This window comes from Lepisosteus oculatus, unplaced genomic scaffold (genome assembly GCF_040954835.1).
Source record: "Lepisosteus oculatus isolate fLepOcu1 unplaced genomic scaffold, fLepOcu1.hap2 HAP2_SCAFFOLD_70, whole genome shotgun sequence".
NCBI lineage: Eukaryota > Metazoa > Chordata > Actinopteri > Semionotiformes > Lepisosteidae > Lepisosteus > Lepisosteus oculatus.
In genome coordinates this window covers 690207-751743 of record NW_027168257.1, presented here as the reverse complement: position 1 = coordinate 751743, position 61537 = coordinate 690207, and the positions used below count along the sequence as shown (strand labels likewise).

The 61537-nt window shown below is 46.0% G+C and overlaps 21 non-coding genes across 21 annotated transcripts; 3 read left to right on the top strand and 18 right to left on the bottom strand.

Moving 5' to 3' along the window:
• The first annotated feature begins 4204 nt into the window (after window positions 1-4204).
• Window positions 4205-4346, top strand: LOC138233690 (U4 spliceosomal RNA). Its single transcript, XR_011187619.1, has one exon. It is a non-coding gene; the product is annotated as a U4 spliceosomal RNA (small nuclear RNA).
• A 1908-nt stretch (window positions 4347-6254) lies between these two features.
• On the bottom strand, window positions 6255-6418 carry LOC138233758 (U1 spliceosomal RNA). The gene has a single exon (XR_011187683.1). It is a non-coding gene; the product is annotated as a U1 spliceosomal RNA (small nuclear RNA).
• A 3323-nt stretch (window positions 6419-9741) lies between these two features.
• trnar-ucg (transfer RNA arginine (anticodon UCG)) lies at window positions 9742-9814 on the bottom strand. Its single transcript has one exon. It is a non-coding gene; the product is annotated as a tRNA-Arg (tRNA).
• Window positions 9815-14138: 4324 nt separating this feature from the next.
• Window positions 14139-14220, bottom strand: trnas-aga (transfer RNA serine (anticodon AGA)). The gene has a single exon. It is a non-coding gene; the product is annotated as a tRNA-Ser (tRNA).
• A 2842-nt stretch (window positions 14221-17062) lies between these two features.
• On the bottom strand, window positions 17063-17144 carry trnas-gcu (transfer RNA serine (anticodon GCU)). Its single transcript has one exon. It is a non-coding gene; the product is annotated as a tRNA-Ser (tRNA).
• Window positions 17145-21970: 4826 nt separating this feature from the next.
• LOC138233728 (U5 spliceosomal RNA) lies at window positions 21971-22087 on the bottom strand. Its single transcript, XR_011187657.1, has one exon. It is a non-coding gene; the product is annotated as a U5 spliceosomal RNA (small nuclear RNA).
• A 1141-nt stretch (window positions 22088-23228) lies between these two features.
• On the bottom strand, window positions 23229-23345 carry LOC138233707 (U5 spliceosomal RNA). Its single transcript, XR_011187636.1, has one exon. It is a non-coding gene; the product is annotated as a U5 spliceosomal RNA (small nuclear RNA).
• A 391-nt stretch (window positions 23346-23736) lies between these two features.
• Window positions 23737-23853, bottom strand: LOC138233721 (U5 spliceosomal RNA). Its single transcript, XR_011187650.1, has one exon. It is a non-coding gene; the product is annotated as a U5 spliceosomal RNA (small nuclear RNA).
• A 391-nt stretch (window positions 23854-24244) lies between these two features.
• On the bottom strand, window positions 24245-24361 carry LOC138233697 (U5 spliceosomal RNA). The gene has a single exon (XR_011187626.1). It is a non-coding gene; the product is annotated as a U5 spliceosomal RNA (small nuclear RNA).
• Window positions 24362-24752: 391 nt separating this feature from the next.
• LOC138233722 (U5 spliceosomal RNA) lies at window positions 24753-24869 on the bottom strand. The gene has a single exon (XR_011187651.1). It is a non-coding gene; the product is annotated as a U5 spliceosomal RNA (small nuclear RNA).
• Window positions 24870-25260: 391 nt separating this feature from the next.
• LOC138233712 (U5 spliceosomal RNA) lies at window positions 25261-25377 on the bottom strand. Its single transcript, XR_011187641.1, has one exon. It is a non-coding gene; the product is annotated as a U5 spliceosomal RNA (small nuclear RNA).
• A 391-nt stretch (window positions 25378-25768) lies between these two features.
• On the bottom strand, window positions 25769-25885 carry LOC138233719 (U5 spliceosomal RNA). The gene has a single exon (XR_011187648.1). It is a non-coding gene; the product is annotated as a U5 spliceosomal RNA (small nuclear RNA).
• A 387-nt stretch (window positions 25886-26272) lies between these two features.
• On the bottom strand, window positions 26273-26389 carry LOC138233711 (U5 spliceosomal RNA). The gene has a single exon (XR_011187640.1). It is a non-coding gene; the product is annotated as a U5 spliceosomal RNA (small nuclear RNA).
• A 391-nt stretch (window positions 26390-26780) lies between these two features.
• LOC138233704 (U5 spliceosomal RNA) lies at window positions 26781-26897 on the bottom strand. Its single transcript, XR_011187633.1, has one exon. It is a non-coding gene; the product is annotated as a U5 spliceosomal RNA (small nuclear RNA).
• A 391-nt stretch (window positions 26898-27288) lies between these two features.
• Window positions 27289-27405, bottom strand: LOC138233698 (U5 spliceosomal RNA). Its single transcript, XR_011187627.1, has one exon. It is a non-coding gene; the product is annotated as a U5 spliceosomal RNA (small nuclear RNA).
• Window positions 27406-27796: 391 nt separating this feature from the next.
• LOC138233737 (U5 spliceosomal RNA) lies at window positions 27797-27913 on the bottom strand. Its single transcript, XR_011187666.1, has one exon. It is a non-coding gene; the product is annotated as a U5 spliceosomal RNA (small nuclear RNA).
• A 6775-nt stretch (window positions 27914-34688) lies between these two features.
• LOC138233696 (U4 spliceosomal RNA) lies at window positions 34689-34827 on the bottom strand. The gene has a single exon (XR_011187625.1). It is a non-coding gene; the product is annotated as a U4 spliceosomal RNA (small nuclear RNA).
• A 1376-nt stretch (window positions 34828-36203) lies between these two features.
• Window positions 36204-36277, bottom strand: trnat-agu (transfer RNA threonine (anticodon AGU)). Its single transcript has one exon. It is a non-coding gene; the product is annotated as a tRNA-Thr (tRNA).
• Window positions 36278-37836: 1559 nt separating this feature from the next.
• Window positions 37837-37909, bottom strand: trnav-cac (transfer RNA valine (anticodon CAC)). Its single transcript has one exon. It is a non-coding gene; the product is annotated as a tRNA-Val (tRNA).
• A 15102-nt stretch (window positions 37910-53011) lies between these two features.
• On the top strand, window positions 53012-53093 carry trnas-aga (transfer RNA serine (anticodon AGA)). The gene has a single exon. It is a non-coding gene; the product is annotated as a tRNA-Ser (tRNA).
• A 2185-nt stretch (window positions 53094-55278) lies between these two features.
• Window positions 55279-55360, top strand: trnas-aga (transfer RNA serine (anticodon AGA)). The gene has a single exon. It is a non-coding gene; the product is annotated as a tRNA-Ser (tRNA).
• Window positions 55361-61537: the final 6177 nt, after the last annotated feature.

Sequence of the window (61537 nt, the reverse complement as noted above, 5' to 3'; positions counted from 1 at the left end):
TACATGCCCAGGGCAACAATCAGAATGAGGATTGATTTCCAGACGGGCTACAGGTAGTGTTGTGAAATACTTCAACACACTGGATCGCAGATTTAGACCCCCTGCACTCTTACTCCTTAAAAACCAAGGAAATGAAGATATGTAGCAATCACATTGTAACAGGGGTGACAGTGACTTAATGCTTATACTAGTGGACTTCTGGTACCTTTAGGGTACGGTGTTCCCTGAAGGGCTCTCAAACCCCGCATTTCAGATGCCTAGCTGTATCGCTGATGTGTTGCACCTCAGAATCACTTTTAAACCTTACCTCTGGTATCTTTAATCCCTATTGCTCAACGCATGGTGAAAGTATTGCATAAATGTGTCTGAAAATGAGCAATGGGCACCTGAGAGACTCATTTGCCTGTTTCACAAATGATCATATTTGACTAGAGATTCTGTTTGGGATTCAGTTGTGCATTCTGACAGCAATCCCTTTCAAAAAACGATACATTCTGGATGAGGTCAAAGGTGCAGGAACACTGTATTTAGGATGTGTTTGCTCTTATTCTGTGTCTCTAGCTTCAACACAGTGATATATATATATATGCTCACTGATTTTTTGGTACATGCCCAGGGCAATAATCATTATGAGGATTTATTTCCAAATGTGCTAGGGTTAGTGTTGTGAAATACTTCAACACACTGGATCGCAGGTTTAAACCCCCTGCACTCTTACTCCTTAAAAACCAACAAATGCAGATATGTAGCAATCATATTGTCGCAGACACTCATTTGCCTGTTTCACAAATGATCATATTTTACTAGAGATTATGTTTGGGATACGGGTGTGCATTCTGACAGCAATCTCTTTCAAAAAATGATTTTACCTTATCGCGGCATTGCCATTCTTGCCTCTTTGGACAATATCTCCATCTTGTGGTCGTTGTTGGTAATGTCTAGACAATATCTCCATCCTGTGGTCGTTGTTGGTAATGTCTTCTTATGCCCTTTTTTTATTTCAATTCTCTATTAGTTGATTCTAGAATCTCTACAATGGAGTTGAAAACATCAGTTTTATAGCAGACAATATGACATTATTTATAGTCCAATTAGAAACTTATTACCCTGTTTTTAACATAATAACACATTAAAATTGATTAAAACTAAGTTTGGAACACCAGGGAACATAACAAATGATTTTAGGAAAACCATGAGGTTCTCTGTGTCCGATGCCTGCAAGGGGAGAAAGCTAGAATCCTTTGATTTTTTCAAAATTTGAAAATAAACATCATTTAACAACAGCTTTCATTCCTAGGAGTGAAAAACAACCATTTTTGAAGACATATTAGTTTCTAAAACACTACAATAAAGTTAAAAACATCCGTTTTATGTTACATTATTTTGTGTGAAATTTGTCATTTTTTGCACTATTTTTAATAAAATCTCTAATTAAAAGTGATTAAAATTAAGTTTGGAACAACAAGGAACACAAAAAAAAAAAGATTTTAAGGAAAAAAATGATGTCTTCTGTGCCAGGTGCCTGCAAGGGGAGAAAGCTAGAATCCTACCCAGGCTCCTGGAGCTCTGTCCTGGCTAAAGGAGGGTGAATCCATCCCCTTCAAAGCTCCATGAAAAAATGATATTTTTAAATTTGAAAAAAAACATTATAGAACAACATCTCTTGGTCCACAGAGTGCAAAAATCCAACTTTGAAGAAAATCCATTGACTGATCCCCGAATTCTGAAGTTTCTTCGCATGATATAGGGCTTGCAACCACTTTCTGGAAAATGATAAAAATGCCAAAAATGAAAAAAAAGTTATCAATTCTAGAGCCTAAGAGGAAAACAAGACAAATGTATATCTCCAAAAAATGTTATGTGCTTCAGAAGAGCCCAGGAAAGTTTTTTGCATACATGAAACCACGCCCGTTTGCACGTAAGCAGACATGGTTGCACACACGACTGCAAGAAAGCACGCGTGCATGCGAAGTCATCCTGTTGAGCATTTGAGAAGCCGCACCACGCCGCACTTGAAATAGCTCTTACATTAGTGGTAGACGCAGGAATCGCCTTTTTATTTACGCTCTTACCAACGCGATGGAAAGCAAAACAAAGCAAAGCAGAGCAAAACAAAACGAACAAACGAAAACCCTCACGTCCAGCACTTGCATATAACGCCGTTACGTGCACCCCCAACATTCTTCTTTGCGCATCTGTGAAAGGTAAACTCTTGAGCAAACTCTGAACCAGCTCTAAGGAAACTAATCCGATTAGACGTTACTTTGACTCATCTTTTTACGCTCAGTGCTGGATTACTCAAACTCCAGCTAGGGTTAGGGTTAGCATTCCCACGCTACTTAGACACTTTGTTTACGCTCAGTGCTGGATTTTGGGAACTTCAGGACGAGTGGGAATTTTCTCCTATCTGTCCATTCTGTTTTGTTTTGGAGAGTCTTGGCTGCCTATGTTGTACAGTGCAGCGTGAAGGAAACATTTTCCAAAACTGTGTCGGCTCAAAAGTTGTAAGAAAACCTCTCCAGCTGCTTTAACTCTCTTCATTTTTGTCATTTAATGTGACACTCGATGTATAACTGGAGCCTCACATATGCAAATGGTGAGGCTCCAGTTCGATACCCAGTTCAACACCACTTTACAGTAAATGACAAAAGCATGGCAGACTGTGCCGGACCGGCAGATAACTCTTGTCTGTCGGCACTATGTGGCAGCGTTGCACGACAACTCATCTCACCACGGAAAGGAACCTAACAGCTTTGGTAAAAGAGGAGGAAAGGACCTGGCCCGTACGAGGCTCAAACCCACGACCGTGGCGTTATTAGCACCACGATCTAACCAACTGAGCTAACCGGCCTCACAACAGTGGCCCTCTCTGTGCTGCAAAAAATCGAACTCAGGGAATTTCTTTTGTCCTCCTTTGAATAGAAAGCCGTGTAATTCAGTGTACGGGCTTTCTCGTGCAGTTTCATGGTTCTTGTAACCCAAATCCTACACTGGCCTGAAGTGCCCCCCCATTTCACAGCATTTTTCAGCTGATTTAAAATGTACCTAAAGGAGAAGCATTATTGAAGACCATCAATTACCAAGAGCTTTTGTCAAAGGTTTTGGTGGTCATTTTTAATGACCACAGTGCGCTGTGACCTCGGTTTTACATCTCATCCAAAAGACAGCACCCTTTTACAACACAGCTTCTCCGTCACTATATTGGGACATTGGGACCCGCACAGACCTCAGGGTGAGCACCCCCCCACTGGCACCATTAACACCGCTTCCAGCTGGAAGCTTTGTTTTTCCCTGTAGCTCACCCTCATCCAGGTACTGACCTGGCTAACACCTGCTTAGCTTCAGTGGGTTTTCAGTTGCAAGTTGCAAGGGGATGCAAGTGATGGAGCCGCTCGCTGCAATAGCCACTGCATTGGCCGGGAATCGAACCCCAGCCTCCCGCATAGCGGGCGAGAATTCTACCACTGAACCACCAATGCCCAATGCCAGTACCTTCAAAAAAGACGCTTTTTTGGTGCTCTGTTCAAAAAGCATCGACATCTGCTTCCAGCTGCAAAATGCCATCCCCGGAAGCTGAAGAATTTATTTATTTAGACACCGCTCAGAATCCCCTGTAAGATTATCCCTCAATTCCGTTGTGCAGTGCTTTACCTCGTTCAAAAGGCATCTCTTTCCTAGTCACATTCCAAGGCTCATCGAACCCGTGCTGTTTCCTCCAGCGGTATAGTATTGCAGTAAGACAGCACGATGCCTGCAAGACTATGTCACGCTAAACGCCACAGATAGTGTTTGTCCGTTCGTGTCAGTCCTGCAGCCATGGGAAGTGGGACACAAACATGCTGCAATGCTTTCAGGACGTTAGGATTTGTTTATGCAACATCCGAGAAGAGTACTTGTGGCTTGAATGTGAACTGTACGTGCCCGCCCCCTTTCCTCTGCAGTGCATGAGTTCCTCCTGGCATGCCCTTCGTCATTGTTCTGTCATCTTGTATTTAAAGGGTTGTATTTCTGCTGCTGAAAATAAGCAACGGTTTTCTCACAACGCCCTTTGTTCCTGACGGAGCCCTTGTCTGTCATGAAATTCTTCAAAACCTCAAGCTAGAAGAAGAAGAAGACGACAAATATGAAGCATTATAGCAACGACATGCCATGAGACGATCGATAACGATTTCCATAGGATCCCCGCGGTTGCCTGGCAACCGTCAGCTTTGCGCATTGGCAGTATCATAGCCTGTGAGGTTTAGCCGAGGCGCGATTTTTGCTAGTTGAAAACTTTTCCCAATACCCCGCTTCCGCCGGTTTGCAATACAATCGGCGAAATCAATTTTTGACAGTCTCGTCAGAGACTGAGCAAGGTGTTTAAAGACAGATTTTGTCATAGTGACATAATGGTAGAAAGAAACGAGCTTCCCAGTGGGCAAAAGCCGTATAATATACGTCTATTAAACGCATACCTTAGACATCTAAATGTGGTCTGCAATTCATCTAGAATGAAATTCTAATATACGTCTACTGTTATACGTCAATTATACGTCTATGATTAGATGTTCATTATACGTAAATGGTTGGAGTTCTATTATACGGATAAATTCAGAGGACTATTATACATATATGGTAGGTGTTACAGATAACTTTAGAGGACTATTATACGTATATGGGTAGAGGTCTATTATACATCAAAGATAGGTTTTACAGGTGTAGAAACTAGTAAATCAAGCCAATGATTAGGTTTAGAAATTTATTCTGAAAATACACATTCACACCTGAAACATATGTATTTCAAATTATACATTGTATACAATCAATCAACAATCAACATATGGGCAATAATCATAAAAAACACAACTAGTCTTAAACTTCAGCTTCAAATTCTGGTAACATGGCAATATACAGTATAGTAACGACAAACACAAACTAATTACATTAACACACTAACTCAAAACCACATTTTGATTCAAATATACATTTTAAAATGTACAACTTCTATATTTCCAAGAAAAAAAAATATTACAATGGAAGTTAAGACGATTTTTGTCCACTATTTGCAAACCCTGTCTAATTGTCCTAACAGTTAGAACCAAAAACCTATTATTTTCAGTGTCCAGATCTCCTGGCCCCCTGCCTTGCATATGCATTCTTCAAGTAACACATGGCGTGCTCCTTTATTTCTTTTTCTGTTGATGTAGGGTGGGACTTCAGCACCGCAGCTAGGAGAAAATTATATAATATTACTTCCCAAATAAATGATGATTAATATCTTCTTTAGTATAATCTAAAAAATGAATGGTTTACTGAGCTCAAAGCTGAAATAAATGTATAAAATTTGGCTTGCATCATAGCAGTTGAGCAATAAAGTCTGTCCTAATTAAAGAGTACCCAAAGTTTGAAAGTACAACATAGAATAAGAAAAGAGAAACGGCAAAACGATTTTGTGTCATCTTCCCCATTCACACTATTTTTATGTGCCATTTTTTGCTTATTCACGTACTATTTTAATCAAAATAATATTAAGAAAGATCTGTATGTATTCAGATAGTATTATTATTGTTCATACTTGCTCGTCAAAAGAGGATTGCTGAGATATTTGCGGATATACTTCTACGTTTGAAAAACGTGACCAACGAATACTAGCAATGCATTGTGGTATATAACCGGAAAATATGCTGGGTTGAATATTTTCTCAATGTATGCGTTTATTAATGTTGTCGATATTATGGTTGAAATTTAACATTGATAATACATTGCGGCTATGTGCCCCCTGCTATGAGGTATGCTATGTGCCCCCTGCTATCCTCTAAATCTGCAAATGAAGATGAGTCGATAAACCACTCGTTTTTCGTATAACTAGACATATATTCATTTGTTACCGATTTCATTCATTGAGCACGGATACAATAGAGGTACAGCCATTCACTGTTTGACATGTCTGCACTGGTACAGAACCGAGCAATCAGAAAACGGGTGAAACTGTCTTTAGACTCAGCATACAGTACCGAGGCCCCCCATGACCAAATAAAGGCTAACCTCGATAATCAGCCTAAAGAACGCAGACTACAGCAAAACGACTGACTTTGAAAAGGGAATGAACGTCCAGAAAGAGTAGTGGAACTAGCTTGAGATGCTTCTCCGGACCCCTAACTAAAAGCCAGCGAGAACCAGCAGCGGCGTCCACTCCTGTCGAACCGGGATCCTTCCGCAGCCACGCAGCTCGTGGTGTCCTAACCCTCCCGTATCTGATTTTGGACCAAGCACATCAGGGGAGAGCGCGAACGCAGTCCCCCACTACCAGAAATTATGCAGTCGAGATTCCCACATTTGGGGAATTCGCAGGGGTCAGCACAGCCGGAGTGCAATGGCCAAGCCTCGCCCTGGGTGAACCTCCTTCTTGATCAAGGTATCTCCCCTGCCAGGTAAGTATGAGTTAAACAGGCCCCTGCAAGCGGCCCGCACCCACAGCACAAATCGCGCAGTCTAGGCCACCTCCTCGCCCCGCACGCCACCGCCTCCTGCTGGGCCCACTCTTTCACACACTCACACGCCACACTAACACTCAAAAGTGTGGGCAAAACGAGAAAACGAGCGCGCCGTTTCCTACACATCTGCAGTCGCCGTTGCGCATTCGCAGCATGTCCCGGGATGCAATTCGGCCTCATTTGCATAACTCCAGACCGGCAGATCGCCACGCAAGCTCGCGACGTGCGCCTGCCACACACCGAACAAACCTTTTCAGCAATTTCCAAAAAACGGGCCTGCTCGCCTGCCCACAAGGCTCCGTCTCTTACCTGCTCTCCAGAGCCTGCTGCCTTCTGTGCTTTTCTCTCGGCACCGCTGCAGTGCACACAACTCCTGCAGCGGGAGGGGGGGAGAAAGTTCCCGCGCTCCGCCGCAGGGAAGGCTCGCTCCGTGCGCACACGTCCTTTCGATGCCAGTCCAACAAGTGCTCCGCATTAGCTGCGTCGGGGCTCCGGCGTGTCGCACCTCACCTCACCTCGCACTGCCCCCTCCTTGAATGTCTGCCGCTGGGCATGCCCCGCTCTCCTCCGCCTTATCTTATCGCGTGTGAGCACCGACAATGGCCACAATGCCGGGGAATGGCACCTGTAAAGTGTTAATTGGGGCACAGGAACAGCCCGTCTCGTCTCGGGGGGGCCGCCTTCAGAGACAATACAGCAAACACAGCGGGGCGGGGGAAGAAGACGACACCACACATGCGGGTACATTCAGCTCCGGCGGGATCGAGACATTTGTCGGTCTTTTCAAGTGCCGAGAGCCGAGCAATCCTTCACTTGTATCGTTTCTCCCCGGTGACTAGATCTGGCCCTGCGACTCTCGACTGGGCTCACCCCCGGGGCAGCCCAGCAGGTGTGAGCCTGGCCGGCACCCGGATGGGAGATTCCACCCCGGAAAAGCTCCGGTTGCTGCTGCTCCTGCAAGAGGTGTGACTGGGACCAGTAGGGAGCGCTCACCCTGCGGGCTGTGTGGCTCTCTTACGCCCCAGCCTCCTGATGGCAACACTCTGCTGCACAAACAGGCGCCGTCCTTCGGGATAATTGAAAAGTTCGGGTCATAGCCGATGCAGTGCGTGCTAATTAGAACAGCAACGCTGAGCTCTCAGCACCGTACTGAGCCCAGGTGTTTTTCTAAAGCTGTCAGGTGCAGTTCATTTACAGTACGCCCCGTGTCTCAACGGTAGGACGGAGTCAAATACTGCCTCGACACGCAACAGCATTATAATAAACCGCAGGACTTGAGGGCTGTTCTCTTTCAATGTTCCAAGGCATTCGTAAGAGCGTAGGTCAAGGGCCATTCGTGCATCTCCTGTAACTCGAGTAAAAATGCTATTCAAAGTGCAGTGACTGAAATCGTCGTCCACATGTCTCCGTTGTTGATTTTTTTCTGTCTAAGAAAGTTCTATTTTCATGTCCGAACGGGGAGACTTTATCATTCCAACTTGAAGCCACCCTTAAGTACTCTGAGGTGTGTGTCTGCTTACACGTATGGCGTAAAAGGTTTCTTAAACGGAGAGCGAACTTGAAAAAAGTTGCCGCCGCCTCGCACTCCCTGTTCGATTGTAGCAAGAAGCCAACAGCTGGCGTATTTACTGTAATCGTGGCCGAGTGGTTAAGGCAACAAACTTGAAATCTGTTTGGGTCTCCCTGCGCAGGTTCAAATCCTGCCGACTACGGTGTCCTTTGCATTTGCTCTCGTGCGTGCATGAAAAAGGACCAGCGCTGTTTTGTTTTCGCTGGGACCTTTAACACTCTAAATCGCCTAGACCCACTGCCTTGGAAATCGATTGTTCAGCACCCACGAGTGACGCTTTGCAGCTGGACGCAGATAACGATGCTTTTCTGCAACGAGCTTTCCAGCTGAATTTTCTCGGCAGCTCCATACTGAACCTGTTCTCCATTGCAACATAGCGGAGGCTCGTCACGTCTATAGCAAGGCTGTGTAGGACCGCATACGCCACAGTGACTTGTACACAGACCACATGAAAGGCAAGCAAAATACACTTTTAAAATTCCAAAGACTCACAAGGTCAGAGGAACAGCGATGACCTGAACAGATCTGTTACAGAAGTCTAGGTTGACCTTTTTAGAGCTGTAATTGCATTTTTGTTTAATAGAAGATCAAATCTACTCGCATGTACCAGCACCTTACAGTTTATTGATGTTAATTCTATTTAAGTAATAAGATTGCTAACGATGTTGGACTTTAGCCAGTGTTTTTAAGAACAAATTGCTTACTCTTCTGTAAGGAATACGCAGTACGTGCCTTTGTCAGTCATTGCTCACCATACCTGTAACTTTCTTATCTAACTCACTTCCTCAAATGGTGAAGGTCCACAAACATAAATGAAAAAAAAACCCTTGTTGTAGATGAGGTGCACAAAAAAGCAGCCCCTGATAGTGTATAACACATTTATACTATTGCAGAGACACATGTAACATATATATATACTGTATATATATATGAAACAGAAATACAAACAGAAACAGGAATCGCTTACTCACCTGGAGAATCTCTGTAGGAATATCTAGCATTTATCAATGGAAATAAAAGCTGCTTTAATACAGTGCATGTTCAAACTCAAAACCTCAGCTGCTGTTCTTGTTTGTTTTGGGACAAATTGCAACTGAGCATCGCATGAGCCGGTACGTACCCTTATCTGTTAGGGAATTTCAAGGGAGGAGTTAGATCAGAATGGGTAGGCTGCAAAACAACAAGTAAAGATTTATTCCAAGATGAAACGTTGTGGCGGTTTTCTTATCTTTTCAGCATGGACTAAACTTTTACGTGTTCCTTATATGCTATATATGTATATATTAGAACCAATGTCGTTCTTAAAAACTAACATGAAATTGTCAGGGACATTCAGCTATATACAAAGACGAGACAGACAAAGTAATAATTCTATATTAACGTGGCCTACATATTGACGCAATGATCGAACTAACTGACATGTTCTGATTCAGATCCCCTGCAGTTCATGCCAATTAGAACAATAGCAATGCTGAGTCCTCCCCACCCTACTGAGCACAAATTCAGCTGCTCTCCAGTTCTGTTCTGCATGTTTTTTCATTGCAATTGAGCTCGGAGCTGGAGATGATCTCCATACAGTTCTGTGTTAACTAGCCCGCACTTGCGTGCTAATTTACGGGTTGTGGCAAATGCTTTTCTATAGTTCATATACATGACGGCAACCTGTTACCGAGGAACCTGAGAGGTTTAAAAGCCTCACGAGCCAGGAAGGACTCGAACCTACAATCTTCTGATGCGAAGTCAGACGCGTTATCCATTACGCCACTGGCCCATAGAACATGCGCTTACACTCCACCACAGAGAGCTCTACACTGCTACCAGTAGTACACTTCCCCATCTAAATTTTCACAGCAAGAAACTTGTGTTTCCTACTATTTTTATCAGGTTTAAAATATCATCTCCTTAAAACAGAAAAAGTGTTGATGTGTCGTGCTGAAATTCCGATTGATTTTGAATTCAAAGAAAAAAGGTTTTCTTCCAAAACACCGTGAAATTCTAACATCTTGCAGACAATAGGTGTATTCCATGTTGAAAAGAGAAGAAAGAAAACCATGGAACCTTTTACAGGTGTGAGGCTTCTTCAGGTGTGAGAAGACCTCATGGCCGAAACGTTGTGTTTCCTTTCTTCTCTTTTCAGCATGCAATAAACCTATTACTTGTTCCTTTGCAGCCGAGGCATGGTGACGTAGCTACCCAGCTGAACATCTTGCAGACTCTACAGTACTTCTCTCCTGTAGAAGTAAAGCAGGGCTTGCTGGGTGAGCTTTTGCTCCGGTAAATTAGGTCACGTGTCATGTTAAATCACTTCTTCTAAACACAACATTTGCTGGTGCTAGCTTTCCCCATGAAAAGAGACATTTCCCTTACAGTACATGACATATCGTTTTTTTTTTCTATCAATAAGTATAGAAATAAAACAAAAGAAAAAATGTTGTCGCCAAAGAATGCAGCTCTGTCGCCTTGGGGAGGTGTCAAGGGCATTGAGCTCCATGAGAAGTGTCAAATAAATGCCATTTCTCATCATTTCTCTTGGCGTCAGTTCTGCTATTAAATGGGAAAGAGACAACGGGCTCAGAGATTATGTTAAGTGCACACCGAGCGCAGATGTGTCCAAGTGTCTGTAAAAGTGCGGTGCTCCCTAGTGGCTTAAAGTGCCTGCCTAGTAAGCAGGCGATCCTGGGTCTGAATACCAGCTGTGCCTCTCTCCGTGTCTTGTTGTGCCAAATGTATCATTTCAGACAAACATGTACAGCTTTGTTCAGTTTAATGCAAGAATGCATTTCCTTTCTGGAATAACTTGTTTCTGAAGAAATCCATACATTTTGTGAAAGATGAAATCAATTTCTTGGTTGTCAGTGAAAAAATATTGCTGGCTACAAGAAGCGCAAACGATTGTTTTCTTTGACCATAAACCTGCAAATGTAGGGAGCACAAGCGGCCGTCAGTCTCTGTGGAGCAATCGGTTAGTGCATTTGGCTGTTAACTGAAAGGTTGGTGGTTCAAGCCCCTCTGGTATGGGTGTCTCAGTTTTTCCAATGTAAACATCATCACCATCGCTAAAGAAGATGGCGCAGAAGGCTCCACAGCCAAAACGTTGTGCTTCTTTTTTTCTCTTTTCAGCATGGAGTAAACCTTTGCTTTATCCTTTGCAGCCTAAGCATGCTGATGCAGCTACCTTTCTCTTAACGCGCCTCAATCATTATTCACCAAAAAGATCAGCAGAATAAGTCGCCTTTGTGGTGATGTCACTCCTCTGCTTCACAAATGTCCTTAGTGACGGGCCATTTCTTTCTGCCATTTTTTTTCCGGAGCGGTTATTGATTGCTCCATCATTTCCCTCTTACTTTCCATCACTAGATTGAAAAAAAAAACAGAAACAGGCTGACAGGACGACAATCAAATTGCAAAAACTCATCAAAGCACTCGATAGAGTATTGGAATCCACAAGTAGCTACGAGCAACTTTGTCTTGGCTTGCATGAATGTCGGAAAATGTCAAAAAGAAAAAGATGGTGGCTTTTTCATATTCGTTCTTTTATTTTTAGCTCGTTGGCTCTTCTGTCCATTGTCCTCCTGCCTGGCTCTTGACCTGTGACTGTTTGAACGCACACAGTAGACTTTCATGCGGGGGATTTGTCCTGAGCCTCTGTGAAAGACCCACCCACCCCCATAAATAACTGCTCTAGAAACACATGAATGCAAAACTAAACCACAGCTTAAAGAGGAGCTTGTCATGACCGCCAGGCAGTTAAGACCAACTCTTAAGCGATCTAATCAGCACCAGCAGTGGGTGATTATTAACAAACCCTGCCGCACGAGTTAACCCACCTGCACACACTCCACCGTGCGGTACACAGTGCTATTTTTACCATCTTTACCTGCTTCCCGCTGCTCGGTATTGAGTCTATGCCTTGAGAGCTCTACCTGGCGTTTTTTCCATTACCTCGTTTATTCTGGATATTGGACTCCCCTTCTGCCTTTTTGACTTTGGACCTCGCCTCTCACCTCGGACTGTTTGCCACCAGTGTTCTCCCTGGATTACGACTTACCTTACGCCTCTTGACCACGAAACAAAGCAAAGCAGAGCAAAACAAAACGGAAAAACGAAAACCCTCACATCCCGCACTTGCATATAACGCCGTTACGTGCCCAAGCGGTATTGTACGTCATCCTAGCACTGCACCCCGGGGCGTACGGTATATGGGAACGAGCACACGCCACGAATCGTCTCGAATCACTCCCTACAGCTGTAAGGTGCCTTGAAGCGTGCACCCCCAACTTTCTTCTTTGCCCATCTGTGAAAGGTAAACTCTTGAGCAAACTCTGAACCAGCTCTAAGGAAACTAACCCAATTTAGACGTTACTTTGACTCATCTTTTTACGCTCAGTGCTGGATTGCTCAAACTCCAGCTAGGGTTAGGGTTAGCATTCCCACGCTACTTAGACACTTTGTTTACGCTCAGTGCTGGATTATGGGAACTTCAGGACGAGTGGGTATTTTCTCCTATCTGTCAATTCTGTTTTGTTTTGGAGACTCTTGGCTGCCTATGTTGTACAGTGCAGCGTGAAGGAAACATTTTCCAAAACTGTGTCAGCTCAAAAGTTGTAAGAAAACCTCTCCAGCTACTTTAACTCTCTTCATTTTTGTCATTTAATGTGACACTCGATGTATAACTGTATAACATCAGTTATTCTGTGCGATTGATTCTCATTTTATTCTAAACTCGCCCGCCCAGGGACGCCATTAAATGTAGAGGTTTGATGGGTTTACTGAGACAATTATTAATTGTAGCAATAAACACGAGGTTGTTCGTTGGGGCTTTTAGAAAATCAATTGTCAGATCAACTAACAACGCACACACATATGCAAATGGTGAGACTCCAGTTCGACACCCAGTTCGACACCACTTTACAGTATCTGACAAAAGGATGGCAGACTGTGCCAGACCGGCAGATAACTTCCGCTTATTTTTACCATATTAAACATTGGAAATCCAACCACCTGCATTTGTGACACTTGATTTTGGCTCCACCTACAGTAAGACACTCTTAAATCTTCAAACACTTTTCTCTTCTCCCGCAACACTCTTGTCTGTCGGCACTATGTGGCAGCGTTGCATGACAACCCCTCTCACCACGGAAAGGAACCTAACAGCTTTGGTAAGAGAGGAGAAAAGGACCTGGCCCGTACGGGGCTCAAACCCGTGACCTTGGTGTTATTAGCATCACGCTCTAACCAACTGAGCTAACTGGCCTCACGACAGTGCTCCTCTCTGTGCTGCAAAAAATCGAACTCAGGGAATTTCTTTTTTCCTCCTTTGAATAGAAAGCCGTGTAATTCAGTGTACGGGCTTTCTCGTGCAGTTTCATGGTTCTTGTAACCCAAATCCTACACTGGCCTGAAGTGCCCCCCCATTTCACAGCATTTTTCAGCTGATTTAAAATGTACCTAAAGGAGAAGCATTATTGAAGACCATCAATTACCAAGAGCTTTTGTCAAAGGTTTTGGTGGTCATTTTGAATGACCACAGAGCGCTGTGACCTCGGTTTTACATCTCAACCAAAAGACAGCGCCCTTTTACAACACAGCATCTCCGTCACTATACTGGGGCATTGGGACCGGCACAGACCTCAGGGTGAGCGCCCCCCCGCCGGCACCATTAACACCGCTTGCAGCTGGAAGCTTTGTTTTTCCCTGTAGCTCACCCTCATCCGGGTACTGACCTGGCTCACACCTGCTTAGCTTCAGTGGGTTTTCAGTTGCGAGTTGCAAGGGAATGCAAGTGATGGAGCCGCTCCCTGCAAAAGCCACTGCATTGGCCGGGAATCGAACCCAAGCCTCCCACATGGCAGGCGAGAATTCTACCACTGAACCACCAATGCTCAGTGCCTGGACCTTCAAAAAAGACGCTTTTTTGGTGCTCTGTGGAAAACGCGTCGACATCTGCTTCCAGCTGCAAAATGCCATTCGCGGACGCTGAAGAACTTATTTCCAAGGCAGTGGGTACAAGCGATTGGGCGTTTTAAAACCACCAGGAACAGCAAAGAGGCGCGCTTCTTTGCTTGCGCCGAAACACACCGACTGGAGGCAGACAACGTAGTCGGCAGGATTCGAACCTGCGCGGGGAGACCCCAATGGATTTCTAGTCCATCGCCTTAACTACTCGGCCACGACTACAGCAAGCCCCACCGCCGCTGCGTTCTTGCTACAATCTTACCTGGATCGCGAGGCGCCGGCGAAAGCCTATTTCAAAGTCGTTCTCCGTTTCAAAAAAACATTTCCAAAATACAAGCCTTGCAGACAGACACGCCTCAGAGGACTTAAGGGTGGCTTCATGTCGGAATGATAAAGTCTCCCCGTCCGGACATGAAAATACCACTTTGTTACACAAAAAAAGAATCAACAACAGAGAAATGCCCACAAGCATTTGAAAAGCCGCACCACGTCGCACTTGAAATAGCTCTTACATTAGTGGTAGACGCAGGAATCGCCTTTTTATTTACGCTCTTACCAACGCGATGGAAAGCAAAACAAAGCAAAGCAGAGCAAAACAAAACGAACAAACGAAAACCCTGCATATAACGCCGTTACGTGCCCAAGCGGTATTGTACGTCATCCTAGTACTGCACCCCGGTGCATACGGTATATGGGAACCAGCACACGCCACGAATCGTCTCGAATCACACCCTACAGCTGTAAGGCGCCTTGAAGCTTGCACCCCCAACATTCTTCTTTGCGCATCTGTGAAAGGTAAACTCTTGAGCAAACTCTGAACCAGCTCTAAGGAAACTAATCCGATTAGACGTTACTTTGACTCATCTTTTTACGCTCAGTGCTGGATTGCTCAAACTCCAGCTAGGGTTAGGGTTAGCATTCCCACGCTACTTAGACACTTTGTTTACGCTCAGTGCTGGATTTTGGGAACTTCAGGACGAATGGGAATTTTCTCCTATCTGTCAATTCTGTTTTGTTTTGGGGACTCTTGGCTGCCTATGTTGTACAGTGCAGCGTGAAGGAAACATTTTCCAAAACTGTGTCAGCTCAAAAGTTGTAAGAAAACCTCTCCAGCTGCTTTAACTCTCTTCATTTTTGTCATTTAATGTGACACTCGATATATAACTGGAGCCTCACATATGCAAATGGTGAGGCTCCAGTTCGACACCCAGTTCGACACCACTTTACAGTATATGACAAAAGCATGGCAGACTGTGCCGGACCGGCAGATAACTTCCGCTTATTTTTACCATATTAAACATTGGAAATCCTCCCACTTGCATTTGTGACACTTGATTTTGGCTCCACCTAAGACACTCTTAAATCTTCAAACACTTTTCTCTTCTCCCGCAACACACTTGTCTGTCGGCACTATGTGGCAGCGTTGCATGACAACCCCTCTCACCACGGAAAGGAACCTAACAGCTTTGGTAAGAGAGTAGAATTACCTGAAGAACTGCTTTCCATGGAAGCAGGACCAAGCGATGTAGCATTTTTATAGTACCAGGAAAGGAGAAACTGCACTTCGCCTTTGCCGCACAGGCACAAGGCAACGTGCGGCAGACGCCATAGTCGGCAGGATTCGAACCTGAGCGGGGAGTCCCCAATGGATTTCAAGTCTATCGCCTTAACTACTCGGCCACAACTACAGCGAGCTCGCCGCCGCCGCATTCCTCCTATAATCTAACACGGAGTGCGAGGTGGCTGCAGAAACTTTTTTTAAGTCGCTCTCCGTTAAAAAAAAAAAACCTTTCACAAGATACATGCCGGCAGACAGACACGCCTCAGAGGGTTTAAGGCTGGCTTCACGTTCAAATGATAAAGTCTCCCCGTCCTGATGTCAAAATGCAACTTTGGCAGACAGAAAAAACATCAACAAACCAAAAATGTGGACAAGGATTTTACAAGCTGCACCACACTGCACTTTCAAAAGCATTTACATTCGTGTTAGACGGAGGAATTGTCTTTGTTTTGTGCGTTTACGAACGCCATGGAAAACGAAACAAAACAAAAGCCCTCAGCTCCTGCACGTGATTATAATGCCGTTACGTGTTGAAGCAGGAATTTACGTCATCCTACCACTGCAACACGGGGAATAGAGGGAAATGAAAACACGCTACGAATCGTCTCAATCACTCCCTAGAGTCGTAAGGCACATTGAAGGGTGCACCCCCATCATTAATCGTTGGGCCTCTGTGAAAGGAAAGCTGTTGAGCAGTCTTTGAAACAGCTCGGATGAAACACTTGATTGCTTCCATGTGCATCTGGAGCCCACTTCTTATTTTCACTTCACGCCGCCCCAAACCATTTCTAAAACAGGAGATTCGCGTTTGGGAATGCGCCCTGCCCTACAAATAAAACAGGTCTACGGGTCTGAAACCTGCTCCACGGAAAACAGTTCTGTTGCGCTTTTGATCAAAGGGAGATTCTCTGTTCTTACTTTTTGATGACATAACACCCAAAGGGGCCTCTTTGGAGCTGGATTCCAACCAGCATCCTAAAGTTTCTTGGCGGTATCCTTTACAGTCCTCTGTTCGGTCGACAAGGAACAGAAGGGGGCAGCTTTCCTCACACATACAGTGCAATGTACTGTAGTGTTCCCCTTCATTGAATTCGCAGTTCTGCATCAGACCTCTAACTCGTTTCCTTAGCTTGGATTTAAGCCACGAAGCAGGCTTCTACTGTATAAACGTCTAGAGGAATCACAAACTATTTGAGAGGCCATCATCCCAGGGGGAACTGACAAAGTCTATCCCTTTGATCTATCCCTAAACACCTAGCGCAGTCTCTCGAGAGACTGTCAAAAATCGCTTTCTCCGTTTGTGCTGCAAGTAAGTGAAAACGCAGTCTCAAACCAGAGCCACTTGGCAGCAGCGGCACGTAAATACTGTTACTGCCACTGCTCGATACCGACGTTAGCCTACTATACCATGTTCAGCCACCGCTAGAAAATGCACGGCTCTAGTACTGGAGCAAACAAAAGGAGGGCCAACGTCGAACGGGCACACGTGTCAGACATAGAGAGCGACGAGAATGGGATTCGAACCCATGCGTGCAGAGCACAACGGATTAGCAGTCCATCGCCTTAACCACTCGGCCACCTCGTCGACGAAACTGGGCTGTCCAGACATGGGTTGGCGCGCTAAAGATGATCTTTTTCTTTTTTTTCCCTCGTACTCGAGGGTCCTTTTCCTGTTCCACATGCGATTTCAACATTTTCCTTGGGAGATGTCAAGCCAGCAAGCCACTGCTGTGGTTCAGTGGCCAGTGTGGAGTTCAGTGGCCCTGTTGTACACAGAAAGCACATTGAGCTCCTTGGACATGAAAAGTTCCAGATAAAAGCCATTTGTCATCCTTTCTCTTGGTGTCGATGTTGCTATTGTATGTAAAGGTGGCAACTTGCTCAGCGAGCAGGCGGAGCACACACCGAATGCAGATGTGTCTGAGTGGTGTGTCCAAGTGGCTGCAAAAGGACAACACTCCCAGGGCGCCGTGGCTTAGTTGGTTAAAGTGCTTGTCTCCTTAAACAGGAGATGCTGGGTCCGAATCCCAGTGGTGCCTTCTTCGTTCTGTCTTCTCGAACTGAACTGGTCCTTACAGACAACCGCCTACCGCTAGACTTAATTAAATGCAAGTATTCATTTCCTGTCTTTAACGCGACTTGTTTTTCTTAAAATGGATGCAACTTGCAAAACATGAAATACAAACCTCGCTAATCAGCGCTCGAGGCTGGCAAAAAAAAAAGAAGTCAGCAATGTTTTTTTCTTTAACCTTAAGCCTGCTAATGGAGAAGAACCTAGTCGCCATATCACATACATCCGTTTCAACGATAAGAAGGTAACAACTATCCTCACTCCAGAGTAAATCTCACGTTTAGGGCATATTTTTTTCCACTTTACCATGAGTCGGGCTCAGCTGCACAGAGGCGAGAGCAGAGCAATGAGGTCACGGGGACAGGGGAGTCACACGCTGGCGGTTTGAACACGCGGAAGATCACTGAGAGATCCACAGTATGTGGACCCTCCGTGCGCCATCATTCCACACTCCAGACTCTGAATCCTGCCATCCGAGTTAAGATCTCGGCGGAACCTGAGGCGCAGTTCTTTCTTAAAACGTAATCTGGTGAGCATTTCTAGAATCGTACTTGTATAGATGCAGCCTTTAATGTGTTGCTAGGTTAAAATTTATGACTTCTTGAACTTCAGTAGGCAACTGCCCTCTTGATTTCGGATTTAATTTCTTTATTACAGGGGCGCTTTTATGATGACAGAGTCATGTTCAGGTACTTTGCTTGATGGAGGAAGCTCATTTCGGACTCTGTGATCTGCTCACCTGGAAAGGTCTGCTGTACTACTACAAGAGAGAAGTAGAGTGTGGAGGAAGGGACAATTTTATGATGCTTTGGAAGGTAATGTTTTTTTTTCTTTGAAATCGAAATGAATCAGAATATCAGTGCAAAAGACAAACTTTTGGTTTGGTTTAAAGAGATATGGTTTTAAAACAGACAAAATGTAGAAAACAGGTGTTTCTCACTTTTGGAAAAGAATGGACCAGGGGTAATATTTTACTAGTTGCAGTGCTAAGCTCACTGGGTTACAGTCCTGTAGTGTCACACCAGGGCAAGTGGTGCAATGGATAATGTGTCTGACTATGGATTAGGAGTTTGGAGGTTCGACTCCTGCCTGGCGCTGGTTGTTTTTAAACACATCAGCCTACTCCCTAAGTGCCTGTCGTAAGAGGCGACTAAAAGGGTTGTGTCAGGAAGGGCATCTGACGTAAAACCATCTTGCCAAAACCATGGTTGCAAAGAACACAAACCACATACCGGATCGGCCGGGGCCCGGGTTAACAACGTCCGCCATTAGTGCTGTGTCCCAACAGGGTACTAATGGAAATTATGCTACTGTGGGGAAAACTGTAGAGTGGGGGCTACAGAAAAGAAACAAGGTGAAGGGGCCTGGAAGGAATGTTAAGTCAATGAGAGTGGGGAGTTGGAATGTTGGCACCATGACAGGGAGAGGGAGAGAATTGGTTGAAACTATGGCAAGGAGAAAAGTGGAGATCTTGTGTGTGCAAGTAACCAAGTGGAAAGGAAACAGCTCAAGACACCTAGGAGAGGGATACATGATTCTATATGCTGGAAAGAGTACCAAAATGAATGGAGTGGGTGTGATAGTGTGCAAAGACCTAGCAGACAAGATAGTGAGGGTGGTTAGACACTCAGACAGGATTATCAATGTACAGGTGGCTTTTGAGAGTGGGTTATGGAATATCATCTCTGTATATGCACCACAGGTAGGAAGACCACAGGAGGAAAAGGAGAGCTTTTTGGAAGATCTCGAAGAAGTGATTAGCAGAATCCCAGGAAATGAAATGGTGGTAATTGGAGGAGACTTCAATGCACATTTAGGAGAGAAATGCCCAGATTATCCAGATGAACATGGTCAGAGAGGGCTAGGAGAGAGAAATGAAGAAGGAGGAAGGCTACTAGAGACACTCCAAGCTCTTGAATTGTTTGCAGTGAACACAGGGTTCACGAAGAATTATGAGCAAAAGGTGACATACAGGAGTGGAGGCCATGATACCCAAATAGATTACATATTAGTGAGAAGAATTGATAGAGCGAAAGTCCAAGATGCTAAAGTCCTGCCCTATGAGGCTGTTACCAGACAACACAGGCTACTGGTGATGGACATCACAATATTGAAGGAGCGAAGAATAAGGCAGAGGAAACACCCAGCACGAACAAAAGTGTGGAAACTGAGAGAAAACAAAGTAGATTTCAACAGGCTGGTGAAAGAAATGAAAAACAACACAGAGGAAACAGAGGAGCCTTCAGTTGAAGAAGAGTGGACTGAGATGAGCCACATCCTAGAAGAGGCTGCTACCAGGGTTTGTGGAAAGACAAGAGGAGGCAGACCGAGGGAAAATGAAGAGTGGTGGTGGGATATGGAAGTTCAGGAAACACTGAAGGAAAAGAAAAAAGCATACAAGGCACTGAAAGATGGCACTGGAGAATTACAAGAATATAAGAGACTAAAGAAGGTAGCAAAAAGAAGTGTAGCAAGAGCAAAGGAAAGAGCCTGGAAAGAATGGAATGAGAAACTTGAAACAAAGGAAGGAGAGGACCAAATCTACAAGATTGCTAAACATAGAGCGAGACAGAAAAAAGATATTATCCGGGTGGCGGGACTCAAGGATGGAGAAGGCAGAGTCTTGATTAAAGAAGAACAGATCAAGCAAAGATGGCTGGAGTACTTCAAAAATCTGTTAAATGTAGAAAATGAGAGGGAGAACCTAGTGGAGGCAGACGTAGTGTGTGGACCAATCCAAGAAATTTCAGTAAAGGAAGTGACAGAAGCTATCAAAGAGATGAAAGTGGGCAAAGCAACTGGACCATCAGGAATAGCAGCAGAACACTTTAAGAACCTCGATGAAGAGGGGATTCAGTGGCTGACGAGATTGCTAAACAATATTGCAAAGGAAGAGAGAATTCCAGAAGAATGGACAAAAAGCAGTATGGTTACCATCTACAAGGAGAAAGGAGACCCAATGGAGTGTTAAAACTACAGAGGAATAAAACTTCTGGAACATGGATTGAAAATCCTGGAAAAAATTCTGGACAAGAGACTCAGGAAGATAATCAGGATCCACAACTCACAATTTGGATTCTCAGTGGGGAAAAGCACAACAGATGCCATTTTTGTGATGAGACAGTTACAGGAGAAGACACTAGAGAAAGGGAAAAAGCTGTATGTGGCCTTTCTGGACTTGGAGAAGGCATATGACCGTGTGCCCAGAGAGGTGGTGTATTGGTGCTTGAGGAAGAAAGGAGTACCAGAAAGCATGGTGAAGTTAGTTCAAGCAACCTATAGAGATGCAACTACGAAGATGATAACACAACAGGGAGAGACAAAAGAGTTTGAAATCACAGTTGGAGTACACCAAGGATCAGCACTAAGTTCTTTCCTTTTCATAAACATTATTGACACACTGACAGAGGAGGTAAGAACAGAAGTGCCTTGGGAACTCATCTTTGCTGATGATGTGGCACTGATGGCAGACTCAGAAGTAGAACTACGGGAGAAAGTGTTCAAATGGCAGAGGAGTCTGGAAAAGGGTGGACTGAAAATGAATGCACAAAAATCTGAAATAATGGTAATGGAGAGAAGAGGAGATACTATGACCAATGTTGAGGAGACAAATGGAGGAAAACTGAAACAAGTTGATGACTTTAAATACCTTGGATCAAAACTGGTAAAGGGAGGAGAAACACTGGAGGCAGTAAAACAAAGAGTGAAAGCTGGATGGAACAAGTGGAGAGAGATAACTGGAATAATCTGTGACAGGAAAATTCCCAGAAAGTTAAAGTGCAAAATGTACAAGACTGTGATTAGACCTGTACTACTATATGGAGCTGAATGCTTGGCAGTTGGAAAGAGGGAAGAGAACTTGATGAGAAGAACTGAAATGAGGATGTTGAGATGGATTCTGCAGATTTCAATGAAGGATAAGATCAGAAATGAAGAAATCCGTAGACAATGTAGGGTGGTGGATGTGGTTGAGAAGATGCGAGAGGCGAGGTTACGGTGGTATGGACATATCATGAGGAGGGACTTTGAGGAAGTAACAAAGAGGGTAATGGAATTTGAGGTGGAAGGTAACAATGGAAGAGGCAGGCCTAGAAAGAGATGGATAGATTGTGTGAGAAAAGATATGGAGGTATGTGAAGTGAGTGAGGAAGATGTGCTCGACAGAGACAAATGGAGAAGAGCAACCAAAGCAGCTGACCCCAGGACAGTCTGGGACTAAGGCTGTGAAAAAGAAGAAGAAGAAGAAGAAGAGCCTACTCCCTAAGTAGCCTGTGCTACTTACTGCATTGTAAGAGCGATTGTGAGCGGTTTTGTTTTCTCTCTTTGACCAGCCCAGCTGCGCCCCACCCGAAGGCAGGGAAGCACAAAAATTGTATGGAACTCATTCATGCTCCTCTCCATGGAAATCTTTAGTAAAAGGCAAAAGATTTGTACGAGATGAAGAGAAACCAGAGTGCGTGGCTGGACAGCTGCAGGAGCCCAGGCCGCCTTCAAGTCCTCTGCCCTGCCAGTCGTGGTTGTCAATGCACCTGGCCTTACAAACGAGCCAGTGGCTCTCAGCTTACCTGGCAGGGGAGATACCTTGATCAGCCTGTAGTTGGATTGTTTTCTTGTTTTGTGGAAGCAGTGTTTGTTTTGCAGTTTGAGATGGCAACCTTTGGATCCCGCAAGAATGCTGTACGTTTTGAGCTTTTGGATGACCTCTTCATGGATCGTATGCAGTTCAGCAGAAAAGTGTTACAGAAGGAACTTGGCTTTGAACCTCGGCACTTGGATTTCATCTTCGCTCTCCCAGGTCAGAAAGAATTTGAGGTTGTTTTTGCTACCTATTCTCTGTTTGAACAATGTGTGGATGTGTTTGAGGCAAAAAGAGGGAAAGTTCCTGCCCTTGAGAAGATCAACTTGCAGCCTCTGACACAGAGAGAGAGGAAAACGGTGCATGTTGTTATGTTCTCGGAAATGGCAAAGACGGAGGACATTCACACCTGGCTTAAGCAGTACTGCACCGTCCACCATGGAACTGAGGTTAGAGATGTTGACGGTATAAAAACAGGAGCAAGGAAATTCGAGGTTCGCTTGCTACCGGACAATGTAAATGGAGGCTTAAGGCACCTGCCCTCTACAATCCAGCTGGGCGCCTGCAATGGCTATGTTTTTTATGTGGGACAACCAAAGGTGTGTCGGCGCTGTGGTGCTGTGGGACACAGTGGGTGGGTGCTGTGCAGGAGCCCAGGCCGCCTTCAAGGCCTCTGCCCTGCCGGTCGTGGTTGGCAATACACCTGGCCTTACAAACGAGCCAGTGGGGCCCGTTCAGCTCCGGGCTCATCGCCTGCGGCTCACGGCTTGCGAGCGTGCCCAATCCGTGCGATAACTCGGAAAACACCCGGCCACACTGTGCCGGAAACGACGCACTCTGGGAAGCCGCTATGCAAAGCGAGGTCCCAAGATCCCCTGCGGCCGGACACTTCCCGCCCCCCAAAGAAAAGAGCGCCAATCAGACGGCCGGAGACCGAGGACTCGCGGAGCAGACTGCCACAATCGCCATAACAAGACCGATTGCGAGCGTTTTTGTTTTCTCTCTTTGACCAGCCAGGCTGCGCCCCACCCGAAGGCAGGGAAGCACAAAAATTGCATGGAACTCGTTCATGCTTCTCTCCACGGAAATCTTTAGTAAAAGGCGAAAGATTTGTACGAGATGAAGAGAAACCAGAGTGCGTGGCTGCACAGCTGCAGGAGCCCAGGCCACCTTCAAAGCCTCTGCCCTGCCGGTCGTGGTTGGCAATACACCTGGCCTTACAAACGAGCCAGTGGGGCCCGTTCAGCTCCGGGCTCATCGCCTGCGGCTCACGGCTTGCGAGCGTGCCGAATCCGTGCGATAACTCGGAAAACACCCGGTCACACTGTGCCGGAAACGACGCACTCTGGGAAGCCGCTATGCAAAGCGAGGTCCCAAGATCCCCTGCGGCCGGACACTTCCCGCCCTCCAAAGAAAAGAGCGCCAATCAGACGGCCGGAGACCGTGGACTCGCGGAGCAGACTGCCACAATCGCCATAACAAGACCGATTGCGGGCGTTTTTGTTTTCTCTCTTTGACCAGCCAGGCTGCGCCCCACCCAAAGGCAGGGAAGCACAAAAATTGCATGGAACGCATTCATGCTCCTCTCCACGGAAATCTTTAGTAAAAGGCGAAAGATTTGTACGAGATGAAGAGAAACCAGAGTGCGTGGCTGCACAGCTGCAGGAGCCCAGGCCGCCTTCAAAGCCTCTGCGCTGCCGGTCGTGGTTGGCAATGCACCTGGCCTTACAAACTAGCCAGTGGGGCCCGTTCAGCTCCGGGCTCATCGCCTGCGGCTCACGGCTTGCGAGCGTGACCAATCCGTGCGATAACTCGGAAAACACCCGGCCACACTGTGCCGGAAACGACGCACTCTGGGAAGCCGCTATGCAAAGCGAGGTCCCAAGATCCCCTGCAGCCGGACACTTCCCAACCCCCAAAAAAAAGAGCGCCAATCAGACGGCCGGAGACCGAGGACTCGCGGAGCAGACTGCCACAATCGCCATAACAAGACCGATTGCGAGCGTTTTTGTTTTCTCTCTTTGACCAGCCAGGCTGCGCCCCACCCAAAGGCAGGGAAGCACAAAAATTGCATGGAACTCATTCATGCTCCTCTCCACGGAAATCTTTAGTAAAAGGCGAAAGATTTGTACGAGATGAAGAGAAACCAGAGTGCGTGGCTGCACAGCTGCAGGAGCCCAGGCCGCCTTCAAGGCCTCTGCCCTGCCGGTCGTGGTTGGCAATACACCTGGCCTTACAAACGAGCCAGTGGGGCCCGTTCAGCTCCGGGCTCATCGCCTGCGGCTCACGGCTTGCGAGCGTGCCAAATCCGTGCGATAACTCGGAAAACACCCGGCCACACTGTGCCGGAAACGACGCACTCTGGGAAGCCGCTATGCAAAGCGAGGTCCCAAGATCCCCTGCGGCCGGACACTTCCCGCCCCCCAAAGAAAAGAGAGCCAATCAGACGGCCGGAGACCGTGGACTCGCGGAGCAGACTGCCACAATCGCCATAACAAGACCGATTGCGGGCATTTTTGTTTTCTCTCTTTGACCAGCCAGGCTGCGCCCCACCCAAAGGCAGGGAAGCACAAAAATTGCATGGAACGCATTCATGCTCCTCTCCACGGAAATCTTTAGTAAAAGGCAAAAGATTTGTACGAGATGAAGAGAAACCAGAGTGCGTGGCTGCACAGCTGCAGGAGCCCAGGCCGCCTTCAAAGCCTCTGCGCTGCCGGTCGTGGTTGGCAATGCACCTGGCCTTACAAACTAGCCAGTGGGGCCCGTTCAGCTCCGGGCTCATCGCCTGCGGCTCACGGCTTGCGAGCGTGACCAATCCGTGCGATAACTCGGAAAACACCCGGCCGCACTGTGCCGGAAACGACGCACTCTGGGAAGCCGCTATGCAAAGCGAGGTCCCAAGATCCCCTGCGGCCGGACACTTCCCAACCCCCAAAGAAAAGAGCGCCAATCAGACGGCCGGAGACCGTGGACTCGCGGAGCAGACTGCCACAATCGCCATAACAAGACCGATTGCGAGCGTTTTTGTTTTCTCTCTTTGACCAGCCAGGCTGCGCCCCACCCGAAGGCAGGGAAGCACAAAAATTGCATGGAACTCGTTCATGCTCCTCTCCACGGAAATCTTTAGTAAAAGGCGAAAGATTTGTACGAGATGAAGAGAAACCAGAGTGCGTGGCTACACAGCTGCAGGAGCCCAGGCCACCTTCAAAGCCTCTGCCCTGCCGGTCGTGGTTGGCAATACACCTGGCCTTACAAACGAGCCAGTGGGGCCCGTTCAGCTCCGGGCTCATCGCCTGCGGCTCACGGCTTGCGATCGTGCCGAATCCGTGCGATAACTCGGAAAACACCCGGCCACACTGTGCCGGAAATGACGCACTCTGGGAAGCCGCTATGCAAAGCGAGGTCCCAAGATCCCCTGCGGCCGGACACTTCCCGCCCCCCAAAGAAAAGAGCGCCAATCAGACGGCCGGAGACCGTGGACTCGCGGAGCAGACTGCCACAATCGCCATAACAAGACCGATTGCGGGCGTTTTTGTTTTCTCTCTTTGACCAGCCAGGCTGCGCCCCACCCGAAGGCAGGGAAGCACAAAAATTGCATGGAACGCATTCATGCTCCTCTCCACGGAAATCTTTAGTAAAAGGCGAAAGATTTGTACGAGATGAAGAGAAACCAGAGTGTGTGGCTGCACAGCTGCAGGAGCCCAGGCCGCCTTCAAAGCCTCTGCGCTGCCGGTCGTGGTTGGCAATGCACCTGGCCTTACAAACTAGCCAGTGGGGCCCGTTCAGCTCCGGGCTCATCGCCTGCGGCTCACGGCTTGCGAGCGTGACCATTCCAATAACTCGGAAAACACCCGGCCACACTGTGCCGGAAACGACGCACTCTGGGAAGCCGCTATGCAAAGCGAGGTCCCAAGATCCCCTGCGGCCGGACACTTCCCAACCCCCAAAGAAAAGAGCGCCAATCAGACGGCCGGAGACCGAGGACTCGCGGAGCAGACTGCCACAATCGCCATAACAAGACCGATTGCGAGCGTTTTTGTTTTCTCTCTTTGACCAGCCAGGCTGCGCCCCACCCGAAGGCAGGGAAGCACAAAAATTGCATGGAACTCGTTCATGCTCCTCTCCACGGAAATCTTTAGTAAAAGGCGAAAGATTTGTACGAGATGAAGAGAAACCAGAGTGCGCGGCTGCACAGCTGCAGGAGCCCAGGCCGCCTTCAAAGCCTCTGCGCTGCCGGTCGTAGTTGGCAATGCACCTGGCCTTACAAACTAGCCAGTGGGGCCCGTTCAGCTCCGGGCTCATCGCCTGCGGCTCACGGCTTGCGAGCGTGACCAATCCGTGCGATAACTCGGAAAACACCCGGCCACACTGTGCCGGAAACGACGCACTCTGGGAAGCCGCTATGCAAAGCGAGGTCCCAAGATCCCCTGCGGCCGGACACTTCCCAACCCCCAAAGAAAAGAGCGCCAATCAGACGGCCGGAGACCGAGGACTCGCGGAGCAGACTGCCACAATCGCCATAACAAGACCGATTGCGAGCGTTTTTGTTTTCTCTTTTTGACCAGCCAGGCTGCGCCCCACCCGAAGGCAGGGAAGCACAAAAATTGCATGGAACTCATTCATGCTCCTCTCCACGGAAATCTTTAGTAAAAGGCGAAAGATTTGTACGAGATGAAGAGAAACCAGAGTGCGTGGCTGCACAGCTACAGGAGCCCAGGCCGCCTTCAAAGCCTCTGCGCTGCCGGTCGTGGTTGGCAATGCACCTGGCCTTACAAACTAGCCAGTGGGGCCCGTTCAGCTCCGGGCTCAACGCCTGCGGCTCACGGCTTGCGAGCGTGACCAATCCGTGCGATAACTCGGAAAACACCCGGCCACACTGTGCCGGAAATGACGCACTCTGGGAAGCCGCTATGCAAAGTGAGGTCCCAAGATCCCCTGCGGCCGGACACTTCCCGCCCCCCAAAGAAAAGAGCGCCAATCAGACGGCCGGAGACCGTGGACTCGCGGAGCAGACTGCCACAATCGCCATAACAAGACCGATTGCGAGCGTTTTTGTTTTCTCTCTTTGACCAGCCAGGCTGCGCCCCACCCGAAAGCAGGGAAGCACAAAAATTGCATGGAACTCATTCATGCTCCTCTCCACGGAAATCTTTAGTAAAAGGCGAAAGATTTGTACGAGATGAAGAGAAACCAGAGTGCGTGGCTGCACAGCTGCAGGAGCCCAGGCCGCCTTCAAAGCCTCTGCGCTGCCGGTCGTGGTTGGCAATGCACCTGGCCTTACAAACTAGCCAGTGGGGCCCGTTCAGCTCCGGGCTCATCGCCTGCGGCTCACGGCTTGCGAGCGTGACCAATCCGTGCGATAACTCGGAAAACACCCGGCCACACTGTGCCGGAAACGACGCACTCTGGGAAGCCGCTATGCAAAGCGAGGTCCCAAGATCCCCTGCGGCCGGACACTTCCCGCCCCCCAAAGAAAAGAGCGCCAATCAGACGGCCGGAGACCGTGGACTCGCGGAGCAGACTGCCACAATCGCCATAACAAGACCGATTGCGGGCGTTTTTGTTTTCTCTCTTTGACCAGCCAGGCTGCGCCCCACCCGAAGGCAGGGAAGCACAAAAATTGCATGGAACTCCTTCATGCTCCTCTCCACGGAAATCTTTAGTAAAAGGCGAAAGATTTGTACAACATGAAAAGAAACCAGAGTGCGTGGCTGCACAGCTACAGGAGCCCAGGCCGCCTTCAAAGCCTCTGCGCTGCCGGTCGTGGTTGGCAATGCACCTGGCCTTACAAACTAGCCAGTGGGGCCCGTTCAGCTCCGGGCTCATCGCCTGCGGCTCACGGCTTGCGAGCGTGACCAATCCGTGCGATAACTCGGAAAACACCCGGCCACACTGTGCCGGAAACGACGCACTCTGGGAAGCCGCTATGCAGGCAAGGTCCCAAGATCCCCTGCGGCCGGACACTTCCCGCCCCCCAAAGAAAAGAACGCCAATCAGACGGCCGGACCCAACAACCTTGGCGTTATTAGCACCACGCTCTAACCAACTGAGCTAACTGGCCTCGCAACAGTGCCCCTCTCAGTGCTGCAAAAAATCGAACTCAGGGAATTTCTTTTGTCCTCTTTTGAATAGAAAGCCGTGTAATTCAGTGTACGGGCTTTCTTGTGCACTTTCATGGTTCTTGTAACCAAAATCCTACACTGGCCTGAAATGCCCCCCATTTCACAGCATTTTTCAGCTGATTTAAAATGTACCTAAAGGAGAAGCATTTTTGAAGACCATCAATTACCAAGAGCTTTTGTCAAAGGTTTTGGTGGTCATTTTTAATGACCACAGAGCGCTGTGACCTCGGTTTTACATCTCATCCAAAAGACAGCGCCCTCTTACAACACAGCATCTCCGTCACTATACTGGGGCATTGGGACCCGCACAGACCTCAGGGTGAGCGCCCCCCCGCCGGCACCATTAACACCGCTTCCAGCTGGAAGCTTTGTTTTTCCCTGTAGCTCACCCTCATCCGGGTACTGACCTAGCTCACACCCGCTTAGCTTCAGTGGGTTTTCAGTTGCGAGTTGCAAAAGCCACTGCATTGGCTGGGAATCAAAACCAAGCCTCCCGCGTGGCAGGCGAGAATTCTAACACTGAACCACCAATGCTCAATGCCTGTACCTTCAAAAAAGACGGAGGACATTCACACCTGGCTTAACCAGTACTGCACCGTCCACCATGGAACTGAGGTTAGATATGTTGACGGTATAAAAGCAGGAGCAAGGAAATTCGAGGTTCGCTTGCTACCGGACAATGTAAATGGAGGCTTAAGGCACCTGCCCTCTACAATCTGGCTGGGCGCCTGCAATGGCTATGTTTTTTATGTGGGACAACCAAAGGTGTGTCGGCGCTGTGGGACACCTGGCATCGCCCTGCACTGTGAAATGCTGCAAGACCTGTGGCAAACAGGGACATTTAGCCTCTGACTGTTCAATGCTGCCAAAGTGCAATTTACTTGGCTTGGAAGGACACGTTTTTATAAACTGCCCTCATGCCTACGCCAATAAACTCAAAATGAGAAAGGATGAGGCAGTGCTTGTTTCAGCCAAACCGGCCCGAAAAGCCAAAGCAAACAACAAGTCAAACAAAGAACCCTTGTTTGATAAAGTCTCAGCCTCCAGCCAGGATCTGCCCTGCTGTGGTTCCGGGGCCGGTGGAAGAGAAATCCACTACGCCCCCACAACAGACTGCACCAGACAAGCACGAGGGTTTGAAAACCCCCGAGAACAGCGAGGACCCCTCCCCCACTCCTGCTCCTCAGAACGAGGGCCAGTGTGGGGCCCCCCGGTGGAGCGGGTCCAGCGAGGATACCCAGGATTCAGCGGAGCTGCTTTTCTCAGACTCTGCAAGTGCTACAGATGCCCTCCTCTCCTCCATCCAGTCCATCACAGAGGATCTGCAGCAAATGGTTGGTGAGGGGGAAGAGGAGACTGGTGCATCGGCTGCACCCCTTTCCCCTCAGTGCTCCCAGGAGCTGGACTTGAGGAAAAGGAAAAATGACTCTGTTTTCTCCCCGAGCGAGGAGGAAGGAGAGCATGGCGATGGGAACAGCTGGAACCCCTCCACCCCTCCCTCTACCCCCTTCCTTGAAATGGACTCCGTGAATGCTTTTACTGCTGCCACCCTGATGAAGGCTCATTCAGAGGATGGCTGGCAGGAAATTGGTAAGAAGAAAAAGAAAAAGAAGAAGGGACCAGGTGAGACAGAAGAGAAATGTGTTTTGTAAAGACTGGTTCCACTTTCTTATGTAATATGGCTCTAAACATAATATCTCTTAACACCAGAGGTATCAATGACAGAGTTAAATGCCAGTCTGTCTTTGATTACCTCCAGCAGAGAGAGGGAGATGTGTTGATGTTGCAGGAGTGTGCTTTAGCCTATCAAGAGAGGTATAAAAGCTTTGAAGAAAGGTGGGATAAAGGGCTTTCTGTTTGGTCAGGGGACAATAACAACAGAGCCTCTGGCGTGGCCATTCTTTTCAAAGGATGGGCATTCAAATTGAAAAGTATTCAGAGGGTCATAGATGGCAGGTTGCTGTGTGTGGATGTGGAATGGGGGACCATTAACCTGCGGATATTCAATGTGTATTGCCCTACTGACGTGGGAGGAAGGGTGGAGCTACTCAAGGCACTCTCTCACCTATTGTTATGTAGCACAGACGTGATAGTGGGAGGGGATTTTAATTGTATCTTAGAGCACACAGACAGGCAGTCTAGCTCTCTGATAAAATTGGATTCCAGGTCACTGGCCCTGCAAAACTTAGTTCAAGACTTTAAACTCTCAGACACATATAGATGTATATATCCCACAACAGCAGGATATACATGGTCAGGGAGGAATAGCAGCTCCAGAATTGACTATTGCTTTGTCTCAGAGAGAGTGAAAGTTGTTGGGGTCACTCTTCAGCCTGTCTTCTTCTCAGATCATCAGGCTTTAGGTCGTAGAGTGGAACTCCAGGGCTTTGGCCCAGGCATCTGGAAACTCAACACAAAGCTGCTAGAGAACGAGGGGGTAGTATCCTGCTACAAGGAGAAACTATCACAGTGGCTGTCCTTGCAGTGTCTGTACGGGTCAGTAGGAGAGTGGTGGGAGGAGGTGAAGGTGAGGACAAAGGCCTTTTTCATGGCTGAGGGAAGGAAGGCTGCTGCCAGACGGAGAGGAGTGCTAGCCAGGAAACAGAGGCAGCTGCAGCGTCTCTACACGATGATGCACAGTGGCTTCGATGTGCTCGAGGATATCACCCTTTTAAAAAAGGACATCCGGAGCATAGCCGAAGAAAGTAGTCGAGTGCAGTTCTTGGAAGAAAATGAGAAGTGTTCTCGCCTCTTTTTCAGGAAAGTGGAAGGCTCCAAGTCTGTCATGGAAAGTGTAGTTGATGAGGAGGGACGAGAGAGAACAGAGCCGAGTGCTATCCTCTCCTGCACCGAGGCCTTCTACTCAAGACTGTACAGCTCTACAGAGGTAAAGGATGAAGAAATTCATTTTTTTACCTCAAAGCTAGAAAACGTTTTGAGTGAAGAAGATAGGGAAGTACTTGAGAGGGATTTGACAGTAGAAGAGCTGAGACAGGCTATGGAGAGCTTACAGAAGGGGAAAACTCCGGGTGCTGACGGGCTCCCTAAAGAATTTTATTGCACCTTTTGGGATCTGCTTCAGGATCCGCTGCTGCTCCTATTCGAGGAAAGCTATAAGACAGAATTGCTGCCTGACTCCTTAAGAGAAGGCACTATCTCTCTCTTGTTTAAGAAAGGAGCAAAGAATGACATAAAGAACTGGAGACCCCTCAGCCTGTTAGGCGTGGACACTAAGATCCTGTCCAAAGCCCTTTTCCTGCGCCTACAAAATGTAGTGGCCTCACTGGTAGGGAAAGAACAGACTTGTGGGATAGCAGGATGCCTGATGAGCGACAACCTGGCCTTGTTGAGGGATGTCTGTCTGTACTCAGAGGATCGCTCCCTCCCTCTGTGCATTTCAGGTGTAGACCTAGAAAAGGCCTTTGACCGCCTAAACCGGCAGTACTTAACTTCGGTACTTGAGCACATGAAGTTTGGCCCCATCATGAGAAAGTGGATTAACCTGCTGTACACAGGTAGCAACAGCAGAGTAATGGTTAATGGCAATAGATCACGCCCCTTTGAAGTCTGTTGTGAGGCAGGGCTGGCCATTATCCCCCTTGTTATTCGTTTTGGCTATGGAGCCCTTAGCCTGTGCCTTGCGCCAGGATCAGGCCATTAATGGGATACCAGTACCTGGAAGTGGGGGAGGAGAGGTAAAGACATCTCTATACATGGATGACGTCACCCTGCTCCTCTCTGACAATGCCTCAATTAGTAGAGCTCTGCAGTGCTGTGATCGGTTCTCTTTGGCTTCCTCTGCAAAAATTAACAAATCAAAGAGCGAGATTTTTTATCAGAACTGGAGGGAGCCAAAAGAAGGACATGATCTCAGGCTGCAAGAGAAGAGAATTAAGGTCCTGGGGGTGTATTTTGGAGAAGAGATGGGAACAGTAAATTGGCAGAACAAATTGCCAATCTTAAACAAAAAACTGATGCAATGGAAGAACCGAGACCTCACCATGACAGGGAAGGTGCTGGTCATCAAAGCCAAGCTCTTGCCTGTCTTGAATTTTCTGGCTTCTACCTTCCCAATCCCACACCGTGTTGCGGCGGTGCTGAGGAGATTGATGTTTCAATTTCTATGGGGTGGGAAGCAGGAAAGACTCAGAAGGGAAATAATGTACAGGCCGCTACCCTCAGGGGGGAAGTCTGTCCCAGATATTGCTACGAAGCTGCTGTGCATTTTCCTGGCCTCTGTGCTGAGAGGCTTTGCAACAGCACCTGCAGCGCGTACCTGGACTTATTTTTCCAGGCTCTGGGTAGGTAGGGAGGTGTTCAGAGTGTGGGGTGTCAGACCCAAGCTGGATGTCCCACTCTCTGACACATGCCCTGCAATTTATGGGACAGTTAAAAGTTTTCTAAGATCTCACACAATTGGCCATATTCCCCTCCGAGATGTCAGCGTCCAAAAACTGGAAGATTTCTTTGCACCCCAGAACAATAGGCAGACCCCTGTGGGCATTTTAACATCAGCCCAAACAAGGAAGGTGTGGAAACACACATCCTCTAAGTTTCTGTGCAGCATTCACAGAGATTTAGCCTGGAGTGTCGTCCACCAGTGCTTACCGGTACGAACTTCCTTGTACCGTATGGTCCTCACACCCAGCCCTCGCTGCGTTAGGGTGGGCTGCAGCGAGGAGGAGACTGTGACCCATCTCCTGTGGTCTTGCTTTTTTGCTAAGGCCTTCTGGGCACAGTTTGAAGATTGGTTGCAGGCTCTCTCGCCCCAATTTACCCTGACCGCTGCTTTCGTCATATACGGCATCTCTTTGACACGGCCCAGATCCTGTCAAACACGTCAGGAGGAAGTTTGACAGGATCTGGGCCGTGGTGAACAGTGGGAAAGACGCCCTGTGGAGAGTGAGGAACATGGGGCTGTTCAAAGGCATCAAGATCCCAGTCAAGGCTGCAGGTAGCCTGGCCCTGTTCATCACCCGAGAGAACTATTACCTCAGAGATCTGTGGAGAGAAGGGAGGGAGGAAGCAGAAAATCTGTGGGAAATAGAGGGCATAGGTCAATATCTCAAGAAACTGTGAAAAACACTATCATGTTTAAGTAAAGAATGTGATTTGCTTCAGAAAAAAGAAATTGTTGCTATGTAACTCGTACCGTGTCAAAATGTAATAAGATGTGATCATATATACTGTTTTAAGTATGTATATTAATGTAAAGCATTTGTGATGCCCTGTATTTTATTGTGAAAAGGAAATAAAAGTTCTTAAAAATCGAAATCGCTGGAGGAAACAGTCCATCTGGCCATGAAACTCATTTGAACGTCTAGCTACAGCAACTAACAATATCATGATTTATTCAGGATGTGTGGAATCAGCACGTCCCGGAGACAGCTTCCGAAATCGTGAGCATTCTCTGGTGGTGTCCTGCAGGGCACCTGTGGGCGTGCATTGGTGGTATAGTGTTGAGCATAGCTGCCTTCCAAGCAGTTGACCTGCGTTCGATTCCTGGCCAACGCAGTGGCAATTGGTTTCAAATGCTGTCATGAGCCTTGGATTATGACTAGCAAAGCGAAGCCTTTTGAAAGAGCTAAAGCACTGCAAAACGGAATTGAAGGAGAATCTTACAGGGGATTCTGAGCGGTGTCTGCATACACGCAGTCCGATACGGGTGCTGAAAGCTTGAGCTACTCTCAATGTCAAGCTGCCTTTCCCCGGAGTAAATCTGTTACATTGAAGGAATGCTTCTCGCAGGTTCAAAAGGGACCCTTGTTAATTGGAGAAATCAATGATTTCTAATGAATTCTGTATGTGTTAAAAGACAGCTATACACAGAAAACATGCAGGACACTGCCCATGATGTTTCCCGAGCCGAAACACAGTGCGTTTTTCCAAGCCATCTGACAAAGCTCGCCCACTGAAAACTGCAGCAGATCGTGTAAAGACCTTCAACTTTGTAACTACTGCACGCACAGGAAGCACAATAAATTCCTCTTTTCAAACTGTCAAAGGTTTGCTTTGCAAACGCTGCAGGACATCGCACAATCTCTTTTGAACGGGGACAAACGATTTCTTATGGGGCGCAGTAAGTACAGACGTTTAAAAAGCTCCACTCATGCCGACGATGCAGCATGAAGAAGCGCAACCTAACGTTTGACAGACAAAAGCCGGGCGCCGCTACGAGCAATATGAAATCAAACTGACAGCACACGGCGTTTCGCGCTGACTCAAAAGTGATCTCGACAGACGCTGTTCTCTGCATAACGCTGAAAGAGATAAAGAGCGTTTCTGTTGAGACGTAACAAGCTCGTTTCTTTCTACCATGATGTCACCATGACAAAATCTGTCTTTAAACACCTTGCTCAGTCTCTGACGAGACTGTCAAAAATTGCTTTCGCCGATTGTATTGCAAACCAGCGGAAGCGGGGTATTGGGAAAAGTTTTCAACTAGCAACAATCGTGCGTGCTAATTAGAACAGCAACGCTGAGCTCTCAGCACCGTACTGAGCCCAGGTGTTATTCTAAAGCTGTCAGGTGCAGTTCATTTATATGAAGGAAATCTCTTACTGGGTACGATTACAATGCAGTAAGTAGCACAGGCTACTTGGGGAATAGCCCGATGTGTTTTAAAACGACCCGAGCCAGGTAGGAGTCGAACCTACAATCTCCTAATCCGTAGTCAGATGCATTATGCATTGCGCCACTGTCCCTGGTGTGACACTACAGGACTGTAACCCAGTGATCTCAGCCCTGCAACTAGTAAAATATTACCCCCGGTCCATTCTTTTCCAAAAGTGAGAAACACCTGTTTTCTACATTTTGTCTGTTTTAAAACCATATCTCTTTAAACCAAACCAAGAGTTTGTCTTTTGCACTGATATTCTGATTCATTTCGATTTCAAAGAAAAAAAAGCATTACCTTCCAAAGCATCATAAAATTGTCCCTTCTTCCAGACTCTACTTCTCTCTTGTAGTAGTACAGTAGACCTTTCCAGGTGAGCAGATCACAGAGTCCGAAATGAGCTTCCTCCATCAAGCAAAGTACCTGAACATGACTCTGTCTTCATAAAAGCGCCCCTGTAATAAAGAAATTAAATCCGAAATCAAGAGGGCAGTTGCCTACTGAAGTTCAAGAAGTCATCAATTTTAACCTAGCAACACATTAAAGGCTGCATCTATACAAGTACGATTCTAGAAATGCTCACCAGATTACGTTTTAAGAAGGAACTGCGCCTCAGGTTCCGCCGAGATCTTAACTCGGATGGCAGGATTCAGAGTCCGGAGTGCGGACTGATGGCGCACGGAGGGTCCACATACTGTGGATCCCTCAGTGATCTTCCGCGTATTCAAACCGCCAGCATGTGACTCCCCTGTCCCCGTGACCTCATTGCTCTGCTCTCTCCTCTGTGCAGCCGAGCCCGACTCATAGTAAAGTGGAAAAAAATATGCCCTCAACGTGAGATTTACTCTGGACGAGGATAGATGTTACCTTTTTATCGTTGAATAGGATGTATGTGATGTGGCGACTAGGTTCAATTTTGTATCCTCTTTAAAAGATTAAGGACTGGGGTGAGCGTGATTTACCACCCTTTCAGCTAAGGACCCGACATGCGCACCGTTTAAGCTGCATAGACTCGGTCGATTAACTCTTCTCCATTAGCAGGGTTAAGGTTAAAGAAAAAAAACATTGCTGACTTCTTTTTTTTTTGCCAGCCGCTAGCGCTGATTAGCAAGGTTTGTATTTCATGTTTTGCAAGTTGCATCCATTTTAAGAAAAACAAGTCGCGTTAAAGACAGGAAATGAATACTTGCATTTAATTAAGTCTAGCCGTAGGCGGTTGTCCATAATGACCAGTACTGTTCGAGAAGACAGAACAAAGAAGGCACCGCTGGGATTCGGACCCAGGATCTCCTGTTTACTAGACAGGCGCTTTAACCAACTAAGCCACGGCGCCCCAGGAGTGTTGTCCTTTTGCAGCCACTTGGACACACCTTTAGAAAAACATTTTGTTAACAGGCATTCTGCCTCAGCCTAAACACCTATAGCTTGCAAAGTGCATGCTATTAGACAGGCACCTCTGCAAGACCTTAAGAGTCTCTTAAACTAGTGATAGTAAGGTGTTCCCAACGGGTGATGTTCGGCTTTCAAATCATCTCTCCGTGGAAGCGCCGAGATGCAGCTGTTTAAGGCTTAGAAGCAGCTGACTGTTTCACTACCTAGCTGATCACTGTCAGTCAGGGAGCTCAGAGGTGAAAAGCCTGTCTGAGAGACAATTCGCCGTCGATCAGTTCAATATGTTCCGTACCAGCTCGGCGCACCTGAGATCATCTTGGTAGCCGTGTAGCTCATATAGGTGAGAGCGTGTGTGTGTACCACCGTGATTGGATGCCGGCCCTTCTCAGGTCACAGTAAACCTTCTGCTCAAAAAAAGTGAGGTTTTATTTAATCTCTGACCAAGGGAAACGTTTCATTTTTTCAAAGAAATGTTTGTTAAAAAATAAAGTCATAGTTCAATGGGATTCAATCATAGACCGTGTGATATGGAAGTCAGGAACCTAACCCACAGCACCACCAGCTGAGTGCTGAAAAAGCACTACAGAAACATTATCGACAGACAATGTACAGCGTGTACTATTCTTGTGTTGCGGTACATGAATATAATTATATCGTTATTAATTTCTAATTTATAACTTTATTAACTTTATAAATTTATAAATTAACTTTATAAATTTATTAACGTTATTAATTAATTTCACGACGCACAGACAGGGCGCGGGGAGCCGCCGCCTGCAAACACAGCTCCAGGCAGGATTCCACTCCGCAGGAGCCGCAGAGCAGAGGAGATGGGGGCAGCTTAGCTCCTGTGCAGAGACCTGAGCTGCTGTTGCTGCAGACACTGTCTTTTCTGCACTCGGGGTAGGAGTGAATGTTGAGTTGCCCTTAGAAATGAAGCAGAGCACTTCAACGGCACGGGTGTGTGTGTGTGCGCCCTGGTGATTCTGGGAGACAGATTGAACCTGGGCTAAAAGAGAGGGGGCTTAGCCCTCTTCCATTTGCTAGTTCAAAGTTGTACAACCCATTTGTATCTGCTAGGCGGCGCAGTCGTCGTGCACAAAGAACGCTTTGAAAAGCGTCAAAGGCAAGTCATTCCGAGTTGGTCGTTTGTGTTTTCCGTTCAGACGCGAAATGCTGAAATGATCTCTCGGCTCCTCGGTTGTCATTTCTGCTCCTTAAAGGAATCACAGCACCCGTCGGCTTCCAGCACGGTGGGTCGGGACACAATGCCGGGGGTCGGAGAGAGCGATGTCTTCCTCGTTAGTATAGGACCTGTCACCTGTCCCCACCTGTCACGCGGGAGACCGGGGTACATCAGGACGCGCATTGAAGTGAAAGCAGGATGCGCTGCGACATGCACTGTGCAGATCCCGCCACACTAAGGGGTGAGTGGGTCTGTTCGATCACAGCGCTAGGCGAATCCCCAATCCCCTTTTGTGCGTGGCGACAAAATAAGTCTGTTTCCGCCCGGTTTCGAACCGGGGACCTTTCGCGTGTGAGGCAAACGTGATAACCACTACACTACGGAAACGGTGGTAAGATATGCCCAGCGGCCCAGCGTTGAGCTTCGCCATTGCGATTCAGCTGCTTCCAGTGCCTTTATTGGAGTGCGCTGATGGACCGTGCTCTCTCTCCAGAGACCAGCACGCCTGTCATGGACGGAGCAGGAAAGGCGCTGCCACATTCTACAGCCCTCTCCACGCAATCGACGAAATCTGGCTACTGAAGTGGAGAAAATCGCCTCTCCAGAAAGTGCAAATATCATCTTGGAGAGTATAAATCCTATTGCCGAAGGTCAGCTCTGTCTACCAGAGTGACCCTCCCACCTCCTGCAGCGATGGTCAGCTCGTCTCACACGCGAGAAGTTTTGGCTGGAAACAAGCGCCCCCTCTTCTCGCACGTTTTGCACGTTCGAGAAGGATCTTCTTCACATTCGCCCATGCAGTTCCCAGTCTTGTGGACGAGGACAAGAAGAACACACAAGGGCTCATCCAGGAGTTGAACCCAGGACCTCCCACACCCTAAGCGAGACTCATACCCCTAAACCAATGAGCCACGGCAGCACTTTCCATTTTATTCTGTCAGCGAGCTTGAGGACGGGGGAGAGGCGTCATTCGCTCGTCCAGTCAGACCTTCATCAATAAGTCAAGAAAGCTGCAATTACACGACTGCCTTGCAGACGAAGGGCAGTGAACTGCACCCGGTAAGAGGGGAACAAGCGGCACTAGGTGACACCGAGGCATAACCCCAGCGAGGGGGGTTAGCTTGCATGGTACAGCGCTCGCTTTGCATGCGAGAGATAACGGGATCATTTCCCACGTCCTCCAGGTGTGTGCTTAGAGCTTGATGTGCCGAAAGGTGTCCTTTAGCCTGTGGTCACGCCTTGCATGGAGAGCGTCATGCAGCTGTCAATCATTTTGCAGCCACGCCCCCTCTTCATCTTCTCTCTGCCTTAAGCGTCTCCGCCACTCTCTCTTGACATTTCATGTCAGCATGTCAGAAGTCCGAGTGACGTTTTTAATGGCTGAGTGAGGGCACGATGCTGAAGCAGAGAGGCCACTTCAGCCAGAGAGACTTGTGCTAGGTGAGATCTGAAAAACGGACTCGCAACAGAAACAGACCAAAAAAGTATCGGTGAGATCAAAAGGCAAATGCAACATCCAGCAGAGGGCGTCTAAAGATTAGGGAACGGGCGACTGAAATCCATATGAGGCAAACTTTCCAGCTGTGTACTGCAGCTGGCCTCGTTGGCGTAGTTGGTAGCGCGTCAGTCTCATTGTCTGAAGGTCCTGAGTTTGATCCTCACACGGGGCAGGGCTGCTTCCTCTCTTGCTCTTTTCAAACACTTGCGGCAACTGTTCGCTCATAACCACGTCTGGAATGCGTGACCTTTACACGGGGGAGAAGCAACGCCGCATCCCTTTTCTAAAGAACATTCACATTCAGAAATAAGTCAAGAAATTTGCCATTACTTTAGCTCGCGCTGCTGTCAGCCTGCCCATGTTGCCAAAGAAAGATTCACTCGGCGTCAACATGACAGAACAGCGATCACTTGAAAACACTGTTCCACACTCCGTAAGCAAGAACTTCAGTGTTTGCAGTCACCCGATATGCCGATAGTCAAAGGAGTACAAAACATGAAGCGTCAAAAGACAAGATGAGTTGATGGAAAGAGCCTTGAATTGATGAGCACAAAAGTTCAGCTCGTACAATAGGCAACGAAGGTCCCGGCGTCATCATCGCACTTGAAAGGACTGCCTTGCAGACTAAGGGCAGTGGGAGGTTGCTGTTTTCAGATGGAGGCATTGGGATGGTGGGCCGAGATCTATTCTTCTTAAGGAATTCTTCATCGTGAAAGATCGGTCCACAGGTCATCCAAAGAACTTACAAATTTTTTGGACTCAGGGAATCACGTGCTTCCGGAAGGGAGTGAAGTGCTCAAACACATGACATGCCCCCTTGATCTCACATGCACAATTCTGCTGCAACATGCACAGCTACCGTCCACACCAGGCAGTGGGGCTTCAGCAGAATTTGCTACGCCACCTGCAATAACATATCCAGCTGCACACATATACATGGCCCCTCTGTCCTTTTCAGATCTCAAAAAAAAGCATAGCATGGTTTTCCTGCAACCTGATTGACCGCATCTCCCTCAGAATGTGCCCCGTTGCATTCATTGCTGAAGCAGGACGGAGGCTAACGGACATGCCAGAACAGTTAGGCTCAGCGATCTCTCCAAAATATTGTGGTTGTAGTGGAAGAAATATGGTTTAAATTGTACCTTGGTATTTCAAACTCTCTCTAGAATGTTATCCTTTTCTATTTTATTTTGACAGGAACTGGCTAATGACACTAGATGAAAAGAGAAGAAAGAAAACACAACGTTTCGGCCGTGGAGCCTTCTTCAGGTGTGAGGGCTCCACGGCTGAAATGTTGTGTTTTCTTTCTTCTCTTTTAAGCATGGAATAGACCTATTACTTGTTCCTTTGCAGCCTACGCATGCTGACACAGCTCCCCACCTGAACTGCTTATGATGCCTGGTAGTTTGTGGTACTTGGGTATTGTCTTATGTTTGCTCAAACTGCATATGTGTGATTGCATATTTTTGGGTATTTTCATATGTCAATATTTAATTCACTGACATTCCTGTATGCTTGGAAGAAAGGTAGATTGGATTTGGCACAGGACGCCTGCCCATATTTGTTGATCATTGTTGGGCTGGAAAAACAATGATAAAAAGTGTATGAAAAAAGCTCTCTCCAATATTTCCCTTCTCTTCGCCATGGTTACACTGCCTGTTCTTTCCGTCTTTTGTCCTTCTACAAAGATTCCAGGGCTCTTTTTCCACCATAATATCAGAAGCCAAAAAATAACCATCTAATGTGTAAACAGCATTTGTAATGTTGGTAGCTGGAAGAGGTTAAGTATGTTTGCAAGACCTAGTTGATTACACCAGACTTACTTTGTTGTTGTCAGTTTTTTTTTTCTCTTTTAAAGGCTGTAGGTGGGGTGTGATGGACTGTACCACTATCATAGAAGATTTTTTCAGGACACATCGCAGTTCCATAGTAGAATTTATCAATAGTAGAATTCCATAGGACATTATTTACCAACATATTACCCAGTGTGAGACTCTGCCAGTAAACCTCAGAGCATTGAGTTCTCCACTGATAAAGATGGCTGTCTGAAGTCATGAAATCCACTGCTGGGATGCCTGAGAGACAGTAATTGAATCTTGGCTGGAATTAGGCTTTCTATTAGTGTTGATCTTTGGGAATTATGTGGTAAAAAGGGAAAACTCCTTTACTTTAGTCACTTTGAATGTTCAAATGTACAGAACCTGCAAAACTAAGCAATGAAAAAAATCCATCACCACTCTCATGATAGCATAACTCATAGTCTCTGCTGTTGTGTAACAATACACACTTTCAATTTTCTTATCGCCTGTCTCCAGAGAGAATCTTGTTAGTGCTGATGACCTTGAATTAGACCTTGTTGACTCTGTAAAACAATCTTCCTCTGCTTAGAATTTCACTCAGATTGATTATGTTCTCAGATTATTCCTGGCAGGACTGAGTTTCCAGGAAATGAAAAGTGAAAGAAAAAGTACAGAAGATCAGCCCTTGAATATACAACATTGTGCAGTGAGATTGTTAAATGTATTAGCTGCTATCCCGTGCTAGAGCCTGTCGTGGTAAGCAGTGGATGACAGGATCTAGCATAGATACTAATGAAACACTGTTAATGAAAGATAAAACACTTGAGTCTTATTTTAGTTTTCCATTTCCCTTTCATTTGTGATGTACTGTACAACAGGCCACAGAACATGCACAAAAACAGATATGCACACATTCACACCAGGCAATGACAGTCTGCCCAGTCAGAATCTGAGCTGAGGTATCAGAATTCTGAATTCCCTGAATTCTGTCATGGATCATCCACAATAAGGGCAATGTTTGAACACGAGGATCCCCAGGAGAGAGCCTAGTAACACAAATCTTGGAGCAAAAGCAGATGATTAACTTCATAGTTTGTGTGGTTGAGCCAAAGTTGAGCATGAGGATATGTGAGTCACCATTCTTAGAAATGGATCCAACTTCAGACAGGCGTCAAAAGTAAGAGTATACAGTGCTGGGGCAATGACACTTCAATGATCAGAAGGATAACAAGAGTTTTAATGCATTGAAATTGATTTTCTGGTGATGCACACTGTCATGGAACTATTAATTTTTTAAGGATCACTTACTGACGTCAGACAGCTGCCAATTCTCCAGACTGGAAGGATGAACAGTTTATCCCCCTAGGTACCATATTTCCATATTTCGAAGCATTGGAATAATACATGTCATACAGCAACATAAAAACAGGAAGACAAGTATCACAGCCCCTATAATCGGTGTTAGTAACTTAAAAGAAAAACATTCCCCCTGGCCCAAACAGTGATTCTAACCAGGAGAGAAAAGCCAGTGTATCTTTTATGCCTCTCTCTTTATTCACCTTGTCTTTTAGTTCTTTCAAATGCTGAATAGCGAGCGTAATATTTCCGTAATCATCGTCATTAGCTGGAATATATGTACAACAGGAGTCTCCTACTAAAGCATAGACTCCTCCAGATGCTGCATTTTGAAGGTCCAGCACGAACCTGTTCTGAAGTACCATTAATCTAACTCCCCTTAATTCTTGTTTGATAGCGTCTAAGCCTTCTAACGTGATATTAATAAAAGAGTACATTTCATAAAAAGTCGCATGGGTGAGGCTGTAGAATGAGGCATTAAAGCACATATATAACAAGATGCATTAAATTTCTTTAACTTTACAGTATGATTTATAAATTTATACCACAAATTACTCATATCCCCCTCATTATCAGTTTCATTCAGCCAGTTTGTATACAAAGAGGCTTCGTGTTTAGATTCTTCCTCTTTTGGGGTGGTGACAGGCTTCTACATAAAAAGGAAAAAGGCTGTGCACATCAGTCCCACGCAGGTTATCCCCATCTGTCCTTGTGGAGACATCACTCCTGCGCTTTGCTCAGTTCGTTTGTGACCTTTTTACAGTGGGAAGCATGAATCCAGGGCACCATTTCTGTGACCTTCACAGCAGTGGCAGTGGTCAGCAGCACCTGGTACAGCCCCCTCCACCTGAGTGAACACCATTTCTTTTTCCTGAAGTCTTTCACCAGAATCCAGTCTCCTTATTCACTCATTAGTTCTTACAGCACAGGTAAATCCCTGTGGGCTGGAGCCCAGTATAATCTTAGGCTTTTTTGGTCAACATTGGTCAACAGATTGGTCAACAACTGGGTAATAACTCTTAGAAAAATCTACACATTGTTCCCCTGCCTCAGCTGTGACGTTTTGCAGAACAATTCTAGCTGAAGTTGTAAAATTTCTCTTTGTTCCGTTCCTGCAAAACATCTTATTATGAGCAAACAAACCACAATAATCATTTGCATCTAGGGGAATCACTCCCAAGGGTAACCCCCCTTAAAGCTATATTGTTCTACCCATCAGGTTCTGCCACTAGATAAGAGAACCTTTCCCATGAAATCATTTTTTGACCTTCATGATCCCTTCAGGGTGTACAATTAGCACAGAAGCAGCAGCTTTAGTCCACATGTTTTTCAAACAGGATATTAACGATATGATCATAACGAATAATACCAGACCCACAAATATGTATTGAACCAGAGACCCTCTCCATGTTCCTAGCACAGACTGTAGCCATGTACCAATGCCCCAATCATCTGGATTATAATTATGATATATATTTTTCTTCATCATAGATGTGCTTTGCTAAGTCCTAGCAACCTACAATACTACAATAGAGAATTAGCAAATTCAACAATCCATTCCTCCAGCTAAATTCATCCCTCCCGGAAGTTTCATTGATTGGCCCGTGATGATATCAAACAGGCTGTTACACAGTTCTGTTTGATCCAGCCCGCATCCCATGGCGTTCCTTCAGTCTGATGTCTAGTCGATCTTTCAGAGATCTGTTCCTTCATTCCACTGTTCCAGCAGACTGAGGGTGATCTCAGTCCATCTCACTCCGAACAATGCAGCCACAGCCTGACACACCTTCCCTGTGAAGTGTGTTCCTTGATCATAATACAAGGGGCAGGGCAGTGCCCACCGAGGGCTTATCTCTGTTATCAAGTGATAGACACAGAGGCAGTGGCAGCAACCCACCAGGAAAACAGATTATAAGAGCCCAGGTTTCCCTTTACAATTTTCAATTTCCCAGGTTTGAAAGGTTCCTCAGTAGCAGGCCTTTTGAGCTGTTGCACCCGCACCTGAACTGTAGTTGAGTTCCTTTGATAAACATTACATCCAGATACCACATAAGTGGTTACGGCTTCAAACCCGGTTCTCACCCGGTTTTGGGTAACCGGCACACCATTTGACTCCCACCTGGGTGTCCAACAGAGTGCATTTGTCGGGCTATAAAGGGCATTAGGCTGTGAGGGCATGCAGGGCGTCTGGTGTGCTGTCAGCTCCACACCCCATCATCATGCAGCCCCACAATCTTTTCTAACCATGTCCATTTCTCTGCTTCACAGAGGTCTCAGACTACTGTTCTACAAGTATTGCTCACCTGACAGTTGCATCTGCAAAGTTGTTCCCTCGAGTTACTGGAAACATTTCTTTATTATGTGATTTACACATTACCACAGCTACTTCAGTCAGTAGCTGCAAAGCTTCTAACAGTTCAGAGATAAACCCAGCATTCTTAACTGGAGTCCCTGCTGTGTTGAGAAAATCCCTATTCCTCCACCACCATCCAAAATTGTGGCATGCACCAAATGTATATATAGAGTCTATATACATATGCAGCCATTCAAAACAAGCGGGGTACGCTGCGGTATAACACGGTGGGCGTGTCGCAGTATACCGCATCATACCGGACGCAAATTAGATTATGTTAATAGTATCCGGAATCACCTTGTAAAATCGCCAGGTGGAGCTAATAAAGGTTAACCTCTCCTGTACAGCATTTGAGCTGTCAGCAGAAAACGTCGGTTTTGAATCCTGATCACTGCTGAGGGACAATCTTTATTCAATTAAGAATTTAAGGTGTATACTCTTTAGACTTTAAATTTAAACAGTGTATTACAGCATGTTAATCATTAAACATTAAAAAGGCGGTATATTTTATAAAAGCAAGATTGTTCTGTTGGACAAAAGTACACAACCTACCACCTTTATCATAAATATTTTAATTATGCAGGAATATTTTATGCATCAAAGTCTTTACTGAAGATATTACTAAGAGTATTAATAATGAATGACCTTGGACAAGCTGTAAGCTCAAAGTATTACCCTGGTCCACATTCTTTGTAACCGTCTTTGTAAACGAAAATAGTTTATTTTTTCATTGACAAAAAGTAACACCACAGCATTTAGTTGATCCGATCACGCATTCATTTCTAATCATACAATGTAATTCTTGAGAATCTCCGATTCACCATGCCTTTCACATGCTCATAAACGATTTTAATTTAGGAATATAAACATATTAATGTATGTAAACTGTACTGTATATTGCTGGTCTTGGTAGTTTAAAGAAAAAATACACACCAGTATTCCATTTCTCCCTAAACATTTTAAGCATCAAAGTCTTACATGTTGTTATTTGGGAAACATTTTTACGTGCTCCTTCTGACCATATTAGGATTATATACTTTGTGAAAAGTGATAGTATTTAACCTTTTCTGTGAATTCGCTTGTTATCTAACAAATGCATACTTTTAGAATTTGATTAACAGGGAATATAATATGGAATTGCGTATCTAAACAACTTAATAATGATATAATTATAATAATGTACTGTCTGGCGGAATAAACTGAAGAGGTTAGTTAATGCGACACGGAATTATTAAGAATTATCACCTCTTTTTACACTTGAGAACAAATGAGAACATTCCACTCAGTGGGATGTTATCTCAAGCACCTGCTAATTCGTTTTACACCACTGGACGACAGGAGAATGTGACTGTACTGTATCTGTACAGAATGTATCTTTCAATCAATACAGTAATTGATTAAAATCGCAATCGTGCGTTTAATTAAATGCCTTTTTTGATTCACAATCTGAAAATGAAAACAGCGGTAAAGTCACCTTGAATTTAAAAAAAACGATTTTGGCACGCCTGTAGCATTTTCACGAAACCTCCTAAAGTTATGAGAACACTTGCTTTGTGTATAAAGTACATTGTGAATGTTTTCACAGCCTTCACTTTGTTGTTTTTATGCCATTTTTTTGACCACACACAAATATTCCTATGTCCGTATCTTCGCAAGGGAATCAGTGCGAATTTTAATACTAATTAAATGACCGCGGGCACTTTCCACCCCCGCTACATTCTCAGAGTAGAACAGACTAACCTTCTAATGAAAGACGGTCCACCTCCCACGGACAGGAAAAGTGCCCACAGGCACTTAAACTTAATATGGTCAGTAACAGTAAAGAGTAACATGGTCAGAATGTTTAGGGAGAAAGTGGAATACTGGTCTGTATTTTTTCTTTAAACTACCAATACTAGCCATATACAGTCTGTAATGTAGGGATTTCTATATGTCTTTATTTAGTGGTTACATTAGTGAAAAGGCTAAGCTTTTAGCTTCAGTAACGCGTACGTATGGTGTACATGTTTGTTTTGGGTTTTGCTTGTTCACATATCTCCCCTTTTTATAAAACAACGTGGTTGAAAACTGTTCCAGAGACACTGTTGTTTCATCAGTTAAAAGTACATCATGAAATGCCTCTCCCTGTTCAATCTACTGTTAAAAAGAAAAGGAGCATAAAGCGTCTGATGGTCATAAACGATATTCATTTAGGAACAGCATCAGAGATATGTTTTTAACTGCACTGCATCGGAGAGAATACCATAGTGTGTTTTTTTTTTTTACTCCCTGGCGGAAATTGGCTTCCATAAGAATCAATATGGCTCAGAGATTAAATAAAACTTCACTCGCACCAAACAAATGTATATTTCTAATCACAACATGATCGAATTTAAGTCATTTTAATAACAATGAATAGTCACCTATGCGTTACAATATAAACATTTATATTGATTTAAATCGCGTTTAAATCGCCGTTATTTAAAACCCATAAATAAAGCTGATACTGTTTAGACTTTTAATTATTTAAAACTGTATTACAGCAGCACAATGCACAATGCAACGTAAATCGCTATCTTTGTCTTCTGTGTAATAATGTTCACCTCTCTGTCCAGCAAATTAACAATAGTAATAATAATGAACTTTATTGTATATGGCGCCTTTAAAGGTGGCTCCTCAAAGCACTTTACAGGTTAAAAACAATAACAACAATACTGTTTGACTGGGCAAACGATTTTTTTTTAAGAACTACAAAATGAGATATAATGATGTGTTCCGGTTTAGACATAAACGAAGAGCATAACACGTGGGCGGCGTAGCGGTCGGCTCTGGCTTTCCCATCTACTGTATACCGATACGCTGCATACAACCCCCCTCTCTGCGGGAGTTCTGGCTGTGGCGAATTAAACCGGTTTCACAAGTATTTTCAAAGTAGAAGGGGGCGAGATTTCCAGCAAAAGACACCTCCCCCCCTCAAAAACCAAGGAAGTACAGTACTTACTAGTTAAGAAAGCTAGACTCCTCAATGAAATCGCTTTAACATGCTAATGCTTTGGTGTAACAGTCCGGGCGTGGCCAGCTTCTAATGTCAACCTGACTATGGCGAAAGGAACCCTCCTTTCATTGGAAGACTATGAACATATTCTAGCCATAAATGAATTAATAGCAAACATGGTTTACATAAAATACATTTTTCCAAGAAAGTTTAGCCTTTGTTACTAATGAAACCACAAAATAAAGACATAAATATAGAAATCTTAATATTTTTAAAATACATGACTTTGCTAAAATTTATTTGAAAATAAAAACGATTACAAACGCCAGCGGATAGAGAGAACAGGGGAGGGATGTTGGTTTTGCATAAGGGGTGGGGCTATAGAAATGAGGTCTATTTGAGAATGTGGAGTTACATGTTCTGGCTGTTGGTGAATTATCGTTGTTGAGTATGGCGTGTTGAGGTATTGATTTTGTGTAATGCTTTATGTTGAAAATTTAGGTGGATTTTGTTTATAATAACGAGGATAAACTGGGATGGGAGGAGGATTTGGTTTTGCATAAGGGGCGGGAATATGATAATTTGAGGAATTTGAGAGAGATTCACAGAGATTCCCTCTGCTGTGACCCAGGGAACCTGCAGTCAGGTAACATTATTTCTCACAACTACCAGGTATTGAGTGAGATTGACCTGATTGTTCCTGCCTCAACGGCAGGGTTGCCAATACACCCAGTCCCCCAGAAGGGACAGGGAATGAAAGCCAAGCCGGTTTTCTTACAGCCACCAGCTCAGTTTGTCAGTCTGAGTCTGACCAACAGTGGTTCAGCCAGACTGGAGCTGGATGGGCAAGCCACCCGACTGTTAGTGCAGAACATGGAAAAGGGGGGTGTCAGAATCCCCGCCTGCACTGACATGGGCCTGGTGGGTGATGGTGAGTTCGAAGACAGTGAACTAGCTATCCCAGTGCTGGGGCAGCTCCCTGAACCCCTAGAGAGGGAAGGGGGGAGCGAGCAGGTGTCCTACACCCACGTCCAGCGAACGATTGTAAACATGCCGATAGAGGGATTCCTCAATCAGGAAGTGTGCAGGGTGGACCTGAACAGTGAGAATGGAGTAACAATCCCAGATCCCTCAGGTGCTCCAGATAACCACTAAGCCAAGGGTCAGGCATGCTCCACCGCTGCACCACCCCCTGCAGGGTTCCTAGAGCACAGGCATGAACAAATCGAAAAAGCAGATGTCCTGGAAATGGAGGAGCAGCATCAGCAGCTGCGTCAGATCTCCTCAGATTTCCAGGATGTTGGTGCCCAAGATGCCACATGGCATACTGAGAAAGAGACCATGTACATGCTGCGCCAGCTTAGAAAGGGGACAGTCACTCAGAAGGAGATGACTGGGATCAGCCACCCGAAAAGACTTTTGGGAGGACTGATTGCTGCCGCCACTGTTGTGTGTTTGCTATTTCTGGTAGGTTTGTGTGCTACTGGCACTCTCACCCTGACTGCCCCAAGAAGGCAGGTGTCAGAGGTGCCAGAGGGTAGTGACAGACTGTATCAACAGCAGCAAAAGTTGGAAAGCTTAGGGAAAACCCTACAGGCAACTTCCTATGCAACAGGGTTGAATCTTATCCCCCACCTAGTGGACATGATTGTTGGTGTTATACAGTGGGTTTATGCTTGTGTGCAACAGGCCAGAATGTTGACACAAGACCTGTTAAGGGAGCTTAGTGCCACTGTAGCCAGTCTAGCCATAGCACAAATCCTAACCCACTTGATTTCACTCTTCTCAGTAGAGGAGTATGTGACATTAAACCCATTGCTCATAGCTCACCCAGAAGGCAATCCAAGATTGAATTCGGTTCCAAATCTTGAGATGGGTATGGCTACCAAAGCTATCCATTGGCTGTGTCTAACTGATCCACCAATGAAGGGTGTAAAGCTACTAACGAGCAGAGGGAGGTTAATGAACCCCATGAAGAGCAGATGGGAAGTAAATGGCTGGTCAGCACACCACATTTAACTGTCACTATAACTTGTGACAGGCATGATACAGCTACCACAATGCAGCTACCTAACCAACAGTTTCCTGCAAGTTCCCAAGGAGGCCATAGTACAGCATGGTAACTTAACACTGTACGGTCTGCAACCAGACAACATAAGACCAAACTTGAGGTCGTGGATGCCTTCAGGTGCCACACTATTGAATTGGATAGAAATCCAAGAAACAGTAAGCCCTGAAGATGTACAGGTAGTTAGTTTGCTTTAATGGAACAAACCTCCAAACCACCCTGGCAGGTGCCCAACACAGGTGTCATGGTTCATCAGGGGGGCTGGGAACAGGAACCGGTGTTATTGTAACACTGGTGCTGGGAAGCTGGATCATGACTGACAATGTACTCTGAATGCTGTACTCTTACATCAAGATGTACTCCGGGTAGCACGAATGAGTCAAAGGTAGCATTTCAAAAGAAAGGAAGTTACCTCTTCCCCAAATATCTGCCTACAGAGGTATCAGATACTGACAGTGAACTTCCTGATTTGTAATGCCTAGACTGAGATGATGTCTCCTACCTTGTTTATACATACTCCAGATGTTATTCATCCTGTTTGTTCCCAATGCTGGTTCCGGTATGAATTCTCGAGGAGTAATGTGGACATTTAAGGTTAATGTTCTAATGACAAGGGACATCACTTAACTCTGTTTTGTTTTGAAGGCAACAACGCCTCAGGACCTCGTGACCTTCAAAAAGGGGGGATATGTAGAGGCAATGCTTGTTAATAAGACAGAATTAAGTGTTGCTGTGCTTTCCCAAATGAGGCCCCATCTCTCTCTTCATCTCTGTGGCTGCACCACAGAGAAACTATTCATGCAGGCTGATTTAAAGATGTTTTCTTTTGATAAGGGACAGCTCCCAAATGGGGATGCACTTAGCTAAGCCTGGCTATCATGATCAATGGTCATCCATTGGCGCCTATCTGTCTAGGGAGTGCCAGATGGACATCTGGATTGCATTCCTAGGTGTCAGGAGTAAGTGACTCATATCTCACCTTGATCAACCAGTCAGGGATTGGTAGGGCCATGTAACCCATGTGGGACTCTGATGCCCATTAAACTTTCAGCCAATGACAAGCTGAAGTTCCTCCAGGTAAAAACAGGCAACAGAGAGCCTGGAGAAGGAGAACTAGTAGGACTATTCCAGTAGGAGAATTCTAAGGAGAATTCCAGGGGTGCAAGACAAATCCATGGCAGGACGGCCCAGGAGCAGAAGGCTCCCAAGGGCAGGACATTCTCACAGCGCGCCTCTTGACCATCCTGAGACTCAGCCCGGACAACCACGGAACGGCCAGTGCGTCTGAGTGCCAGTACTTTCCTCTGTTCTAAAAGTCGAGAGCGGAGGTTGCCACGAGTAACCAGAGGATCCACCCGAGGTTAGCATCAGCAGCAAACCTCATGAACAGGTCAGAACTGTGGACAGCTGAATCACTATTCAGAACAAGCGCTTCATCAGGAACGAATCGGTCCTCTTCCTGACCTGCTGGGACCCACAGTCATCTTTTCTCCTGTGCACAAACTTTGCTAGTTAAAGCCAACACTAACTAGCCGGTCAGTGAGCATCAGCAGCGCACCGTCGCAAGCAGCACAGCACAGCCTGGCACCTAGCCAGAGAGTGCGGATTGGATAGCAACAGCCTGCAACTGTTCCTTTGTGCCCACAGGAGATCTGAATCCCGAGAGATTGGATGAGTATTCAACTTCACTGCATTACAGCTCGAGAATTCCATTGTTATCCCAACCAGTTGATATCAGTTTAATTCCTAAGAGTTATGTACTTGTTTTGAGTATCTAATGTAGAAGTTGTAATCAAGTTCAATTATGAAACGGTCTAGATGAATGATATACTGAACGTATGTCCTCTTGATATATGTAACTCTTTGTAACTGAATGAATATATACCTTTTGTATTCTGATAACCCTCTCGATAAGATCTGTTAGGTTTACATGCATATTCTATGTATTAATAAATGTATCCTCGTGTATTAGTACCTGTGTGTGTGCGTTGTTTGAGTTATATCGCATAGTTGGATTCTAAAGCCATTAAAATAATTATTTTTGTGACTTACACAAAAATAATTTTTGGCTACAATTAATAATTGTCCCCGTAAATGCCCAAACTCTACAGAACTGGTGCCTCGTGAGAGCACACTACACCAGCTTCCGCGGGCTTGCAATACAATCGGCGAAAGCGAAAGCGAGAGCAAGGTGTTTAAAGACAGATTTTGTCGTGGTGACATCATGGTAGAAAGAAACGAACTTGTTACGTCTCAACAGAAACGCTCTTTAGCTCTTTCGGCTTTATGCAGAGAACAGCGTCTGTCGAGATCACTTTTGAGTCAGCGGGAAACGCCCTGTGCTGTCAGTTTGATTTCATATTGCTCGTAGCGGCGCCCGGCTTTTGTCTGTCAAACGTTAGGTTGCGCTCCTTCATGCTGCATCGTCGGCATGAGTGGAGCTTTTTAAACGTCTGTACTTACTGCGCCCCATAAGAAATCGTTTGTCCCCGTTCAAAAGAGATTGTGCGATGTCCTGCAGCGTTCGCAAAGCAAACCTTTGACAGTTTGAAAAGAGGAATTTATTCTGCTTCCTGTGCGTGCAGTAGTTACAAAGTTGAACGTCTTTACACGATCTGCTGCAGTTTTCAGTGGGCGGGCTTTGTCAGATGGCTTGGAAAAACGCACTGTGTTTCGGCTCGGGAAACATCATGAGCAGCTATACTGTGTATAGCTGACTTTTAACGCATACAGAATTCATTAGAAATCATTGATTTCTCCAATTAACAAGGGTCCCTTAAAGGATGAGTCAAAGTAACGTTTAATCGGATTAGTTTCCTTAGAGCTGGTTCAGAGTTTGCTCAAGAGTGTACCTTTCACAGATGCGCAAAGAAGAATGTTGGGGGTGCACGCTTCAAGGCGCCTTACAGCTATAGGGAGCGATTCGAGATGATTCGTGGCGTGTGCTCGTTCCCATATACCGTACGCCCCGGGGTGCAGTGCTAAGATGACGTACAATACCGCTTGGGCACGTAACGGCGTTATATGCAAGTGCGGGACGTGAGGGTTTTCGTTTGTTCGTTTTGTTTTGCTCTGCTTTGCTTTGTTTTGCTTTCCATCGCGTTGGTAAGAGCGTAAATAAAAAGGCGATTCCTGCGTCTACCACTAATGTAAGAGCTATTTCAAGTGCGACGTGGTGCGGCTTTTCAAATGCTTGTGGGCATTTCTCTGTTGTTGATTCTTTTTTTGTGTGTAACAAAGTGGCATTTTCATGTCCGGACGGGGAGACTTTATCATTCCGACATGAAGCCACCCTTAAGTCCTCTGAGGCGTGTCTGTCTGCAAGGCTTGTATTTTGGAAATGTTTTTTTGAAACGGAGAACGACTTTGAAATAGGCTTCCGCCGGCGCCTCGCGATCCAGGTAAGATTGTATCAAAAACGCAGCCGCGGCGGGGCTTGCTGTAGTCGTGGCCGAGTGGTTAAGGCGATGGACTAGAAATCAATTGGGGTCTCCCCGCGCAGGTTCGAATCCTGCCGACTACGTTGTCCACCTCCTGTCGTTGTGTTCCGGCGCAAGCAAAGAAACGTGCCTCTTTGCTGTTCCTGGTGGTTTTAAAACGCCAAATCGCTTGTACCCGCTGCCTTGGAAATAAATTCTTCAGCGTCTGCGAATGGCATTTTGCAGCTGGAAGCAGATGTCGACGCTTTTTGCACAGAGCACCAAAAAAGCGTCTTTTTTGAAGGCCCAGGCACTGAGCATTGGTGGTTCAGTGGTCGAATTCTTGCCTGCCCCGCTGGAGGCTCGGGTTCGATTCCCGGCCAATGCAGTGGCTTTTGCAGCGAGCGGCTCCATCACTTGCATCCCCTTGCAACTCGCAACTGAAAACCCACTGAAGCTAAGCAGGTGTGAGCCAGGTCAGTACCCGGATGAGGGTGAGCTACAGGGAAAAACAAAGCTTCCAGCTGGAACCGGTGTTAATGGTGCCGGCTGGGGGGCGCTCACCCTGAGGTCTGTGCGGGTCCCAATGCCCCAGTATAGTGACGGATATGCTGTGTTGTAAAAGGGCGCTGTCTTTTGGATGAGATGTAAAACCGAGGTCACAGCGCTCTGTGGTCATTCAAAATGACCACCAAAACCTTTGACAAAAGCTCTTGGTAATTGATGGTCTTCAATAATGCTTCTCCTTTAGGTACATTTTAAATCAGCTGAAAAATGCTGTGAAATGGGGGGGCACTTCAGGCCAGTGTAGGATTTGGGTTACAAGAACCATGAAACTGCACGAGAAAGCCCGTACACTGAATTACACGGCTTTCTATTCAAAGGAGGACAAAAGAAATTCCCTGAGTTCGATTTTTTGCAGCACAGAGAGGAGCACTGTTGTGAGGCCGGTTAGCTCAGTTGGTTCGAGCGTGGTGCTAATAACGCCAAGGTCACAGGCTCGAGCCCCGTACTGGCCAGGTCCTTTTCTCCTCTCTTACCAAAGCTGTTAGGTTCCTTTCCGTGGTGAGAGGGGTTGTCATGCAACGCTGCCACATAGTGCCGACAGACAAGAGTGTTGCAGGAGAAGAGAAAAGTGTTTGAAGATTTAAGAGTGTCTTAGGTGGAGCCAAAATCAAGTGTCACAAATACAAGTGGGAGGATTTCCAATGTTTAATATGGTAAAAATAAGCGGAAGTTATCTGCCGGTCCGGCACAGTCTGCCATGCTTTTGTCATATACTGTAAAGTGGTGTCGAACTGGGTGTCGAACTGGAGCCTCACCATTTGCATATGTGAGGCTCCAGTTATACATCGAGTGTCACATTAAATGACAAAAATGAAGAGAGTTAAAGCAGCTGGAGAGGTTTTCTTACAACTTTTGAGGTGACACAGTTTTGGAAAATGTTTCCTTCACGCTGCACTGTACAACATAGGCAGCCAAGAGTCTCCAAAACAAAACAGAATTGACAGATAGGAGAAAATTCCCACTCATCCTGAAGTTCCCAAAATCCAGCACTGAGCGTAAACAAAGTGCCTAAGTAGCGTGGGAATGCTAACCCTAACCCTAGCTGGAGTTTGAGTAATCCAGCACTGAGCGTAAAAAGATGAGTCAAAGTAACGTCTAATCGGATTAGTTTCCTTAGAGCTGGTTCAGAGTCTGCTCAAGAGTTTACCTTTCACACATGCGCAAAGAAGAATGTTGGGGGTGCACGCTTCAAGGCGCCTTACAGCTGTAGGGAGTGATTCGAGACGATTCGTGGCGTGTGCTCGTTCCCATATACCGTACGCCCCGGGGTGCAGTGCTAGGATGATGTACAATACCGCTTGGGCACGTAACGGCGTTATACGCAAGGTTTTCGTTTGTTCGTTTTGTTTTGCTCTGCTTTGCTTTGTTTTGCTTTCCATCGCGTTGGTAAGAGCGTAAATAAAAAGGCGATTCCTGCGTCTACCACTAATGTAAGAGCTATTTCAAGTGCGACGTGGTGCGGCTTTTCAAATGCTTGTGGGCATTTCTCTGTTGTTGATTCTTTTTTTGTGTGTAACAAAGTGGCATTTTCATGTCCGGACGGGGAGACTTTATCATTCCGACATGAAGCCACCCTTAAGTCCTCTGAGGCGTGTCTGTCTGCAAGGCTTGTATTTTGGAAATGTTTTTATGAAACGGAGAACGACTTTGAAATAGGCTTCCGCCGGCACCTCGCGATCCAGGTAAGATTGTAGCAAGAACGCAGCGGCAGTGGGGCTTGCTGTAGTCGTGGCCGAGTGGTTAAGGCGATGGACTAGAAATCAATTGGGGTCTCCCCGCGCAGGTTCGAATCCTGCCGACTACGTTATCCGCCTCCAGTCGGTGTGTTTCGGCGCAAGCAAAGAAGCGTGCCTCTTTGCTGTTCCTGGTGGTTTTAAAACGCCCAATCGCTTGTACCCGCTGCCTTGGAAATAAGTTCTTTAGCGTCCGCGAATGGCATTTTGCAGCTGGAAGCATATGTCGACGCGTTTTGCACAGACCACCCAAAAAGCGTCTTTTTTGAAGGCCCAGGCACTGAGCATTGGTGGTTCAGTGGTAGAATTCTCGCCTGCCACGCGGGAAGCTTGGGTTCGATTCCCGGCCAATGCAGTGGCTTTTGCTGCGAGCGGCTCCATCACTTGCATCCCCTTGCAACTCGCAACTCAAAAAACCCACTGAAGCTAAGCAGGTGTGAGCCAGGTCAGTACCCGGATGAGGGTGAGCTACAGGGGAAAACAAAGCTTCCAGCTGGAAGCGATGTTAATGGTGCCGGCGGTGGGGCGCTCACCCTGAGGTCTGTGCGGGTCCCAATGCCCCAGTATAGTGACGGAGATGCTGTGTTGTAAAAGGGCGCTGTCTTTTGGATGAGATGTAAAACCGAGGTCACAGCGCTCTGTGGTCATTCAAAATGACCACCAAAACCTTTGACAAAAGCTCTTGGTAATTGATGGTCTTCAATAATGCTTCTCCTTTAGGTACATTTTAAATCAGCTGAAAAATGCTGTGAAATGGGGGGGCACTTCAGGCCAGTGTAGGATTTGGGTTACAAGAACCATAAAAACTGCACGAGAAAGCCCGTACACTGAATTACACGGCTTTCTATTCAAAGGAGTACAAAAGAAATTCCCTGAGTTCGATTTTTTGCAGCACAGAGAGGAGCACTGTTGTGAGGCCGGTTAGCTCAGTTGGTTCGAGCGTGGTGCTAATAATGCCAAGGTCCTGGGTTCGAGCCCCATACTGGCCAGGTCCTTTTCTCCTCTCTTACCAAAGCTGTTAGGTTCCTTTCCGTGGTGAGAGGGGTTGTCATGCAACGCTGCCACATAGTGCCGACAGACAAGAGTGTTGCGGGAGAAGAGAAAAGTGTTTGAAGATTTAAGAGTGTCTTAGGTGGAGCCAAAATCAAGTGTCACAAATACAAGTGGGAGGATTTCCAATGTTTAATATGGTAAAAATAAGCGGAAGTTATCTGCCGGTCCGGCACAGTCTGCCATGCTTTTGTCATATACTGTAAAGTGGTGTCGAACTGGAGCCTCACCATTTGCATATGTGAGGCTCCAGTTATACATCGAGTGTCACATTAAATGACAAAAATGAAGAGAGTTAAAGCAGCTGGAGAGGTTTTCTTACAACTTTTGAGCTGACACAGTTTTGGAAAATGTTTCCTTCACGCTGCACTGTACAACATAGGCAGCCAAGAGTCTCCAAAACAAAACAGAATTGACAGATAGGAGAAAATTCCCACTCATCCTGAAGTTCCCAAAATCCAGCACTGAGCGTAAACAAAGTGCCTAAGTAGCGTGGGAATGCTAACCCTAACCCTAGCTGGAGTTTGAGCAATCCAGCACTGAGCGTAAAAAGATGAGTCAAAGTAACGTCTAATCGGATTAGTTTCCTTAGAGCTGGTTCAGAGTCTGCTCAAGAGTTTACCTTTCACACATGCGCAAAGAAGAATGTTGGGGGTGCACGCTTCAAGGCGCCTTACAGCTGTAGGGAGTGATTCGAGACGATTCGTGGCGTGTGCTCGTTCCCATATACCGTACGCCCCGGGGTGCAGTGCTAGGATGATGTACAATACCGCTTGGGCACGTAACGGCGTTATACGCAAGGTTTTCGTTTGTTCGTTTTGTTTTGCTCTGCTTTGCTTTGTTTTGCTTTCCATCGCGTTGGTAAGAGCGTAAATAAAAAGGCGATTCCTGCGTCTACCACTAATGTAAGAGCTATTTCAAGTGCGACGTGGTGCGGCTTTTCAAATGCTTGTGGGCATTTCTCTGTTGTTGATTCTTTTTTTGTGTGTAACAAAGTGGCATTTTCATGTCCGGACGGGGAGACTTTATCATTCCGACATGAAGCCACCCTTAAGTCCTCTGAGGCGTGTCTGTCTGCAAGGCTTGTATTTTGGAAATGTTTTTCTGAAACGGAGAACGACTTTGAAATAGGCTTCCGCCGGCGCCTCGCGATCCAGGTAAGATTGTATCAAAAACGCAGCCGCGGCGGGGCTTGCTGTAGTCGTGGCCGAGTGGTTAAGGCGATGGACTAGAAATCAATTGGGGTCTCCCCGCGCAGGTTTGAATCCTGCCGACTACGTTGTCCACCTCCTGTCGTTGTGTTCCGGCGCAAGCAAAGAAACGTGCCTCTTTGCTGTTCCTGGTGGTTTTAAAACGCCAAATCGCTTGTACCCGCTGCCTTGGAAATAAATTCTTCAGCGTCTGCGAATGGCATTTTGCAGCTGGAAGCAGATGTCGACGCTTTTTGCACAGAGCACCAAAAAAGCGTCTTTTTTGAAGGCCCAGGCACTGAGCATTGGTGGTTCAGTGGTCGAATTCTTGCCTGCCCCGCTGGAGGCTCGGGTTCGATTCCCAGCCAATGCAGTGGCTTTTGCAGCGAGCGGCTCCATCACTTGCATCCCCTTGCAACTCGCAACTGAAAACCCACTGAAGCTAAGCAGGTGTGAGCCAGGTCAGTACCCGGATGAGGGTGAGCTACAGGGAAAAACAAAGCTTCCAGCTGGAAGCGGTGTTAATGGTGCCGGCGGGGGGGCGCTCACCCTGAGGTCTGTGCGGGTCCTAATGCCCCAGTATAGTGACGGATATGCTGTGTTGTAAAAGGGCGCTGTCTTTTGGATGAGATGTAAAACCGAGGTCACAGCGCTCTGTGGTCATTAAAAATGACCACCAAAACCTTTGACAAAAGCTCTTGGTAATTGATGGTCTTCAATAATGCTTCTCCTTTAGGTACATTTTAAATCAGCTGAAAAATGCTGTGAAATGGGGGGGCACTTCAGGCCAGTGTAGGATTTGGGTTACAAGAACCATGAAACTGCACGAGAAAGCCCGTACACTGAATTACACGGCTTTCTATTCAAAGGAGGGCAAAAGAAATTCCCTGAGTTTGATTTTTTGCAGCACAGAGAGGAGCACTGTCGTGAGGCCGGTTAGCTCAGTTGGTTAGAGCGTGGTGCTAATAACGCCTAATCGTACGGGCCAGGTCCTTTTCTCCTTTCTTACCAAAGCTGTTAGGTTCCTTTCCGTGGTGAGATGGGTTGTCATGCAACACTGCCACATAGTGCCGACAGACAAGAGTGTTGCGGGAGAAGAGAAAAGTGTTTGAAGATTTAAGAGTGTCTTAGGTGGAGCCAAAATCAAGTGTCACAAATGAAAGTGGTTGGATTTCCAATGTTTAATATGGTAAAAATAAGCGGAAGTTATCTGCCGGTCCGGCACAGTCTGCCATGCTTTTGTCATATACTGTAAAGTGGTGTCGAACTGGAGCCTCACCATTTGCATATGTGAGGCTCCAGTTATACATCGAGTGTCACATTAAATGACAAAAATGAAGAGAGTTAAAGCAGCTGGAGAGGTTTTCTTACAACTTTTGAGCTGACACAGTTTTGGAAAATGTTTCCTTCACGCTGCACTGTACAATATAGGCAGCCAAGAGTTTCCAAAACAAAACAGAATTGACAGATAGGAGAAAATTCCCACTCGTCCTGAAGTTCCCAAAATCCAGCACTGAGCGTAAACAAAGTGTCTAAGTAGGGTGGGAATGCTAACACTAACCCTAGCTGGAGTTTGAGCAAACCAGCACTGAGAGTAAAAAGATGAGTCAAAGTAACGTCTAATCGGATTAGTTTCCTTAGAGCTGGTTCAGAGTTTGCTCAAGAGTTTACCTTTCACAGATGCGCAAAGAAGAATGTTGGGGGTGCACGCTTCAAGGCACCTTACAGCTGTAGAGACTGATTCGAGACGATTCATGGCGTGTGCTCGTTCCCATATACCGTACGCCCCGGGGTGCAGTGCTAGGATGACGTACAATACCGCTTGGGCACGTAACGGCGTTATATGCAAGTGCGGACGTGAGGGTTTTCATTTGTTCGTTTTGTTTTGCTCTGCTTTGCTTTGTTTTGCTTTCCATCGCGTTGGTAAGAGCGTAAATAAAAAGGCGATTCCTGCGTCTACCACTAAGGTAAGAGCTATTTCAAGTGCGGCGTGGTGCGGCTTTTCAAATGCTCAACAGGATGACTTCGCATGCACGCGTGTGTGCAACCATGTCTGCTTACGTGCAAACGGGCGTGGTTTCATGTATGCAAAAAACTTTCCTGGGCTCTTCTGAAGCACATAAAATTATTTGGAGATATACATTTGTCTTGTTTTCCTCTTAGGCTCTAGAATTGATAACTTTTTTTTCATTTTTGGCATTTTTCATAATTTTCTAGAAAGTGGTTGCAAGCCCGATATCATGCAAAGAAACTTCAGGATTCGGGGATCAGTCAATGGATTTTCTTCAAAGTTGGATTTTTGCACTCTGTTGACCAAGAGATGTTGTTCTATAATGTTTTTTTTTCAAATTTAAAAATATCATTTTTTCATGGAGCTTTGAAGGGGATGGATTCACCCTCCTTTAGCCAGGACAGAGCTCCAGGAGCCTGCGTAGGATTCTAGCTTTCTCCCCTTGCAGGCACCTGGCACAGAAGACAATATTTTTTTCCTTAAAATCTTTTTTTTTGTGTTCCTTGTTGTTCCAAACTTAATTTTAATCACTTTTAATTAGAGATTTTATTAAAAATAGTGCAATAAATGACTAATTTCACAAAAATTAATGTAATATAAAACGGATGTTTTCAACTTTATTGTAGTGTTTTAGAAACTAATATGTCTTCAAAAATGGTTGTTTTTCACTCCTATGAATGAAAACTGTTGTTATATGATGTTTTTTTTTTCAAATTTTAAATGATCATTTTTTCATGGAGCTTTGAAGGGGATGGATTCACCCTCCTTTAGCCAGGACAGAGCTCCAGGAGCCTGGGTAGGATTCTAGCTTTCTCCCCTTGCAGGCACCTGGCACAGAAGACATCATTTTTTTCCTTAAAATCTTTTTTTTTGTGTTCCTTGTTGCTCCAAACTTAATTCTATTCACTTTTAATTAGAGATTATATTAAAAATAGTGCAATAAATGACTAATTTCACTAAAAATACTAAAAGTAATATAAAACGGATGTTTTTAACTTTATTGTAGTGTTTTAGAAACTAATATGTCTTCAAAAATGGTTATTTTTCACTCCTAGGAATGAAAGCTGTTGTTATATGATGTTTATTTTCAAATTTTGAAAAAGCAAAGGATTCTAGCTTTCTCCCCTTGCAGGCATCGGACACAGAGAACCTCATGGTTTTCCTAAAAATCATTTTTTATGTTCCCTGGTGTTCCAAACTTAGTTTTAATCAATTTTAATTTGTTATGTTACAAACAGGGTAATAAAGTCTTAATTGGACTATAACTAATGTCATATTGTCTGCTACAAAACTGATATTTTCAGCTCTATTGTAGAGATTCTAGAATCAACTAATAAAGAATTGAAATAAAAAAAGGGCATAAGAAGACATTACCAACAACGACCACATGATGGAGATATTGTCTAGACATTACCAACAACGACCACAAGATGGAGATATTGTCTAGACATTACCAACAACGACCACAAGATGGAGATATTTTCCAAAGAGGCAAGAGGGGCAAAGCTGCGATAAGGTAAAATCATTTTTTGAAAGAGATTGTTGTCAGAATGCACATCCGTATCCCAAACAGAATCTCTAGTAAAATATGATCATTTGTGAAACAGGCAAATGAGTGTCAGCTACAATATGATTGCTACATATCTGCATTTGTTGGTATTTAAGGAGTAAGAGTGCAGGTTTAAACCTGCGATCCAGTGTGTTGAAGAATTTCACAACACTACCTCTAGCACATATGGAAATAAATCCTCATAATGATTATTGCCCTGGGCATGTACCAAAAAAGCAGTGAGCATATATATATATATCACTGGGTTGAAGCTAGAAACACAGAATAACTGCAAACACATCCTAAATACAGTGTTCCAGCACCTTTGACCTCATCCAGAACGTATCATTTCTTGAAAGGGATTGCTGTCCGAATGCACATCTGAATCCCAAACAGAATCTCTAGTAAAATACGATCATTTGTGAAACAGGCAAATGACTGTCTCAGG